A 66,701-nucleotide genomic window follows, 5' to 3' on the forward strand; every position below is an offset into this window, starting at 1 on the left:
GTTAGCTATAGGGTTGGGTTCGGTTTCGGGTTAGAGTTAGGTATAGGGTTGGGTTAGGTTTAGAATTAGGGTTGGGTTAGGGTTATGTTAGAGTTAGGGTTAGGGTTAGCGTTAAGGTTAGGTTTAGCTTTTGGGTTAGGGTTAGATTAGGGTTAGTCTTAGAGTTAGGGTTAGGGTCACGTTTAGTGTTCGGTTAGGTGTTGGCTTAGATTTAGTGTTAGGGTTAGGGTTAGATTAAGGTTAGGGTTAGAGTTGGGGTTAGGCTTGAGTGGGTGTAAGGGTTAGGGTTAGGGTTAGGGTTAGGGTTAGGGTTTGAGGGTTAGGGTTAGTGTTGGAGGGTTAGGGTAAAATTTAGGGTTAGGGCTTGTGTTAGGTGTAGCGTTGGTTTAGGTTTAGCGTTAGGTTAGGTTTAGGTTTATGGTTAGGGCTAGGGTTAGGATTAGTGTTGGGTTAGAGTTAGGGTTAGGGTTAGGTTTATGGTTAGGATTAGGGTTAGGGGTTATGCTTATGGATAGGGTTAAGGTTAGTTTTGGATTAGTGTTAGGGTTCCCCTTGGGGTTAGCGTTAGGGTGAGGGTGAGGGTTAGGTTAGGGTTAGAATTGGTTTAGAGTTAGGGTGTTGATTAGGGTTAGGGTTAGGGTGAGGATCAGGGTCAGAGTCAGGGTTAGGGCTAGTGTTAGACTTAGGGTTAGGGTTAGGTTTAGGGTTAGGTTTGTGTTAGAGTTAGGGATAGGGTTAGTGTTAGGGTTGGGTTAGGGTTACGGTTAGGGTTAGGGTTAGTGTTATTGGGTTATGGTTAGGGTTATGGTTACGATTATGTTTGGGTTTGGGTTAGGGTTAGGGTTAGGGTTAGGGTTATGTTTTGGGAAAGCGTTGGGTTAGGGTTAGTATTAGGGTTCGGGTTGGGTTAGTGTTAGGGTTGGGTTAGGGTTAGGGTTAGGGTTAGGGTTAGGGTTAGTGTTATTGGGTCATGGTTAGGCTTATAGTTAGGTTTATGGTTGGGTTTGGGTTAGGGTTAGGGTTAGGGTTAGGGTTAGGGTTATGTTTTGGGTTAGGGTTGGGTTAGGCCTAGTATTAGGTTTCGGGTTCGGTTACTGTTAGGGTTATGGCTATGGTTAGGGTTACGTTTGGGTTAGGTTTTGGGTTAGGTTATGGTTAGGGTTAGGGTTAAGGTTAGGGGTAGGGTTAGAGTTAGTGTTAGGGTTAGGGTTTCATTAGTGTTAGTGTTATGGTTCGGGTTCGGGTTAGGCTTGGGGTTGGGGTTAGGGTTGTGGTTGTGGTTGGCGATAGGTTTACGGCAAGGTTTAGGGATAGGGTTAGGGTTAGGGTACAGTTTAGATTTGGTTAGGGTTGGTTAGGGTTAGTGTTAGGCTTAGGTTTATGGGTAGGGTAGGGTTAGTGTTAGGTTTAGGGTTAGGGTGGGGTTAGGGTTAGTGTTAGGGTTATAGTTAGGGTTAGGTTTAGGGTTAGATTTAGGTTTAGGGTTAGGGTTGGGTTTCAGGTTAGGGTTAGGCTTTTGGTTAGATTTAAGTTTAGGGTTAATTTAGTGTTTGTTTCGGTTGGTTAGGGTTATGGTTAGGCTTAGGCTTAGGCTTAGGTTTAGAGTTAGGGTTACATTTAGAGTTAGGTTTAGTGTCAGGGTTGTGTTACGGTTAGGGTTAGGGTTAGGGTTAGGGTTAGGGTTGGGTTAGTGTTATCTTTAGGGATAGGTTTAGGGTTGGGTTAGGGTAGGGTTTGCTGTTGTGTTTCGGTTTGGGGTTGGCGTTGGGGTTTGGGTTAGGGTAAGTGCTAGGGTTAGGGTTAGGGTTAGGGTTAAGTTTGGTTAGGGTAGGTTAGGCTTAGTGTTACGGTTAGTGTTAGCATTAGGCTTAGGGTTAGGGTAAGGCTTAGGGTTAGGGTTACGGTTTGGGTTATTGTTAGGGTTAGGGTGGGGTTAGGGTAAGCGTTAGGGTTAGGGTTAGGGTTCGAGTTAGGGTTAGGATTAGGGGTTAGTGTTAGGGATAGGGTTAGGGTTAGGTTTGGGTTAGGGTTATGTTAGGGTCAGGGTTAGCGTTAGGCTTAGAGCTAGGGTTAGGTTTAGAGATAGGATTAGCTTTAGTGTTAGTGTTAGGGTTAGGGTTGGGTTAGGTTTTCTTGTTTGGGTTAGGGTTAGGGTTAGGCTTTGGGTTAGGGTCAGGGTTAGGGTTAGGGTTAGCGTTGGGTTAGGGTTAGGGTTAGGGTTAGGGTAAGGGTTAGGGTTAGGGATACTATTAGGGTTAGGGTTAGGTTAAATGGTAGAGGTACTGTTAGGGTTGGATTTGGTTTATGGTTATGGTTATGGTTAGGGTTAGGGTTAGGCTTTGGTTTCGGGTATGGGTCAGGGTTAGGTTTAGGGTTAGTGTTGTGTTATGGTTAGAGTTTAGGTTTAGGGTTAGGATTTAGGGTTGGGTTAGGTTAGGCTTAGGTTTAGTGTTAGGTTTAGTTTTGGTTAGGGTTAGGGTTAGGGTTAGGTTTGGTTAGGGTAGGTTAGGCTTAGTGTTATGGTTAGTGTTAGCATTAGGCTTAGGGTTAGGGTAAGGCTTAGGGTTAGGGTTACTGTTTGGGTTATTGTTAAGGTTAGGGTGGGGTTAGGGTAAGTGTTACGTTAGGCTAAGGTTTCGAGTTAGGGTTAGGATTAGGGGTTAGTGTTAGGGTTAGGGTTAGGGTTAGGGTTAGGGTTTGGTTAGGGTTATGTTAGGGTCAGGGTTAGCGTTAGGCTTAGAGCTAGGGTTAGGATTAGAGATAGGATTAGGTTTAGTGTTAGTGTTAGGGTTAGGGTTGGGTTAGGTTTTATTGTTTGGGTTAGGGTTAGGTTTAGGCTTTGGGTTAGGGTCAGGGTTAGGGTTAGGTTTAGCGTTGGGTTAGGGTAAGGGTCAGGGTTAGGGTTAGTGTTAGGTTTACGGTTAGTGGTTAGGGTTAGGGTTAGGGTTAGTGTTGGGTTAGGGTTAGCCTTAGGGTTAGGGTTAGGTTTAGTGATGGTTAGGGCTGGTTAGGGGTAGGCTTAAGGTTAGGGTTACAGTTACATTTAGGATTTAGGTTAGGGTTAGGTTTAGGTTGAGGTTTAGGTTTAGGTTTAGGGTTAGAGTTTGGGTTAGGGCAGGAATAGAGTTACGGTTGGGTTGTTTTAGGGATAGGGTTAAATTTATGGTTAGCATTAGGTTTAGGTGTTAGGGTTAGTGTTAGGGTTTGGGTTAGGGTTAGGCATAGGGTTGGGTTAGGTTTAGGTTTAGGGTTAGGCTTAGGCTTCGCCTTACGTTTAGAGTTAGGGTTACATTTAGAGTTAGGTTTAGTGTCAGGGTTGTGTTACGGTTAGGGTTAGGGTTAGCGTTAGGTTTAGGCCTATGGTAGGGTAAGGGTAGTGTTAGGGTTAGGGTACTCTTATCGTTAGGGTTATGGTTATGGTTAGGGTTAGGGTTCGTGTTGGGTTAGGTTTAGGGTTAGGGTTAGGGTTGGGTTAGGGTTGCTGTTGGGGTTGTGGTTCAGGTTGGGGTTGGGGTTGGGTTTGGGTTTAAGGTTAGGGTTAGGTTTAGGGTTAGGGTTAGGGTTAGGGTAGGGTTAGGGTTAGGGATAGGGTTAGGGTTGGGTTAGTGTTAGGGTTAGGGATAGATTTAGGATTGGGTTAGGTTAGGGTTTGTGGTTGTGTTACGGTTTGGTGTTGGCATTTGGGTTTGGGTTAGGGTAAGTGCAAGGGTTAGGTTTAGGGTTAGGGTTAGGTTTGGTTAGGGTTGGTTAGGCTTAGGGTTAGGGTTAGGGTTAGCATTAGGCTTAGGGTTAGGGTTAGGCTTAGGGTTAGGGTTACGGTTTGTGTTAGTGTTAGTGTTAGGGTTGGGTTAGGGTAAGTGTTAGGTTTAGGGTTAGGGTTAGAGTTAGGGTTAGGATTAGGGGTTAGGGTTAGGTTTAGGATTGGGTTAGGTTTAGGGTTAGGTCAGGGTTAGCGTTAGGCTTAGGGCTAGGGTTAGGATTAGAGATAGGATTAGGTTTAGTGTTAATGTTAGGGTTAGGGCTGGGTTAGGTTTTATTGTTTGGGTTAGGGATAGGGTTAGGCTTTGCATTAGGTTCAGGGTTAGGGTTAGGGTTAGCGTTGGGTTAGGGTTAGGGTTAGGGTTAGGGTTAGGGTTAGGGTTAGGGATACTATTAGGGGTAGGGTTAGGTTAAATGTTAGAGGTACTGTTAGGTTTGGGTTTGGGTTATGGTTATGGTTAGGGTGAGGGTTAGGGTTAGGCTTTGGCTTCGAGTATGGGTCAGGGTTAGGGTTAGGGTTAGTGTTGTGTTATGGTTAGAGTTTAGGTTTAGGGTTAGGGTTTAGGGTTGGGTTAGGGTTAGGCTTAGGTTTATGGTTATGTTTAATTTTGGTTAGGGTTCATTAGGGATAGGGTTAGGTTTAGGGTTACGGTTAGGTTTAGATTAGGGTTAGGGTTGGGATTAGAGTTAAGGTTGGTTTGGGTTAAGGTTAGGGTTAGGTTTATGGTCAGCATTAGGTTTAGGTGTTAGGGTTAGCGTTAGTGTTTGGGTTAGGGTTAGCTATAGGGTTGGGTTCGGTTTCGGGTTAGATTTAGGTTTAGGGTTGGGTTAGGTTTAGAATTAGGGTTGGGTTAGGGTTATGTTAGGGTTAGGGTTAGGGTTAGCGTTAAGGTTAGGTTTAGCGTTTGGGTTAGGGTTAGATTAGGGTTAGGCTTAGAGTTAGGGTTAGGGTCACGTTTAGTGTTCGGTTAGGTGTTGGCTTAGAGTTAGTGTTAGGGTTAGGGTTAGATTAAGGTTAGGGTTAGAGTTGGGGTTAGGCTTGATTGGGTGTAAGGGTTAGGGTTAGGGTTAGGGCTAGGGTTAGGGTTTGAGGGTTAGGGTTAGTGTTGGAGGGTTAGGGTAAAATTTAGGGTTAGGGCTTGTGTTAGGTGTAGCGTTGGTTTAGGTTTAGCGTTAGGTTAGGTTTAGGTTTATGGTTAGGGCTAGGTTTAGGATTAGTGTTGGGTTAGAGTTAGGGTTAGGGTTAGGTTTATGGTTAGGATTAGGGTTAGGGGTTATGCTTATGGATAGGGTTAAGGTTAGTTTTGGATTAGTGTTAGGGTTCCCCTTGGGGTTAGCGTTAGGGTGAGGGTGAGGGTTAGGTTAGGGTTAGAATTGGTTTAGAGTTAGGGTGTGGATTAGGGTTAGGGTTAGGGTGAGGATCAGGGTCAGAGTCAGGGTTAGGGCTAGTGTTAGAGTTAGGGTTAGGGTTAGGTTTAGGGTTAGGTTTGTGTTAGAGTTAGGGATAGGGTTAGTGTTAGGGTTGGGTTAGGGTTACGGTTAGGGTTAGGGTTAGTGTTATTGGGTTATGGTTAGGGTTATGGTTACGTTTATGTTTGGGTTTGGGTTAGGGTTAGGGTTAGGGTTAGGGTTATGTTTTGGGAAAGGGTTGGGTTAGGGTTAGTATTAGGGTTCGGGTTGGGTTAGTGTTAGAGTTGGGTTAGGGTTAGGGTTAGGGTTAGGGTTAGGGTTAGTGTTATTGGGTCATGGTTAGGCTTATAGTTAGGTTTATGGTTGGGTTTGGGTTAGGGTTAGGGTTAGGGTTAGGTTTAGGGTTATGTTTTGGGTTAGGGTTGGGTTAAGGTTAGTATTAGGTTTCGGGTTCGGTTACTGTTAGGGTTATGGCTATGGTTAGGGTTACGTTTGGGTTAGGTTTTGGGTTAGGTTATGGTTAGGGTTAGGGTTAAGGTTAGGGGTAGGGTTAGAGTTAGTGTTAGGGTTAGGGTTTCATTAGTGTTAGTGTTATGGTTCGGGTTCGGGTTAGGCTTGGGGTTGGGGTTAGGGTTGTGGTTGTGGTTGGCGATAGGTTTACGGCAAGGTTTAGGGATAGGGTTAGGGTTAGGGTACAGTTTAGATTTGGTTATGGTTGGTTAGGGTTAGTGTTAGGCTTAGGTTTATGGGTAGGGTAGGGTTAGTGTTAGGTTTAGGGTTAGGGTGGGGTTAGGGTTAGTGTTAGGGTTATAGTTAGGGTTAGGTTTAGGGTTAGATTTAGGTTTAGGGTTAGGGTTGGGTTTCAGGTTAGGGTTAGGCTTTTGGTTAGATTTAAGTTTAGGGTTAATTTAGTGTTTGTTTCGGTTGGTTAGGGTTATGGTTAGGCTTAGGCTTAGGCTTAGGTTTAGAGTTAGGGTTACATTTAGAGTTAGGTTTAGTGTCAGGGTTGTGTTACGGTTAGGGTTAGGGTTAGGGTTAGGGTTAGGGTTAGGGTTGGGTTAGTGTTATGGTTAGGGATAGGTTTAGGGTTGGGTTAGGGTAGGGTTTGTGGTTGTGTTTCGGTTTGGGGTTGGCGTTGGGTTTTGGGTTAGGGTAAGTGCTAGGGTTAGGGTTAGGGTTAGGGTTAGGTTTGGTTAGGGTAGGTTAGGCTTAGTGTTACGGTTAGTGTTAGCATTAGGCTTAGGGTTAGGGTAAGGCTTAGGGTTAGGGTTACGGTTTGGGTTATTGTTAGGGTTAGGGTGGGGTTAGGGTAAGTGTTAGGGTTAGGGTTAGGGTTCGAGTTAGGGTTAGGATTAGGGGTTAGTGTAAGGGTTAGGGTTAGGGTTAGGGTTGGGTTAGGGTTATGTTAGGGTCAGGGTTAGCGTTAGGTTTAGAGCTAGGGTTAGGATTAGAGATAGGATTAGGTTTAGTGTTAGTGTTAGTGTTAGGGTTGGGTTAGGTTTTCTTGTTTGGGTTAGGGTTATGGTTAGGCTTTGGGTTAGGTTCAGGTTTAGGGTTAGGGTTAGCGTTGGGTTAGAGTAAGGGTCAGCGTTAGGGTTAGTGTTAGGTTTAGGGTTAGTGGTTAGGGTTAGGGTTAGGGTTAGTGTTGGGTTAGGGTTAGCCTTAGGGTTAGGGTTAGGTTTAGTGATAGTTAGGGCTGGTTAGGGGTAGGCTTAAAGTTAGCGTTACAGTTACATTTAGGATTTAGGTTAGGGTTAGGTTTAGGTTGAGGTTTAGGTTTAGGTTTAGGGTTAGAGTTTGGGTTAGGGCAGGAATAGAGTTAAGGTTGGGTTGTTTTAGGGATAGGGTTAAATTTATGGTTAGCATTAGGTTTAGGTGTTAGGGTTAGTGTTAGGGTTTGGGTTAGGGTTAGGTATAGGGTTGGGTCAGGTTTAGGTTTAGGGTTAGGCTTAGGCTTCGGCTTACGTTTAGAGTTAGGGTTACATTTAGAGTTAGGTTTAGTGTCAGGGTTGTGTTACGGTTAGGGTTAGGGTTAGGGTTAGGTTTAGGCCTATGGTAGGGTAAGGGTAGTGTTAGGGTTAGGGTACTCTTATCGTTAGGGTTATGGTTATGGTTAGGGTTAGGGTTCGTGTTGGGTTAGGTTTAGGTTTAGGGTTAGGGTTGGGTTAGGGTTGCTGTTGGGGTTGTTGTTCAGGTTGGGGTTGGGGTTGGGTTTGGGTTTAAGGTTAGGGTTAGGTTTAGGGTTAGGTTTAGGGTAGGGTTACGGTTAGGGATAGGGTTAGGTTTGGGTTAGTGTTAGGGTTAGGGATAGGTTTAGGGTTGGGTTAGGGTAGGGTTTGTGGTTGTGTTTCGGTTTGGGGTTGGCGTTGGGTTTTGGGTTAGGGTAAGTGCTAGGGTTAGGTTAGGGTTAGGGTTAGATTTGGTTAGGGTTGGTTAGGCTTAGTTTTAGGGTTAGGGTTAGCATTAGGATTAGGGTTAGGGTAAGGCTTAGGGTTAGGTTTACGGTTTGGGTTAGTGTTAGGGTTAGGGTTGGTTTAGGGTAAGTGTTAGGGTTAGGGTTAGGGTTCGAGTTAGGGTTAGGATTAGGGGTTAGGGTTAGGTTTGGGTTAGGGTTAGGGTTAGGGTCAGGTTTAGTGTTAAGCTTAGAGCTAGGGTTAGGACTAGAGATAGGATTAGGTTTAGTGTTAGTGTTAGGGTTAGGGTTGGGTTACGATTTATTGTTTTGGTTAGGGTTAGCGTTAGGCTTTGGGTTAGGGTCAGGGTTAGGGTTAGGGTTAGCGTTGGGTTATGGTGAGGGTCAGGTTAGGGTTAGTGTTAGGGTTAGTGTTAGGGGTTAGGGTTAGGGTTAGAGTTAGGGTTGGGTTAAGGTTAGCCTTAGGGTTATGGTTAGGTTTAATGATGGTTAGGGTTGGTTAGGGTAGGCTTAAGGTTAGGGTTACGGTTATATTTATTTTTAGGTTAGGGTTAGGGTTAGGTTGAGGGTTAGGTTTAGATTTAGGTTTAGGGTTAGAGTTTGGGTTAGGGTAGGAATAGAGTTAAGGTTGGGTTGGCTTAGGGATAGGGTTAAGTTTATGGTTAGCAATAGGTTAGGTGTTAGGGTTAGTGTTAGGGTTTGGGTTAGGGTTAGGTATAGGGTTGGGTTAGGTTTAGGCTTAGTGTTAGGCTTAGCATAAGGGTTAGGTTTAGGTTTAGGGTTAGAGTTAGGGTGAGGGTTTAGGGTTGGGGTTAGGGTTAGGGTTTGTGCTAGGGTTAGGGTTAGGTGTTAGGTTTAGAGTTACGGTTAGGTTTGGGTTAGGGTTACGCTTAGGTTTAGGGTTAGGTTTAGTGTTGGTTAGGGTTCGTTAGGGATAGGGTTAGGGTTAGGGTTACGGTTAGGTTTAGATTAGGGTTCGGGTTAGGCTTAGGTTTAGGGTTATGGTTGGTATTACCGTTACGGTTGGTTTGGTTTAGGGTTAGGGTTAGGTTAATGGTCATCATTAGGTTGAGGTGTTAGGGTTAGGGTTAGTGTTTGGGTTACGGTTAGGTATAGGGTTGGGTTCGGTTTCGAGTTAGGGTTAGGTTTACGGTTGGGTTAGGTTTAGAATTAAGGTTGGGTTAGGGTTAGGGTTAGGGTTAGCGTTAAGGTTAGGGTTAACGTTTGGGTTAGGGTTAGATTAGGGTTAGGCTTAGAGTTAGGGTTAGGGTTACGTTTAATGTTGGATTAGGTGTAAGTTTATAGTTAGTGTTACGGTTATGGTTAGGGTTAGTTTAAGGTTAGGGTTAGAGTTGGGGTTAGGCTTTGAGTGGGGGTAAGGGTTAGGGTAAAGGTTAGGGCTAGGGTTAGGGTTTAACTTAGGGTTTGAGGGTTAGGGATAGTGTTGGAGGTTTAGGGTAAAATTTAGGGTTAGGGCTCAGGTTAGGTGTAGTGTTCGGTTTAGTGTTAGGGTTAGGTTAGGTTTAGGTTTAGGGTTAGGCCTAGGGTTAGGATTAGTGTTGGGTTAGAGTTAGGGTTAGGGTTAGCCTTGGGGTTACTGTTAGGGTGAGGGTGAGGGTTAGGTTAGGGTTAGAATTGGGTTAGAGTTAGGGTGAGAATTAGGGTTAGGGTTAGGGTGAGAATCAGGTTAAGGTTCAGGGTTAGGGCTAGCATTAGAGTTAGGGTTAGGTTTAGGTTTAGGATTAGGGTTGTGTTAGGGTTAGGTTTAGAGTTAGGATTAGGGTTAGTGTTCGGGCTAGGATTAATATTATTGGGTTATGGTTATGGTTAGGGTTAGGGTTAAGTTTGGCTTAGGGTCAGGTTTAGGGTTCGGGTTGTGTTAGTGTTACGGATAGGGTTAGTGTTAGGGTTTGGTTAGGGTTAGGGTTATGGTTAGGCTTAGTGTAAGGGTTAGGGTTAGGGTTAGGGTGAGGTTTTATGGTTGGGTTTGGGTTAGGGTTAGGGTTAGGGTTTTGGTTATGTTTGGGGTTAGGTTTGGGTTAGGCTTAGTATTAGCGTTCGGGTTGCTTTAGTGTTAGGGTTACGGCTAGGGTTAGGGATACCTTTGGGTTAGGTTTTGGGTTAGGTTAGGGTTAGGGTTACGGTTAACGTTAGGGGTAGGGTTAGAGTTAGTGTTAGGGTTAGGGTTTCATTAGTGTTAGTGTTATGGTTCGGGTTATGGTTAGGGTTGGGGTTGGGGTTAGGGTTGTGGTTGTGGTTGGCGATAGGTTTAGGGCAAGTTTTAGGGTTAGGGTTAGGGTTAGGGTTCGCTTTAAATTTGGTTAGGGTTGGTTAGGGTAAGTGTTAGGCTTAGGTTTATGGGTAGGGTAGGGTTAGTATTATTGTTAGGGTTAGGGTTGGGTTAGGGTTACAGTTAGGGTTAGGGTTAGGGTTAGGGTTAGGGTTAGGGTTAGATTTACGTTTAGGGTTAGGGTTGGGTTTCAGGTTATGGTTAGGTTTAGGCTTTTGGTTAGGTTTAAGTTTAGGGTTAATTTAGGGTTGGTTTCGGTTGGTTAGGGTTAGGGTTAGGGCTAGACTTAGGCTTAGGTTTAGGGTTAGGGTTAGATTTAGGGTTAGGTTTAGTGTCAGGGTTGTGTTACGGTTAGGGTTAGGGTTAGGGTTAGGTTTAGGCTTATAGTAGGGTAAGGGTAGCGTTAGGGTTAGGGTACTCTTATCGTTAGGGTTATGGTTATGGTTAGGGTTAGGGTTCGTGTTGGGTTAAGTTTAGGGTTAGGGTTAAGGTTGGGTTAGGGTTGCTGTTGGGGTTGTGGTTCAGGTTGGGGTTGGGGTTGGGTTTGGGTTTAAGGTTAGTGTTAGGTTTAGGGTTAGGGTTAGGGTTAGGGTAGGGTTAGGGTTAGGGATAGGGTTAGGGTTGGGTTAGTGTTAGGGTTAGGGATAGGTTTAGTGTTGGGTTAGGGTAGGGTTTGCGGTTGTGTTACGGTTTGGTGTTGGCATTTGGGTTTGGGTTAGGGTAAGTGCAAGGGTTAGGTTTAGGGTTAGGGTTAGGTTTGGTTAGGGTTGGTTAGGCTTAGGGTTAGGGTTAGGGTTAGCATTAGGCTTAGGGTTAGAGTTAGGCTTAGGGTTAGGGTTACGGTTTGTGTTAGTGTTAGTGTTAGGGTTGGGTTAGGATAAGTGTTAGGTTTAGGGTTAGGGTTAGAGTTAGGGTTAGGATTAGGGGTTAGGGTTAGGTTTAGGGTTGGTTTAGGTTTAGGGTTAGGTCAGGGTTAGCGTTAGGCTTAGGGCTATGGTTAGGATTAGAGATAGGATTAGGTTTAGTGTTAATGTTAGGGTTAGGGCTGGGTTAGGTTTTATTGTTTGGGTTAGGGATAGGGTTAGGCTTTGCATTAGGGTCAGGGTTAGGGTTAGGGTTAGCGTTGGGTTAGGGTTAGGGTTAGGGTTAGGGTTAGGGTTAGGGTTAGGGATACTATTAGGGGTAGGGTTAGGTTAAATGTTAGAGGTACTGTTAGGTTTGGGTTTGGGTTATGGTTATGGTTAGGGTGAGGGTTAGGGTTAGGCTTTGGCTTCGAGTATGGGTCAGGGTTAGGGTTAGGGTTAGTGTTGTGTTATGGTTAGAGTTTAGGTTTAGGGTTAGGGTTTAGGGTTGGGTTAGGGTTAGGCTTAGGTTTATGGTTATGTTTAATTTTGGTTAGGGTTCATTAGGGATAGGTTTAGGTTTAGGGTTACGGTTAGGTTTAGATTAGGGTTCAGGTTAGGCTTAGGGTTAGGGTTAGGGTTGGGATTAGAGTTAAGGTTGGTTTGGGTTAAGGTTAGGGTTAGGTTTATGGTCAGCATTAGGTTTAGGTGTTAGGGTTAGGGTTAGTGTTTGGGTTAGGGTTAGCTATAGGGTTGGGTTCGGTTTCGGGTTAGAGTTTGGTTTAGGGTTGGGTTAGGTTTAGAATTAGGGTTGGGTTAGGGTTATGTTAGGGTTAGGGTTAGGGTTAGCGTTAAGGTTAGGTTTAGCGTTTGGGTTAGGGTTAGATTAGGGTTAGGCTTAGAGTTAGGGTTAGGGTCACGTTTAGTGTTCGGTTAGGTGTTGGCTTAGAGTTAGTGTTAGGGTTAGGGTTAGATTAAGGTTAGGGTTAGAGTTGGGGTTAGGCTTGATTGGGGCTAAGGGTTAGGGTTAGGGTTAGGGCTAGGGTTAGGGTTTGAGGGTTAGGGTTAGTGTTGGAGGGTTAGGGTAAAATTTAGGGTTAGGGCTTGTGTTAGGTGTAGCGTTGGTTTAGGTTTAGCGTTAGGTTAGGTTTAGGTTTATGGTTAGGGCTAGGGTTAGGATTTGTGTTGGGTTAGAGTTAGGGTTAGGGTTAGGTTTATTGTTAGGATTAGGGTTAGGGGTTATGCTTATGGATAGGGTTAAGGTTAGTTTTGGATTAGTGTTAGGGTTCCCCTTGGGGTTAGCGTTAGGGTGAGGGTGAGGGTTAGGTTAGGGTTAGAATTGGTTTAGAGTTAGGGTGTGGATTAGGGTTAGGGTTAGGGTGAGGATCAGGGTCAGAGTCAGGGTTAGGGCTAGTGTTAGAGTTAGGGTTAGGGTTAGGTTTAGGGTTAGGTTTGTGTTAGAGTTAGGGATAGGGTTAGTGTTAGGGTTGGGTTAGGGTTACGGTTAGGGTTAGGGTTAGTGTTATTGGGTTATGGTTAGGGTTATGGTTAGGTTTATGTTTGGGTTTGGGTTAGCGTTAGGGTTAGGGTTAGGGTTATGTTTTGGGAAAGGGTTGGGTTAGGGTTAGTATTAGGGTTCGGGTTGGGTTAGTGTTAGGGTTGGGTTAGGGTTAGGGTTAGGGTTAGGGTTAGTGTTATTAGGTCATGGTTAGGCTTATAGTTAGGTTTATGGTTGGGTTTGGGTTAGGGTTAGGGTTAGGGTTAGGGTTATGTTTTGGGTTAGGGTTGGGTTAGGGTTAGTATTAGGTTTCGGGTTCGGTTACTGTTAGGGTTATGGCTATGGTTAGGGTTACGTTTGGGTTAGGTTTTGGGTTAGGTTATGGTTAGGGTTAGGGTTAAGGTTAGGGGTAGGGTTAGAGTTAGTGTTAGGGTTAGGGTTTCATTAGTGTTAGTGTTATGGTTCGGGTTCTGGTTAGGCTTGGGGTTGGGGTTAGGGTTGTGGTTGTTCTTGGCGATAGGTTTACGGCAAGGTTTAGGGATAGGGTTAGGGTTAGGGTACAGTTTAGATTTGGTTAGGGTTGGTTAGGGTTAGTGTTAGGCTTAGGTTTATGGGTAGGGTAGGGTTAGTGTTAGGTTTAGGGTTAGGGTGGGGTTAGGGTTAGTGTTAGGGTTATAGTTAGGGTTAGGTTTAGGGTTAGATTTAGGTTTAGGGTTAGGGTTGGGTTTCAGGTTAGGGTTAGGCTTTTGGTTAGATTTAAGTTTAGGGTTAATTTAGTGTTTGTTTCGGTTGGTTAGGGTTATGGTTAGGCTTAGGCTTAGGCTTAGGTTTAGAGTTAGGGTTACATTTAGAGTTAGGTTTAGTGTCAGGGTTGTGTTACGGTTAGGGTTAGGGTTAGGGTTAGGGTTGGGTTAGTGTTATGGTTAGGGATAGGTTTAGGGTTGGGTTAGGGTAGGGTTTGCTGTTGTGTTTCGGTTTGGGGTTGGCGTTGGGGTTTGGGTTAGGGTAAGTGCTAGGGTTAGGGTTAGGGTTAGGGTTAGGTTTGGTTAGGGTAGGTTAGGCTTAGTGTTACGGTTAGTGTTAGCATTAGGCTTAGGGTTAGGGTAAGGCTTAGGGTTAGGGTTACGGTTTGGGTTATTGTTAGGGTTAGGGTGGGGTTAGGGTAAGTGTTAGGGTTAGGGTTAGGGTTCGAGTTAGGGTTAGGATTAGGGGTTAGTGTAAGGGTTAGGGTTAGGGTTAGGGTTGGGTTAGGGTTATGTTAGGGTCAGGGTTAGCGTTAGGTTTAGAGCTAGGGTTAGGATTAGAGATAGGATTAGGTTTAGTGTTAGTGTTAGTGTTAGGGTTGGGTTAGGTTTTCTTGTTTGGGTTAGGGTTATGGTTAGGCTTTGGGTTAGGTTCAGGTTTAGGGTTAGGGTTAGCGTTGGGTTAGAGTAAGGGTCAGCGTTAGGGTTAGTGTTAGGTTTAGGGTTAGTGGTTAGGGTTAGGGTTAGGGTTAGTGTTGGGTTAGGGTTAGCCTTAGGGTTAGGGTTAGGTTTAGTGATAGTTAGGGCTGGTTAGGGGTAGGCTTAAAGTTAGCGTTACAGTTACATTTAGGATTTAGGTTAGGGTTAGGTTTAGGTTGAGGTTTAGGTTTAGGTTTAGGGTTAGAGTTTGGGTTAGGGCAGGAATAGAGTTAAGGTTGGGTTGTTTTAGGGATAGGGTTAAATTTATGGTTAGCATTAGGTTTAGGTGTTAGGGTTAGTGTTAGGGTTTGGGTTAGGGTTAGGTATAGGGTTGGGTCAGGTTTAGGTTTAGGGTTAGGCTTAGGCTTCGGCTTACGTTTAGAGTTAGGGTTACATTTAGAGTTAGGTTTAGTGTCAGGGTTGTGTTACGGTTAGGGTTAGGGTTAGGGTTAGGTTTAGGCCTATGGTAGGGTAAGGGTAGTGTTAGGGTTAGGGTACTCTTATCGTTAGGGTTATGGTTATGGTTAGGGTTAGGGTTCGTGTTGGGTTAGGTTTAGGTTTAGGGTTAGGGTTGGGTTAGGGTTGCTGTTGGGGTTGTTGTTCAGGTTGGGGTTGGGGTTGGGTATGGGTTTAAGGTTAGGGTTAGGTTTAGGGTTAGGTTTAGGGTAGGGTTACGGTTAGGGATAGGGTTAGGTTTGGGTTAGTGTTAGGGTTAGGGATAGGTTTAGGGTTGGGTTAGGGTAGGGTTTGTGGTTGTGTTTCGGTTTGGGGTTGGCGTTGGGTTTTGGGTTAGGGTAAGTGCTAGGGTTAGGTTAGGGTTAGGGTTAGATTTGGTTAGGGTTGGTTAGGCTTAGTTTTAGGGTTAGGGTTAGCATTAGGATTAGGGTTAGGGTAAGGCTTAGGGTTAGGTTTACGGTTTGGGTTAGTGTTAGGGTTAGGGCTGGTTTAGGGTAAGTGTTAGGGTTAGGGTTCGAGTTAGGGTTAGGATTAGGGGTTAGGGTTAGGTTTGGGTTAGGGTTAGGGTTAGGGTCAGGTTTAGTGTTAAGCTTAGAGCTAGGGTTAGGACTAGAGATAGGATTAGGTTTAGTGTTAGTGTTAGGGTTAGGGTTGGGTTACGATTTATTGTTTTGGTTAGGGTTAGCGTTAGGCTTTGGGTTAGGGTCAGGGTTAGGGTTAGGGTTAGCGTTGGGTTATGGTGAGGGTCAGGTTAGGGTTAGTGTTAGGGTTAGTGTTAGGGGTTAGGGTTAGGGTTAGAGTTAGGGTTGGGTTAAGGTTAGCCTTAGGGTTACGGTTAGGTTTAATGATGGTTAGGGTTTGTTAGGGTAGGCTTAAGGTTAGGGTTACGGTTATATTTATTTTTAGGTTAGGGTTAGGGTTAGGTTGAGGGTTAGGTTTAGATTTAGGTTTAGGGTTAGAGTTTGGGTTAGGGTAGGAATAGAGTTAAGGTTGGGTTGGCTTAGGGATAGGGTTAAGTTTATGGTTAGCAATAGGTTAGGTGTTAGGGTTAGTGTTAGGGTTTGGGTTAGGGTTAGGTATAGGGTTGGGTTAGGTTTAGGCTTAGTGTTAGGCTTAGCATAAGGGTTAGGTTTAGGTTTAGGGTTAGAGTTAGGGTGAGGGTTTAGGGTTGGGGTTAGGGTTAGGGTTTGTGCTAGGGTTAGGGTTAGGTGTTAGGTTTAGAGTTACGGTTAGGTTTGGGTTAGGGTTACGCTTAGGTTTAGTGTTAGGTTTAGTGTTGGTTAGGGTTCGTTAGGGATAGGGTTAGGGTTAGGGTTACGGTTAGGTTTAGATTAGGGTTCGGGTTAGGCTTAGGTTTAGGGTTATGGTTGGTATTACCGTTACGGTTGGTTTGGTTTAGGGTTAGGGTTAGGTTAATGGTCATCATTAGGTTGAGGTGTTAGGGTTAGGGTTAGTGTTTGGGTTACGGTTAGGTATAGGGTTGGGTTCGGTTTCGAGTTAGGGTTAGGTTTACGGTTGGGTTAGGTTTAGAATTAAGGTTGGGTTAGGGTTAGGGTTAGGGTTAGCGTTAAGGTTAGGGTTAACGTTTGGGTTAGGGTTAGATTAGGGTTAGGCTTAGAGTTAGGGTTAGGGTTACGTTTAATGTTGGATTAGGTGTAAGTTTATAGTTAGTGTTACGGTTATGGTTAGGGTTAGTTTAAGGTTAGGGTTAGAGTTGGGGTTAGGCTTTGAGTGGGGGTAAGGGTTAGGGTAAAGGTTAGGGCTAGGGTTAGGGTTTAACTTAGGGTTTGAGGGTTAGGGATAGTGTTGGAGGTTTAGGGTAAAATTTAGGGTTAGGGCTCAGGTTAGGTGTAGTGTTCGGTTTAGTGTTAGGGTTAGGTTAGGTTTAGGTTTAGGGTTAGGCCTAGGGTTAGGATTAGTGTTGGGTTAGAGTTAGGGTTAGGGTTAGCCTTGGGGTTACTGTTAGGGTGAGGGTGAGGGTTAGGTTAGGGTTAGAATTGGGTTAGAGTTAGGGTGAGAATTAGGGTTAGGGTTAGGGTGAGAATCAGGTTAAGGTTCAGGGTTAGGGCTAGCATTAGAGTTAGGGTTAGGTTTAGGTTTAGGATTAGGGTTGTGTTAGGGTTAGGTTTAGAGTTAGGATTAGGGTTAGTGTTCGGGCTAGGATTAATATTATTGGGTTATGGTTATGGTTAGGGTTAGGGTTAAGTTTGGCTTAGGGTCAGGTTTAGGGTTCGGGTTGTGTTAGTGTTACGGATAGGGTTAGTGTTAGGGTTTGGTTAGGGTTAGGGTTATGGTTAGGCTTAGTGTAAGGGTTAGGGTTAGGGTTAGGGTGAGGTTTTATGGTTGGGTTTGGGTTAGGGTTAGGGTTAGGGTTTTGGTTATGTTTGGGGTTAGGTTTGGGTTAGGCTTAGTATTAGCGTTCGGGTTGCTTTAGTGTTAGGGTTACGGCTAGGGTTAGGGATACCTTTGGGTTAGGTTTTGAGTTAGGTTAGGGTTAGGGTTACGGTTAACGTTAGGGGTAGGGTTAGAGTTAGTGTTAGGGTTAGGGTTTCATTAGTGTTAGTGTTATGGTTCGGGTTATGGTTAGGGTTGGGGTTGGGGTTAGGGTTGTGGTTGTGGTTGGCGATAGGTTTAGGGCAAGTTTTAGGGTTAGGGTTAGGGTTAGGGTTCGCTTTAAATTTGGTTAGGGTTGGTTAGGGTAAGTGTTAGGCTTAGGTTTATGGGTAGGGTAGGGTTAGTATTATTGTTAGGGTTAGGGTTGGGTTAGGGTTACAGTTAGGGTTAGGGTTAGGGTTAGATTTACGTTTAGGGTTAGGGTTGGGTTTCAGGTTATGGTTAGGTTTAGGCTTTTGGTTAGGTTTAAGTTTAGGGTTAATTTAGGGTTGGTTTCGGTTGGTTAGGGTTAGGGTTAGGGCTAGACTTAGGCTTAGGTTTAGGGTTAGGGTTAGATTTAGGGTTAGGTTTAGTGTCAGGGTTGTGTTACGGTTAGGGTTAGGGTTAGGGTTAGGTTTAGGCTTATAGTAGGGTAAGGGTAGCGTTAGGGTTAGGGTACTCTTATCGTTAGGGTTATGGTTATGGTTAGGGTTAGGGTTCGTGTTGGGTTAAGTTTAGGGTTAGGGTTAAGGTTGGGTTAGGGTTGCTGTTGGGGTTGTGGTTCAGGTTGGGGTTGGGGTTGGGTTTGGGTTTAAGGTTAGTGTTAGGTTTAGGGTTAGGGTTAGGGTTAGGGTAGGGTTAGGGTTAGGGATAGGGTTAGGGTTGGGTTAGTGTTAGGGTTAGGGATAGGTTTAGTGTTGGGTTAGGGTAGGGTTTGCGGTTGTGTTACGGTTTGGTGTTGGCATTTGGGTTTGGGTTAGGGTAAGTGCAAGGGTTAGGTTTAGGGTTAGGGTTAGGTTTGGTTAGGGTTGGTTAGGCTTAGGGTTAGGGTTAGGGTTAGCACTAGGCTTAGGGTTAGAGTTAGGCTTAGGGTTAGGGTTACGGTTTGTGTTAGTGTTAGTGTTAGGGTTGGGTTAGGATAAGTGTTAGGTTTAGGGTTAGGGTTAGAGTTAGGGTTAGGATTAGGGGTTAGGGTTAGGTTTAGGGTTGGTTTAGGTTTAGGGTTAGGTCAGGGTTAGCGTTAGGCTTAGGGCTATGGTTAGGATTAGAGATAGGATTAGGTTTAGTGTTAATGTTAGGGTTAGGGCTGGGTTAGGTTTTATTGTTTGGGTTAGGGATAGGGTTAGGCTTTGCATTAGGGTCAGGGTTAGGGTTAGGGTTAGCGTTGGGTTAGGGTTAGGGTTAGGGTTAGGGTTAGGGTTAGGGTTAGGGATACTATTAGGGGTAGGGTTAGGTTAAATGTTAGAGGTACTGTTAGGTTTGAGTTTGGGTTATGGTTATGGTTAGGGTGAGGGTTAGGGTTAGGCTTTGGCTTCGAGTATGGGTCAGGGTTAGGGTTAGGGTTAGTGTTGTGTTATGGTTAGAGTTTAGGTTTAGGGTTAGGGTTTAGGGTTGGGTTAGGGTTAGGCTTAGGTTTATGGTTATGTTTAATTTTGGTTAGGGTTCATTAGGGATAGGTTTAGGTTTAGGGTTACGGTTAGGTTTAGATTAGGGTTCAGGTTAGGCTTAGGGTTAGGGTTAGGGTTGGGATTAGAGTTAAGGTTGGTTTGGGTTAAGGTTAGGGTTACGTTTATGGTCAGCATTAGGTTTAGGTGTTAGGGTTAGGGTTAGTGTTTGGGTTAGGGTTAGCTATAGGGTTGGGTTCGGTTTCGGGTTAGAGTTAGGTTTAGGGTTGGGTTAGGTTTAGAATTAGGGTTGGGTTAGGGTTATGTTAGGGTTAGGGTTAGGGTTAGCGTTAAGGTTAGGTTTAGCGTTTGGGTTAGGGTTAGATTAGGGTTAGGCTTAGAGTTAGGGTTAGGGTCACGTTTAGTGTTCGGTTAGGTGTTGGCTTAGAGTTAGTGTTAGGGTTAGGGTTAGATTAAGGTTAGGGTTAGAGTTGGGGTTAGGCTTGATTGGGGGTAAGGGTTAGGGTTAGGGTTAGGGCTAGGGTTAGGGTTTGAGGGTTAGGGTTAGTGTTGGAGGGTTAGGGTAAAATTTAGGGTTAGGGCTTGTGTTAGGTGTAGCGTTGGTTTAGGTTTAGCGTTAGGTTAGGTTTAGGTTTATGGTTAGGGCTAGGGTTAGGATTTGTGTTGGGTTAGAGTTAGGGTTAGGGTTAGGTTTATGGTTAGGATTAGGGTTAGGGGTTATGCTTATGGATAGGGTTAAGGTTAGTTTTGGATTAGTGTTAGGGTTCCCCTTGGGGTTAGCGTTAGGGTGAGGGTGAGGGTTAGGTTAGGGTTAGAATTGGCTTAGAGTTAGGGTGTGGATTAGGGTTAGGGTTAGGGTGAGGATCAGGGTCAGAGTCAGGGTTAGGGCTAGTGTTAGAGTTAGGGTTAGGGTTAGGTTTAGGGTTAGGTTTGTGTTAGAGTTAGGGATAGGGTTAGTGTTAGGGTTGGGTTAGGGTTACGGTTAGGGTTAGGGTTAGTGTTATTGGGTTATGGTTAGGGTTATGGTTAGGTTTATGTTTGGGTTTGGGTTAGGGTTAGGGTTAGGGTTAGGGTTATGTTTTGGGAAAGGGTTGGGTTAGGGTTAGTATTAGGGTTCGGGTTGCGTTAGTGTTAGGGTTGGGTTAGGGTTAGGGTTAGGGTTAGGGTTAGTGTTATTAGGTCATGGTTAGGCTTATAGTTAGGTTTATGGTTGGGTTTGGGTTAGGGTTAGGGTTAGGGTTAGGGTTATGTTTTGGGTTAGGGTTGGGTTAGGGTTAGTATTAGGTTTCGGGTTCGGTTACTGTTAGGGTTATGGCTATGGTTAGGGTTACGTTTGGGTTAGGTTTTGGGTTAGGTTATGGTTAGGGTTAGGGTTAAGGTTAGGGGTAGGGTTAGAGTTAGTGTTAGGGTTAGTGTTTCATTAGTGTTAGTGTTATGGTTCGGGTTCTGGTTAGGCTTGGGGTTGGGGTTAGGGTTGTGGTTGTGGTTGGCGATAGGTTTACGGCAAGGTTTAGGGATAGGGTTAGTGTTAGGGTACAGTTTAGATTTGGTTAGGGTTGGTTAGGGTTAGTGTTAGGCTTAGGTTTATGGGTAGGGTAGGGTTAGTGTTAGGTTTAGGGTTAGGGTGGGGTTAGGGTTAGTGTTAGGGTTATAGTTAGGGTTAGGTTTAGGGTTAGATTTAGGTTTAGGGTTAGGGTTGGGTTTCAGGTTAGGGTTAGGCTTTTGGTTAGATTTAAGTTTAGGGTTAATTTAGTGTTTGTTTCGGTTGGTTAGGGTTATGGTTAGGCTTAGGCTTAGGCTTAGGTTTAGAGTTAGGGTTACATTTAGAGTTAGGTTTAGTGTCAGGGTTGTGTTACGGTTAGGGTTAGGGTTAGGGTTAGGGTTAGGGTTAGGGTTAGGGTTGGGTTAGTGTTATGGTTAGGGATAGGTTTAGGGTTGGGTTAGGGTAGGGTTTGCTGTTGTGTTTCGGTTTGGGGTTGGCGTTGGGGTTTGGGTTAGGGTAAGTGCTAGGGTTAGGGTTAGGGTTAGGGTTAGGTTTGGTTAGGGTAGGTTAGGCTTAGTGTTACGGTTAGTGTTAGCATTAGGCTTAGGGTTAGGGTAAGGCTTAGGGTTAGGGTTACGGTTTGGGTTATTGTTAGGGTTAGGGTGGGGTTAGGGTAAGTGTTAGGGTTAGGGTTAGGGTTCGAGTTAGGGTTAGGATTAGGGGTTAGTGTAAGGGTTAGGGTTAGGGTTAGGGTTGGGTTAGGGTTATGTTAGGGTCAGGGTTAGCGTTAGGTTTAGAGCTAGGGTTAGGATTAGAGATAGGATTAGGTTTAGTGTTAGTGTTAGTGTTAGGGTTGGGTTAGGTTTTCTTGTTTGGGTTAGGGTTATGGTTAGGCTTTGGGTTAGGTTCAGGTTTAGGGTTAGGGTTAGCGTTGGGTTAGAGTAAGGGTCAGCGTTAGGGTTAGTGTTAGGTTTAGGGTTAGTGGTTAGGGTTAGGGTTAGGGTTAGTGTTGGGTTAGGGTTAGCCTTAGGGTTAGGGTTAGGTTTAGTGATAGTTAGGGCTGGTTAGGGGTAGGCTTAAAGTTAGCGTTACAGTTACATTTAGGATTTAGGTTAGGGTTAGGTTTAGGTTGAGGTTTAGGTTTAGGTTTAGGGTTAGAGTTTGGGTTAGGGCAGGAATAGAGTTAAGGTTGGGTTGTTTTAGGGATAGGGTTAAATTTATGGTTAGCATTAGGTTTAGGTGTTAGGGTTAGTGTTAGGGTTTGGGTTAGGGTTAGGTATAGGGTTGGGTCAGGTTTAGGTTTAGGGTTAGGCTTAGGCTTCGGCTTACGTTTAGAGTTAGGGTTACATTTAGAGTTAGGTTTAGTGTCAGGGTTGTGTTACGGTTAGGGTTAGGGTTAGGGTTAGGTTTAGGCCTATGGTAGGGTAAGGGTAGTGTTAGGGTTAGGGTACTCTTATCGTTAGGGTTATGGTTATGGTTAGGGTTAGGGTTCGTGTTGGGTTAGGTTTAGGTTTAGGGTTAGGGTTGGGTTAGGGTTGCTGTTGGGGTTGTTGTTCAGGTTGGGGTTGGGGTTGGGTTTGGGTTTAAGGTTAGGGTTAGGTTTAGGGTTAGGTTTAGGGTAGGGTTACGGTTAGGGATAGGGTTAGGTTTGGGTTAGTGTTAGGGTTAGGGATAGGTTTAGGGTTGGGTTAGGGTAGGGTTTGTGGTTGTGTTTCGGTTTGGGGTTGGCGTTGGGTTTTGGGTTAGGGTAAGTGCTAGGGTTAGGTTAGGGTTAGGGTTAGATTTGGTTAGGGTTGGTTAGGCTTAGTTTTAGGGTTAGGGTTAGCATTAGGATTAGGGTTAGGGTAAGGCTTAGGGTTAGGTTTACGGTTTGGGTTAGTGTTAGGGTTAGGGTTGGTTTAGGGTAAGTGTTAGGGTTAGGGTTAGGGTTCGAGTTAGGGTTAGGATTAGGGGTTAGGGTTAGGTTTGGGTTAGGGTTAGGGTTAGGGTCAGGTTTAGTGTTAAGCTTAGAGCTAGGGTTAGGACTAGAGATAGGATTAGGTTTAGTGTTAGTGTTAGGGTTAGGGTTGGGTTACGATTTATTGTTTTGGTTAGGGTTAGCGTTAGGCTTTGGGTTAGGGTCAGGGTTAGGGTTAGGGTTAGCGTTGGGTTATGGTGAGGGTCAGGTTAGGGTTAGTGTTAGGGTTAGTGTTAGGGGTTAGGGTTAGGGTTAGAGTTAGGGTTGGGTTAAGGTTAGCCTTAGGGTTACGGTTAGGTTTAATGATGGTTAGGGTTGGTTAGGGTAGGCTTAAGGTTAGGGTTACGGTTATATTTATTTTTAGGTTAGGGTTAGGGTTAGGTTGAGGGTTAGGTTTAGATTTAGGTTTAGGGTTAGAGTTTGGGTTAGGGTAGGAATAGAGTTAAGGTTGGGTTGGCTTAGGGATAGGGTTAAGTTTATGGTTAGCAATAGGTTAGGTGTTAGGGTTAGTGTTAGGGTTTGGGTTAGGGTTAGGTATAGGGTTGGGTTAGGTTTAGGCTTAGTGTTAGGCTTAGCATAAGGGTTAGGTTTAGGTTTAGGGTTAGAGTTAGGGTGAGGGTTTAGGGTTGGGGTTACGGTTAGGGTTTGTGCTAGGGTTAGGGTTAGGTGTTAGGTTTAGAGTTAGGGTTAGGTTTGGGTTAGGGTTAGGCTTAGGTTTAGGGTTAGGTTTAGTGTTGGTTAGGGTTCGTTAGGGATAGGGTTAGGGTTAGGGTTACGGTTAGGTTTAGATTAGGGTTCGGGTTAGGCTTAGGTTTAGGGTTATGGTTGGTATTACCGTTACGGTTGGTTTGGTTTAGGGTTAGGGTTAGGTTAATGGTCATCATTAGGTTGAGGTGTTAGTGTTAGGGTTAGTGTTTGGGTTACGGTTAGGTATAGGGTTGGGTTCGGTTTCGAGTTAGGGTTAGGTTTACAGTTGGGTTAGGTTTAGAATTAAGGTTGGGTTAGGGTTAGGGTTAGGGTTAGCGTTAAGGTTAGGGTTAACGTTTGGGTTAGGGTTAGATTAGGGTTAGGCTTAGAGTTAGGGTTAGGGTTACGTTTAGTATTGGATTAGGTGTAAGTTTAGAGTTAGTGTTATGGTTATGATTAGGGTTAGTTTAAGGTTAGGGTTAGAGTTGGGTTAGGCTTTGAGTGAGGGTAAGGGTTAGGGTAAAGTTTAGGGCTAGGGTTAGGGTTTAACTTAGGGTTTGAGGGTTAGGGATAGTGTTGGAGGTTTAGGGTAAAATTTAGGGTTAGGGCTCAGGTTAGGTGTAGTGTTCGGTTTAGTGTTAGGGTTAGGTTAGGTTTAGGTTTAGGGTTAGGCCTAGGGTTAGGATTAGTGTTGGGTTAGAGTTAGGGTTAGGGTTAGCCTTGGGGTTACTGTTAGGGTGAGGGTGAGGGTTAGGTTAGGGTTAGAATTGGGTTAGAGTTAGGGTGAGAATTAGGGTTAGGGTTAGGGTGAGAATCAGGTTAAGGTTCAGGGTTAGGGCTAGCGTTAGAGTTAGGGTTAGGTTTAGGTTTAGGGTTAGGGTTGTGTTAGTGTTAGGTTTAGAGTTAGGATTAGGGTTAGTGTTCGGGCTAGGATTAATATTATTGGGTTATGGTTATGGTTAGGGTTAGGGTTAAGTTTGGCTTAGGGTTAGGTTTAGGGTTCGGGTTGTGTTAGTGTTACGGATAGGGTTAGTGTTAGGGTTTGGTTAGGGTTAGGGTTATGGTTAGGCTTAGTGTAAGGGTTAGGGTTAGGGTTAGGTTGAGGTATTATGGTTGGGTTTGGGTTAGGGTTAGGGTTAGGGTTTTGGTTATGTTTGGGGTTAGGTTTGGGTTAGGCTTAGTATTAGCGTTCGGGTTGCTTTAGTGTTAGGGTTACGGCTAGGGTTCGGGATACCTTTGGGTTAGGTTTTGGGTTAGGTTAGGGTTAGGGTTACGGTTAACGTTAGGGGTAGGTTAGAGTTAGTGTTAGGGTTAGGGTTTCATTAGTGTTAGTGTTATGGTTCGGGTTATGGTTAGGGTTGGGGTTGGGGTTAGGGTTGTGGTTGTGGTTGGCGATAGGTTTAGGGCAAGTTTTAGGGTTAGGGTTAGGGTTAGGGTTCGGTTTAAATTTGGTTAGGGTTTGTTAGGGTAAGTGTTAGGCTTAGGTTTATGGGTAGGGTAGGCTTAGTATTATGGTTAGGGTTAGGGTTGGGTTAGGGTTACAGTTAGGGTTAGGGTTAGGGTTAGGGTTAGATTTATGTTTAGGGTTAGGGTTGGGTTTCAGGTTAGGGTTAGGGTTAGGGTTAGGCTTTTGGTTAGGTTTAAGTTTAGGGTTAATTTAGGGTTGGTTTCGGTTGGTTAGGGTTAGGGTCAGGCCTAGGCTTAGGCTTAGGTTTAGGGTTAGGGTTAGATTTAGGGTTAGGTTTAGTGTCAGGGTTGTGTTATGGGTAGAGTTAGGGTTAGGGTTAGGTTTAGGCTTATGGTAGGGTAAGGGTAGCGTTAGGGTTAGGGTACTCTTATCGTTAGGGTTATGATTATGGTTAGGGTTAGGGTTCGTGTTGGGTTAGGTTTCGGTTTAGGGTTAGGGTTGGGTTAGGGTTTATGTTGGGGTTGTGGTTCAGGTTGGGGTTGGGGTTGGGTTTGGGTTTAAGGTTAGTGTTAGGTTTAGGGTTAGGGTTAGGGTTAGGGTAGGGTTAGGGTTAGGGATAGGGTTAGGGTTGGGTTAGTGTTAGGGTTAGGGATAGGTTTAGTGTTGGGTTAGGGTAGGGTTTGCGGTTGTGTTACGGTTTGGTGTTGGCATTTGGGTTTGGGTTAGGGTAAGTGCAAGGGTTAGGTTTAGGGTTAGGGTTAGGTTTGGTTAGGGTTGGTTAGGCTTAGGGTTAGGGTTAGGGTTAGCATTAGGCTTAGGGTTAGTGTTAGGCTTAGGGTTAGGGTTACGGTTTGTGTTAGTGTTAGTGTTAGGGTTGGGTTAGGGTAAGTGTTAGGTTTAGGGTTAGGGTTAGAGTTAGGGTTAGGATTAGGGGTTAGGGTTAGGTTTAGGGTTGGGTTAGGTTTAGGGTTAGGTCAGGGTTAGCGTTAGGCTTAGGGCTAGGGTTAGGATTAGAGATAGGATTAGGTTTAGTGTTAATGTTAGGGTTAGGGCTGGGTTAGGTTTTATTGTTTGGGTTAGGGATAGGGTTAGGCTTTGCATTAGGGTCAGGGTTAGGGTTAGGGTTAGCGTTGGGTTAGGGTTAGGGTTAGGGTTAGGGTTAGGGTTAGGGATACTATTAGGGGTAGGGTTAGGTTAAATGTTAGAGGTACTGTTAGGTTTGGGTTTGGGTTATGGTTATGGTTAGGGTGAGGGTTAGGGTTAGGCTTTGGCTTCGAGTATGGGTCAGGGTTAGGGTTAGGGTTAGTGTTGTGTTATGGTTAGAGTTTAGGTTTAGGGTTAGGGTTTAGGGTTGGGTTAGGGTTAGGCTTAGGTTTATGGTTATGTTTAATTTTGGTTAAGGTTCATTAGGGAAAGGGTTAGGTTTAGGGTTACGGTTAGGTTTAGATTAGGGTTCAGGTTAGGCTTAGGGTTAGGGTTAGGGTTGGGATTAGAGTTAAGGTTGGTTTGGGTTAAGGTTAGGGTTAGGTTTATTGTCAGCATTAGGTTTAGGTGTTAGGGTTAGGGTTAGTGTTTGGGTTAGGGTTAGCTATAGGGTTGGGTTCGGTTTCGGGTTAGAGTTAGGTTTAGGGTTGGGTTAGGGTTAGGGTTAGGGTTAGCGTTAAGGTTAGGTTTAGCGTTTGGGTTAGGGTTAGATTAGGGTTAGGCTTAGAGTTAGGGTTAGGGTCATGTTTAGTGTTCGGTTAGGTGTTGGCTTAGAGTTAGTGTTAGGGTTAGGGTTAGATTAAGGTTAGGGTTAGATTGGGGGTTAGGCTTGAGTGGGTGTAAGGGTTAGGGTTAGGGTTAGGGCTAGGGTTAGGGTTTGAGGGTTAGGGTTAGTGTTGGAGGGTTAGGGTAAAATTTAGGGTTAGGGCTTGTGTTAGGTGTAGCGTTGGTTTAGGTTTAGCGTTAGGTTAGGTTTAGGTTTATGGTTAGGGCTAGGGTTAGGATTAGTGTTGGGTTAGAGTTAGGGTTAGGGTTAGGTTTATGGTTAGGATTAGGGTTAGGGGTTATGCTTATGGATAGGGTTAAGGTTAGTTTTGGATTAGTGTTAGGGTTCCCCTTGGGGTTAGCGTTAGGGTGAGGGTGAGGGTTAGGTTAGGGTTAGAATTGGTTTAGAGTTAGGGTGTGGATTAGGGTTAGGGTTAGGGTGAGGATCAGGGTCAGAGTCAGGGTTAGGGCTAGTGTTAGAGTTAGGGTTAGGGTTAGGTTTAGGGTTAGGTTTGTGTTAGAGTTAGGGATAGGGTTAGTGTTAGGGTTGGGTTAGGGTTACGGTTAGGGTTAGGGTTAGTGTTATTGGGTTATGGTTAGGGTTATGGTTAGGTTTATGTTTGGGTTTGGGTTAGGGTTAGGGTTAGGGTTATGTTTTGGGAAAGGGTTGGGTTAGGGTTAGTATTAGGGTTCGGGTTGGGTTAGTGTTAGGGTTGGGTTAGGGTTAGGGTTAGGGTTAGGGTTAGTGTTATTGGGTCATGGTTAGGCTTATAGTTAGGTTTATGGTTGGGTTTGGGTTAGGGTTAGGGTTAGGGTTAGGGTTATGTTTTGGTTTAGGGTTGGGTTAGGGTTAGTATTAGGTTTCGGGTTCGGTTACTGTTAGGGTTATGGCTATGGTTAGGGTTACGTTTGGGTTAGGTTTTGGGTTAGGTTATGGTTAGGGTTAGGGTTAAGGTTAGGGGTAGGGTTAGAGTTAGTGTTAGGGTTAGGGTTTCATTAGTGTTAGTGTTATGGTTCGGGTTCTGGTTAGGCTTGGGGTTGGGGTTAGGGTTGTGGTTGTTCTTGGCGATAGGTTTACGGCAAGGTTTAGGGATAGGGTTAGGGTTAGGGTACAGTTTAGATTTGGTTAGGGTTGGTTAGGGTTAGTGTTAGGCTTAGGTTTATGGGTAGGGTAGGGTTAGTGTTAGGTTTAGGGTTAGGGTGGGGTTAGGGTTAGTGTTAGGGTTATAGTTAGGGTTAGGTTTAGGGTTAGATTTAGGTTTAGGGTTAGGGTTGGGTTTCAGGTTAGGGTTAGGCTTTTGGTTAGATTTAAGTTTAGGGTTAATTTAGTGTTTGTTTCGGTTGGTTAGGGTTATGGTTAGGCTTAGGCTTAGGCTTAGGTTTAGAGTTAGGGTTACATTTAGAGTTAGGTTTAGTGTCAGGGTTGTGTTACGGTTAGGGTTAGGGTTAGGGTTAGGGTTAGGGTTAGGGTTAGGGTTGGGTTAGTGTTATGGTTAGGGATAGGTTTAGGGTTGGGTTAGGGTAGGGTTTGCTGTTGTGTTTCGGTTTGGGGTTGGCGTTGGGGTTTGGGTTAGGGTAAGTGCTAGGGTTAGGGTTAGGGTTAGGGTTAGGTTTGGTTAGGGTAGGTTAGGCTTAGTGTTACGGTTAGTGTTAGCATTAGGCTTAGGGTTAGGGTAAGGCTTAGGGTTAGGGTTACGGTTTGGGTTATTGTTAGGGTTAGGGTGGGGTTAGGGTAAGTGTTAGGGTTAGGGTTAGGGTTCGAGTTAGGTTAGGATTAGGGTTTAGTTTTAGGGTTAGGGTTAGGGTTGGGTTAGGGTTATTTTAGGGTCAGTGTTAGCGTTAGGCTTAGAGCTAGGGTTAGGATTAGAGATAGGATTAGGTTTAGTGTTAGTGTTAGGGTTAGGGTTGGGTTAGGTTTTCTTGTTTGGGTTAGGGTTAGGGTTAGGCTTTGGGTTAGGGTCAGGGTTAGGGTTAGGGTTAGCGTTGGGTTAGGGTAAGGGTCAGGGTTAGGGTTAGTGTTAGGTTTAGGGTTAGTGGTTAGGGTTAGGGTTAGGGTTAGTGTTGGGTTAGGGTTAGCCTTAGGGTTAGGGTTAGGTTTAGTGATGGTTAGGGCTGCTTAGGGGTAGGCTTAAGGTTAGGGTTACAGTTACATTTAGGATTCAGGTTAGGGTTAGGTTTAGGTTGAGGTTTAGGTTTAGGTTTAGGGTTAGAGTTTGGGTTAGGGCAGGAATAGAGTTAAGGTTGGGTTGTTTTAGGGATACGGTTAAATTTATGGTTAGCATTAGGTTTAGGTGTTAGGGTTAGTGTTAGGGTTTGGGTTAGGGTTAGGTATAGGGTTGGGTTAGGGTTAGGTTTAGGGTTAGGCTTAGGCTTCGGCTTACGTTTAGAGTTAGGGTTACATTTAGAGTTAGGTTTAGTGTCAGGGTTGTGTTACGGTTAGGGTTAGGGTTAGGATTAGGGTTAGGGTTAGGTTTAGGCCTATGGTAGGGTAAGGGTAGTGTTAGGGTTAGGGTACTCTTATCGTTAGGGTTATGGTTATGGTTAGGGTTAGGGTTCGTGTTGGGTTAGGTTTAGGGTTAGGGTTAGGGTTGGGTTAGGGTTGCTGTTGGGGTTGTGGTTCAGGTTGGGGTTGGGGTTGGGTTTGGGGTTAAGGTTAGGGTTAGGTTTAGGGTTAGGTTTAGGGTAGGGTTACGGTTAGGGATAGGGTTAGGTTTGGGTTAGTGTTAGGGTTAGGGATAGGTTTAGGGTTGGGTTAGGGTAGGGTTTGTGGTTGTGTTTCGGTTTGGGGTTGGCGTTGGGTTTTGGGTTAGGGTAAGTGCTAGGGTTAGGTTAGGGTTAGGGTTAGATTTGGTTAGGGTTGGTTAGGCTTAGTTTCAGGGTTAGTGTTAGCATTAGGATTAGGGTTAGTGTATGGCTTAGGGTTAGGTTTACGGTTTGGGTTAGTGTTAGGGTTAGGGTTGGTTTAGGGTAAGTGTTAGGGTTAGGGTTAGGGTTCGAGTTAGGGTTAGGATTAGGGGTTAGGGTTAGGTTTGGGTTAGGGTTAGGGTTAGGGTCAGGTTTAGTGTTAAGCTTAGAGCTAGGGTTAGGACTAGAGATAGGATTAGGTTTAGTGTTAGTGTTAGGGTTAGGGTTGGGTTTGGATTTATTGTTTTGGTTAGGGTTAGCGTTAGGCTTTGGGTTAGGGTCAGGGTTAGGGTTAGGGTTAGCGTTGGGTTATGGTGAGGGTCAGGTTAGGGTTAGTGTTAGGGTTAGGGTTGGTTTAGGGTAAGTGTTAGGGTTAGGGTTAGGGTTCGAGTTAGGGTTAGGATTAGGGTTTAGGGTTAGGTTTGGGTTAGGGTTAGGGTTAGGGTCAGGTTTAGTGTTAAGCTTAGAGCTAGGGTTAGGACTAGAGATAGGATTAGGTTTAGTGTTAGTGTTAGGGTTAGGGTTGGGTTTGGATTTATTGTTTTGGTTAGGGTTAGCGTTAGGCTTTGGGTTAGGGTCAGGGTTAGGGTTAGGGTTAGCGTTGGGTTATGGTGAGGGTCAGGTTAGGGTTAGTGTTAGGGTTATTGTTAGGGGTTAGGGTTAGGGTTAGAGTTAGGGTTGGGTTAAGGTTAGCCTTAGGGTTACGGTTAGGTTTAGTGATGGTTAGGGTTGGTTAGGGTAGGCTTAAGGTTAGGGTTACGGTTATATTTAGGTTTAGGTTAGGGTTAGGGTTAGGTTGAGGGTTAGGTTTAGATTTAGGTTTAGGGTTAGAGTTTGGGTTAGGGTAGGAATAGAGTTAAGGTTGTGTTGGCTTAGGGATAGGGTTAAGTTTATTTTTATGAATAGGTTAGGTGTTAGGGTTAGTGTTAGGGTTTGGGTTAGGGTTAGGTATAGGGTTGGGTTAGGTTTAGGCTTAGTGTTAGGCTTAGCATAAGGGTTAGGTTTAGGTTTAGGGTTAGAGTTAGGGTGAGGGTTTAGGGTTGGGGTTAGGGTTAGGGTTTGTGTTAGGGTTAGGGTTAGGTGTTAGCTTTAGAGTTAGGGTTAGGTTTGGGTTAGGGTTAGGCTTAGGTTTAGGGTTAGGTTTAGTGTTGGTTAGGGTTCGTTAGGGATAGGGTTAGGGTTAGGGTTACGGTTAGGTTTAGATTAGGGTTCGGGTTAGGCTTAGGTTTAGGGTTATGGTTGGGATTACCGTTACGGTTGGTTTGGTTTAGGGTTAGGGTTAGGTTAATGGTCATCATTAGGTTGATGGGTTAGGGTTAGGGTTAGTGTTTGGGTTACGGTTAGGTATAGAGTTGGGTTCGGTTTCGAGTTAGGGTTAGGTTTACGGTTTTGTTAGGTTTAGAATTAAGGTTGGGTTAGGGTTAGGGTTAGGGTTAGCGTTAAGGTTAGGGTTAACGTTTGGGTTAGGGTTAGATTAGGGTTAGGCTTAGAGTTAGGGTTAGGTTTACGTTTAGTGTTGGATTAGGTGTAAGTTTAGATTTAGTGTTACGGTTATGTTTAGGGTTAGTTTAAGGTTAGGGTTAGAGTTGAGGTTAGGCTTTGAGTGGGGGTAAGGGTTAGGGTAAAGGTTGGGGCTAGGGTTAGGGTTTAACTTAGGGTTTGAGGGTTAGGGTTAGTGTTGGAGGTTTAGGGTAAAATTTAGGGTTAGGGCTCAGGTTAGGTGTAGTGTTCGGTTTAGTGTTAGGGTTAGGTTAGGTTTAGGTTTAGGGTTAGGCCTAGGGTTAGGATTAGTGTTGGGTTAGAGTTAGGGTTAGGGTTAGCCTTGGGGTTACTGTTAGTGTGAGGGTGAGGGTTAGGTTAGGGTTAGAATTGGGTTAGAGTTAGGGTGAGAATTAGGGTTAGGGTTAGGGTGAGAATCAGGTTAAGGTTCAGGGTTAGGGTTAGCATTAGAGTTAGGGTTAGGTTTAGGTTTAGGGTTAGGGTTGTGTTAGTGTTAGGTTTAGAGTTAGGATTAGGTTTAGTGTTCGGGCTAGGATTAATATTATTGGGTTAAGGTTATGGTTAGGGTTAGGGTTAAGTTTGGCTTAGGGTTAGGTTTAGGGTTCGGGTTGTGTTAGTGTTACGGATAGGGTTAGGGTTAGGGTTAGGTTAGGGTTGCTGTTGGGTTGTGGTTCAGGTTGGGGTTGGGGTTGGGTTTGGGTTTAAAGTTAGGGTTAGGTTTAGGGTTAGGTTTAGGGTAGGGTTACGTTTATGGTTAGGGTTAGGTTTGGGTTAGTGTTAGGGTAGGGATAGGTTTAGGGTTGGGTTAGGGTAGGGTTTGTGGTTGTGTTTCGGTTTGGGGTTGGCGTTGGGGTTTGGGTTAGGGTAAGTGCTAGGGTTAGGGTTAGGGTTAGGGTTAGGTTTGGTTAGGGTAGGTTAGGCTTAGTGTTACGGTTAGTGTTAGCATTAGGCTTAGGATTAGGGTAAGTCTTAGGGTTAGGGTTACGGTTTGGGTTATTGTTAGGGTTAGGGTGGGGTTAGGGTAAGTGTTAGGGTTAGGGTTAGGGTTCGAGTTAGGGTTAGGATTAGGGGTTAGTGTTAGGGTTAGGGTTAGGGTTAGGGTTGGGTTAGGGTTATGTTAGGGTCAGGGTTAGCGTTAGGCTTAGAGCTAGGGTTAGGATTAGAGATAGGATTAGGTTTAGTGTTAGTGTTAGGGTTAGGGTTGGGTTAGGTTTTCTTGTTTGTGTTAGGGTTAGGGTTAGGCTTTGGGTTAGGTTCAGGGTTAGGGTTAGGGTTAGCGTTGGGTTAGGGTAAGGGTCAGGGTTAGGGTTAGTGTTAGGTTTAGGGTTAGTGGTTAGGGTTAGGGTTAGGGTTAGTGTTGGGTTAGGGTTAGCCTTAGGGTTAGGGTTAGGTTTAGTGATGGTTAGGGCTGGTTAGGGGTAGGCTTAAGGTTAGGGTTACAGTTACATTTAGGATTTAGGTTAGGGTTAGGTTTAGGTTGAGGTTTACGTTTAGGTTTAGGGTTAGATTTTGGGTTAGGGCAGGAATAGAGTTAAGGTTGGGTTGTTTTAGGGATAGGGTTAAATTTATGGTTAGCATTAGGTTTAGGTGTTAGGATTAGTGTTAGGGTTTGGGTTAGGGTTAGGTATAGGGTTGGGTCAGGTTTAGGTTTAGGGTTAGGCTTAGGCTTCGGCTTACGTTTAGAGTTAGGGTTACATTTAGAGTTAGGTTTAGTGTCAGGGTTGTGTTACGGTTAGGGTTAGGGTTAGGGTTAGGTTTAGGCCTATGGTAGGGTAAGGGTAGCGTTAGGGTTAGGGTACTCTTATCGTTAGGGTTATGGTTACGGTTAGGGTTAGGGTTCGTGTTTGGTTACGTTTAGGGTAAGGGTTAGGGTTGGGTTAGGGTTGCTGTTGGGGTTGTGGTTCAGGTTAGGGTTGGGGTTGGGTTTGGGTTTAAGGATAGGGTTAGGTTTAGGGTTAGGTTTAGGATAGGGTTAGGGTTACGGATAGGGTTAGGTTTGGGTTAGTGTTAGGGTTAAGGATAGGTTTAGGGTTGTGTTAGGGTAGGGTTTGCGGTTGTGTTTCGGTTTGGGGTTGGCGTTGGGGTTTGGGTTAGGGTAAGTGCTAGGGTTAGGGTTAGGGTTTGGTTTGGTTAGGATTGCTTATTCTTAGTGTTAAGTTTAGGGTTAGCATTAAGCTTAGGGTTAGGGTAAGACTTAGGGATAGGGTTACGGTTTGGGTTAGTTTTAGGGTTAGGGTGGGTTTAGGGCAAGTGTTAGGTTTAGGGTTAGGGTTCGAGTTAGGGTTAGGATTAGGTTTTAGGGTTAGGTTTAGGGTTCGAGTTAGGGTTGGGTTAGGGTTATGTTAGGGTCAGGGTTAGCCTTAGGCTTAGAGCTAGGGTTAGGATTAGAGATAGGATTAGGTTTAGTGTTAGTTTTAGGGTTAGGGTTGGGATAGGTTTTATTGTTTGGGTTAGGGTTAGGGTTAGGCTTTGGGTTAGGGTCCGGGCTAGGGTTAGGGTTAGCGTTGGGTAAGGGTTAGGGTCAGGGTTAGGGTTACTTTTAGGGTTAGGTTTAGGGGTTAGGGTTAGGGTTAGGGTTAGGGTTGGGTTAGGGTTAGCCTTAGGGTTAGGGTTAGGTTTAGTGATGGTTAGGGTTGGTTAGGGGTAGGCTTAAAGTTAGGGTTATGGTTACATTTAGGTTTAGGTTAGGGTTAGGGTTAGGTTGAGGTTTAGGTTTAGATTTAGGTTTAGGGTTAGAGTTTGGATTAGGGCAGGAATAGAGTTAAGGATGGGTTGGGTTAGGGATAGGGTTAAGTTTATGGTTAGCATTAGGTTTAGGTGTTAGGGTTAGTGTTAGGGTTTGGGTTAGGGTTAGGTATAGGGTTGGGTTAGATTTAGGGGTAGGGTTAGGGTTAGGTTTAGGCCTATGGTAGAGTAAGGGTAGCGTTAGGGTTAGGGTACTCTTATCGTTAGGGTTATGATTATGGTTAGGGTTAGGGTTCGTGTTGGGTTAGGTTTAGGGTTAGGGTTAGGGTTGGGTTAGGGTTTCTGTTGGGGTAGTGGTTCAGGTTAGGGTTGGGGTTGGATTTGGGTTTAAGGTTAGGGTTAGTTTAAGGGTTAGGTTTAGGGTAGGGTTAGAGTTAGGGATACGGTTAGGTTTGGGTTAGTGTTAGGGTTAGGGATAGGTTTAGGGTTGGGTTATTGTAGGGTTTGCGGTTGTGTTTCGGTTTGGGGTTGGCGTTGGGATTTGGGTTAGGGTAAGTGCTAGGGTTAGGGTTAGGGTTAGGGTTAGGTTTGGTTAGGGTTGGTTAGGCTTAGTGTTAGGGTTAGGGTTAGCATTAGGCTTACGGTTAGGGTTAGGCTTAGGGTTAGGGTAACGGTTTGGGTTAGTGTTAGGTTTAGGGTTGGGTTAGGGTAAGTGTTAGGGTTAGGGTTAGGGTTCGAGTTAGGGTTAGGATTAGGGGTTAGGGTTAGGGTTAGGTTTAGGGTTAGGTTTGGGTTAGGGTTAGGGTTAGGGTCAGGCTTAGGGTTTGGCTTAGAGCTAGGATTAGGATTAGAGATAAGATTAGGTTTAGTGTTAGTGTTAGGGTTAGGGTTGGGTTAGGTTTTATTGTTTGGGTTAGGGTTAGGTTTAGGCTTTGTGTTAGGGTCAGGGTTAGGGTTAGGGTTAGCGTTGGGTTAGGGTTAGGGTCAGGGTTAGGGTTAGTGTTACGTTTAGGGTTAGGGTTAGCGTTGGGTTTGGGTTAGGGTCAGGGTTAGGGTTAGTGTTAGGGTTAGGGTTAGGGTTTAGGGTTAGGGTTAGGGTTAGGGTTGGGTTAGGGTTAACCTTAGTGTTAGGGTTAAGTTTAGTGTCGGTTAGAGTTGGTTAGGGTTAGGGTTAGCATTAGGCTTAGGATTAGGGTAAGGCTTAGGGTTAGGGTTACGGTTTGGGTTAGTGTTAGGGTTAGGGTTGGTTTAGCGTAAGTGTTAGAGTTAGGGTTAGGGTTCGAGTTAGGGTTAGGATTAGGGGTTAGGTTTACGGTTAGGGTTAGGGTTAGTGTCAGGGTTAGATTTACATTTAGGGTTAGGGTTGGGTTTCAGTTTAGGGTTAGGGTTATGGTCAGGGTTAGCATTAGGGTTAGATCTAGGGTTAGGATTAGAGATAGGATTAGGTTTAGTGTTAGTGTTAGTGTTAGGGTTGGGTTAGGTTTTATTGTTTGGGTTTGGGTTAGGGTTAGATTAGGGTTAGAATTAGAGTTAGTGTTAGGGTTACGTTTAGTGTTCGGATTGGTGTTGGCATAGAGTTAGTGTTAGGTTTAGGGTTAGTTTAAGGTTAGGGTTAGAGTTGGGGTTAGGCTTGAGTGGGTGTAAGGGTTAGGGTTAGTGTTAGGGCTAGGGTTAGGGTTTGAGGGTTAGGGTTAGTGTTGGAGGGTTAGGGTAAAATTTAGGGTTAGGGCTCAGGTTAGGTGTGGCGTTGGTTTAGGGTTAGGGTTAGGTTAGGTTTAGGTTTAGGGTTCGGGCTAGGGTTAGGATTAGTTTTGGGTTAGAGTTAGGGTAAGGGTTAGGTTTACGGTTACGATTAGTGTTAGGGGTTATGCTTATGGATAGGGTTAAGGTTAGTTTTTTATTAGGGTTAGGGTTAGCCTTGGGATTAGCGTTAGGTTGAGGGTGAGGGTTAGGTTAGGGTTATGATTGGTTTAGAGTTAGGGTGAGGATTAGGGTTAGGGTTAGGGTGAGGATCAGGTTTAGAGTCAGGGTTAGGGCTAGTGTTAGAGTTAGGGTTAGGGTTAGGTTTAGGGTTAGGGTTGTGTTAGTGTTAGGGATAGGGTTAGTGTTAGGATTGGGTTAGCGTTAGGGTTTGCTGTTGTGTTTCGGTTTGGGGTTGGCGTTGGGGTTTGGGTTAGTGTAAGAGATAGGATTAGGTTTAGGGTTAGGGCTGGTTTGGTTAGGGTTGGTTAGGCTTAGTGTTTGGGTTAGGGTTAGCATTAGGCTTAGGGTTAGTGTAAGGCTTAGGGTTAGGGTTACGGTTTGGGTTAGTGAAAGGGTTAGTGTTGAGTAAGGTAAGTGTTAGAGTTAGGGTTAGGGTTCGAGTTAGGGTTAGGATTAGGGGTTAGGGTTAGGGTTAGGGTTAGGGTTTGGGTTGGGTTAGGGTTAGGGTTAGGGTCAGGGTTAGCGTTAGGCTTCGAGCTAGGGTTAGGATTAGAGATAGGATTAGGCTTAGTGTTAGTGTTAGGGTTAGGGTTGGGTTAGGTTTTATTGTTTGGGTTAGGGTTAGGGTTAGTCTTTGGGTTAGGGTCAGGGTTAGGGTTAGGGTTAGCGTTGGGTTAGGGTTAGGGTCTGGGTTAGGGTTAGTGTTAGGGTTAGGGTTTGGTTTAGAGTTGGGTTAGGGTTAGGGTCAGGGTTAGGGTTAGGGGTTAGGGTTAAGGTTAGGGTTAGGGTTGGGTTAGGGTTAACCTTAGGGTTAGGGATAGGTTTAGTGATGGTTAGGGTTGGTGAGGGTTAGGGTTAGCATTAGGCTTAGGGTTAGGGTAAGCCTTAGTGTTAGTGTTACGATTTGGGTTAGTGTTAGGGTTGTTTTAGGGTAAGTGTTAGAGTTAGGGTAGGGTTTGAGTTAGGGTTAGGATTAGGGGTTAGGGTTAAGGTTAGGGTTAGGGTTAGGGTTGGGTTAGGGTTAGAGTTAGGGTCAGGTTTAGATTTGCCTTTATGGTTAGGGTTGGTTTTCAGGTTAGGTTTAGGGTTAGGGTTAGGGTTAGGGTTAGCGTTGGGTTAGGGTTAGGGTCAGGGTTAGGGTTAGTGTTAGGGTTAGGGTTACGAGTTTGGGTTAGAGTTAGGGTTAGGGTTGGGTTAGGGTCAGCTTTATGGTTAGGGTTAGGTTTAGTGATGGTTAGGGTTTGTTAGAGGTAGGCTTAAGGTTACGGTTACGGTTACATTTAGGTTTAGGTTAGGGTTAGGTTTAGGTTGAGGTTTAGGTTTAGGTTTAGGTTTAGGGTTAGAGTTTGGGTTAGGGCAGGAATAGAGTTAAGGTTGGGTTGGGTTAGGGATAGGGTAAAGTGTATGGTTAGCATTAGGTTTAGGTGTTAGGGTTAGTGTTAGGGTTTGGGTTAGGGTTAGGTATAGGGTTGGGTTAGGTTTAGGGTTAGGGTTAGGCTTAGCATAATGGTTAGGTTTAGGGTTAGATTTAGGGTTAGGGTTAGGGTTAGGGTTAGGGTTGGGTTAGGGTTAGGGTTAGGGTCAGGGTTAGCGTTACGCTTAGAGCTAGGGTTAGGATTAGAGTTAGAATTAGATTTAGTGTTAGTGTTAGGGTTAGGGTTGGGTTCAGTTTTATTGTTTCGGTTAGGGTTAGGGTTAGGCTTTGGGTTAGGGTTAGGGTTAGGGTTAAGGTTAGCTTTGGGTTAGGGTTAGGGTAAGGGTTAGGGTTAGTTTTAGGGTTAGGTTTAGGGTTAGCGTTGGGTTAGGGTTAGGGTCAGGGTTAGGGTTCGAGTTTGGGTTAGGATTAGGGGATAGGGTTAGGGTTGGGTTAGGGTTAGGGTTAGGCTTAGGTTTAGTGATGGTTATGGTTGGTTAGGGTTAGGGTTAGCATTAGGCTTAGGGTTAGGTTTAGATTTAGGGTTACATTTAGAGTTAGGTTTTAGTGGCAGGGTTGTTTTACGGTTAGGGTTAGTGTTAGGGTTAGTTTTAGGCCTATGGTAGAGTAAGGGTAGCGTTAGCGTTAAGGTACTCTTATCGGTAGTGTTATGGTTATGGTTAGGGTTAGGGTTCGTGTTGGGTGAGGTTTAGGGTTAGGGTTAGGGTTGGGTTAGTTTTGGGTTAGGGTTAACCTTAGGGTTAGGGGTAGGTTTAGTGATGGTTAGGGTTGGTTAGGGTTAGGGTTAGCATTAGGCTTAGGGTTAGCATAAGGCTTAGGTTTAGGGTTACGGTTTGGGTTAGTGTTAGGGTTAGGGTTGGTTTAGGGTAAGTGTTAGATTTAGGGTTAGGGTTCGAGTTAGTGTTAGGATTAGGGGTTAGGTTTAGGGTTAGGGTTAGGGTTAGGGTTAGGGTTAGTGTTAGTTTAGGGTTAGGGTTGGGGTCAGGGTTAGATTTACTTTTAGGTTTAGGGTTGGGTTTCAGTTTAGGGTTAGTGTTAGGGTCAGGGTTAGCATTAGGCTTAGATCTAGGGTTAGGATTAGATATAGGATTAGGTTTAGTGTTAGTGTTAGGGTTAGTGTTGGGTTAGGTTTTATTGTTTGGTTTTGGGTTAGGTTTAGATTAGGTTTAGGCTTAGAGGTAGAGTTAGGGTTACGTTTAGTGTTCGGTTTGGTGTTGGCTTAGAGTCAGTGTTAGAGTTAGGGTTAGTTTAAGGTTAGGGTTAGAGTTGGGGTTAGGCTTGAGTGGTTGTAAGGGTTACGGTTAGGGTTAGGGCTCGGGTTAGGGTTTGAGGATTAGGGTTTGTGATGGAGGGTTAGGGTAAAATTTAGGGTTATGGCTCAGGTTAGGTGTGGCGTTGGTTTAGGGTTAGGGTTAGGTTAGGTTTAGGTTTAGGGTTCGGGCTAGGGTTAGGATTAGTGTTGGGTTAGAGTTAGGGTTAGGGTTAGGTTTACGGTTAGGATTAGGGTTAGGGGTTGTGCTTATGGATAGGGTTAAGGTTAGTTTTGGATTAGGGTTAGGGTTAGCCTTGGGGTTAGCGTTAGGGTGTGGGTGAGGGTTAGGTTAGGGCTACGATTGGTTTAGAGTTAGGGTGAGGATTAGGGTTAGGGTTAGGGTGAGGATCAGGTTCAGAGTCAGGGTTAGGGCTAGTGTTAGAGTTAGGGTTAGGGTTAGGTTTAGGGTTAGGGTTGTGTTAGTGTTAGGGTTAGGGTTAGTGTTAGGGTTTAGTTAGGGTTAGGGTTAGGGTTAGGGTTAGGGTTAGGGTTAGGGTTAGGGTTAGGGTTAGTGTCTGGGTTAGGGTTAGTGTTAGGTTTAGGGTTAGGGTTAGCGTTGGTTTAGTGTTAGGTTCAGGGTTGGGTTAGTGTTAGGGTTAGGGTTAGGGTTAGGGGTTAGGGTTAGGGTTAGGCTTAGGGTTTGGTTAGGGTTAACCTTAGGGTTAGGGATACGTTTAGTGAGGGTTACGGTTGGTTAGGGTTATGGTTAGCATTAGGCTGAGGGTTAGGGTTAGGCTTTGGGTTAGGGTCAGGGTTAGGGTTAGGGTTAGCGTTGGGTTAGGGTTAGGGTCTGGGTTAGGGTTAGTGTTAGGGTTAGAGTTAGGGTAGGGTTCGTGTTAGGGTTAGGATTAGGGGTTAGGGTTAGGGTTAGGGTTAGGGTTAGGGTTGGGTTAGGGTTAGAGTTAGGGTCAGGTTTAGATTTGCCTTTAGGGTTAGGGTTGGGTTTCAGGTTAAGTTTAGGGTTAGGGTTAGGGTTAGGGTTAAAATTGGGTTAGGGTTAGGGTCAGGGTTAGGGTTAGTGTTAGGGTTATGGTTACGAGTTTGGGTTAGAGTTAGGGTTAGGGTTGGGTTAGGGTTAGCCTTAGGGTTAGGGTTAGGTTTAGTGATGTTTAGGGTTGGTTAGGGGTAGGCTTAAGGTTAGGGTTACGGTTACATTTAGGTTTAGGTTAGGGTTAGGGTTAGGTTGAGGTTTAGATTTAGGTTTAGGTTTAGGGTTAGAGTTTGGGTTAGTGCAGGAATAGAGTTAAGGTTGGGTTGGGTTAGGGATAGGGTTAAATGTATGGTTAGCATTAGGTTTAGGTGTTAGGGTTAGTGTTAGGGTTTGGGTTAGGGTTAGGTATAGGGGTGGGTTAGGTTTAGGGTTAGGGTTAGGCTTAGCATAATGGTTAGGGTTAGGGTTAGGGTTAGGGTTAGCGTTATGTTTTGGGTTACGGTTGGGTTAGGGTTAGTTTTAGGGTTCGGGTTGGGTTAGTTTTAGGGTTACGGCTAGAGTTAGGGATACGTTTGGGTTAGGATTTGGGTTAGGTTAGGGTTAGGATTAGGGCTTAAGATAGGGGTAGGGTTAGAGTTAGTGTTAGGTTTCGGGTTTCATTAGTGTTAGTGTTATGGATCGGGTTATGGTTAGGGTTGGGTTTGGGGTTAGGGTTGTGGTTGTGGTTGGCGATAGGTTTACCGCAAGGTTTAGGGATAGGGTTAGGATTAGGGTATGGTGTTAGGGTTAGGGTTAGGTTTGGTTTAGGGTTAGTGTTAGGGTTACAGTTAGGTTTAGGGTTAGGGTTAGATTTATGTTTAGGGTTAGGGTTGGGTTTCAGGTTAGGGTTAGGGTTAGGCGTTTGGTTAGGTTTAAGTTTAGGGTTAATTTAGGGTTGGTTTCGGTTGGTTAGGTTTAGGGTTAGGCTTAGGCTTAGGTTTAGGGTTAGGGTTAGAATTATGGTTAGGTTTAGTGTCAGGGTTGTGTTACGTTAGGGTTAGGGTTAGGGTTAGGTTTAGGCTTATGGTATGGTAAGGGTAGCGTTAGGGTTAGGGTACTCTTATCGTTAGGGTTATGGTTATGGTTACGGTTAGGGTTCGTGTTGGGTTAGGGTTAGGGTTAGGGTTAGGGTTGGGTTAGGGTTGCTGTTGGGGTTGTGGTTCAGCTTGGGGTTGGGGTTGGGTTTGATTTTAGGGTTAGGGTTAGGGTTAGGGTTAGAGTTAGAGATAGGGTTAGGCTTTGGGTTAGGGTCAGGGTTAGGGTTAGAGTTAGCATTGGGTTAGGGTTAGGGTTAGGTTTAGGGATACTATTAGGGTTAGTGTTAGGTTAAATATTAGAAGTACTGTTAGGGTTGGGTTTTGGTTTTGGTTATGGTTATGGTTAGGGTTAAGGTTAGGGTTAGGCTTTGGCTTCGGGTATGGGTCAGGGTTAGGTTTAGGGTTAATGTTGTGTTATGGTTAGAGTTTAGGGTTAGCGTTAGGGTTTCGGGTTGTTTTAGGGTTAGGCTTAGGGTTAGGGTTAGGTTTAGTTTTGGTTAGAGTTCGTTAGGGATAGTGTTAGGGTTATTGTTACGGTTAGGTTTAGATTAGGGTTCGGGTTAGGCTTAGGGTTAGGGTTAGGGTTGGGATTAGAGTTATGGTTGGTTTGGGTTTAGGTTAGGGTTAGGTTCATGGTCAGCATTAGGTTTAGGTGTTAGGGTTAGGGTTAGTGTTTGGGTTAGGGTTAGGTATAGGGTTGGGTTCGGTTTCGGGTTAGAGTTAGGTTTAGGGTTTGGTTAGGTTTAGAATTAGGGTTGGGTTAGGGTTATGGTTAAGGTAAGGGTTACCGTTAAGTGTAGGTTTAGCGTTTGGTTTAGGGTTAGATTAGGGTTAGGCTTAGAGTTAGGGTTAGGGTTACGTTTAGTGTTCGGTTCGGTGTTGGCTTAGAGTTAGGGTTAGTGTTTGGGTTAGTTTAAGGTTAGGGTTAGAGTTGGGGTTAGGCTTGTGTGGGTGTAAGGGTTAGGGTTAGGGTTTGGGCTAGGGTTATGGTTTGAGGGTTAGGGTTAGTGTTGGAGGGTTAGGGTAAAATTTAGGGTTAGGGCTCGGGTTAGGTGTAGCGTTGGTTTAGTTTAGCGTTAGGTTAGGTTTAGGTTTAGGGTTAGGGCTAGCTTTATGATTAGTGTTGGGTTAGTGTTAGGGTTAGGGTTAGGTTTACGGTTAGGATTAGGGTTAGGGGTTATGCTTATGAATAGGGTTAAGGTTAGTTTTGGATAAGGGTTAGGGTTAGCCTTGGCGTTAGCATTAGGCTGAGGGTGAGGGTTAGGTTAGGGTTAGGATTGGTTTAGAGTTAGGGTGAGGATTAGGATTAGGGTTAGGCTGAGGATCAAGGTCAGAATCAGGGTTAGGGCTAGTGTTAGAGTTAGGATTAGGGTTAGCTTTAGGGTTAGGGTTGTGTTAGTGTTAGGGATAGGGTTAGTGTTAGGGTTGGGTTAGGGTTATGCTTAGGATTAGGGTTAGTGTTATTGGGTTATGGTTAGGGTTATGGTTAGGTTTATGGTTGGGTTTGGATTAGGGTTAGGGTTAGGGTTATGTTTTGGGTTAGGATTGGTTTAGGGTTAGTATTAGGTTTCGGGTTGGGTTAGTGTTAGGGATAGGGCTAGTGTTAGGGTTACGTTTGGTTTAGGTTTTGGGTTAGGTTAGGGTTAGGGATAGGGTTAAGGTTAGGGGTAGCGTTAGAGTTAGTGTTAGGGTTAGGGTTAGGGTTAGGGTTAGGGTTTGGTTAGGGTTAGGGTTATGGTTAGGCTTTTCGTAAGGGTTAGGGTTAGAGTTAGGGTTAGGGTTAGGGTTAGAGCCCGGTTAGTGGTCATCATTAGGTTTAGGTGTTAGGGTTATGTTTAGTGTTTTGGTTAGGGTTAGGTATAGGTTTGGGTTCGGTTTCCGGTTAGGGTTAGGTTTAGGGTTGGGTTAGGTTTAGAATTAAGGTTGGGTTAGGGTTAGGGCAAGTTTTAGGGTTAGGGTTAGGGTTAGGGTTCGGTTTAAATTTGGTTAGGGTTGGTTAGGGTAAGTGTTAGGCTTAGGTTTATGGGTAAGGTAGGGTTAGTATTATGGTTAGGGTTAGGGTTGATTTAGGGTTACATTAGGGTTAGGGTTAGGGTTAGGGTTAGGGTTAGATTTACGTTTAGGGCTAGGGTTGGGTTTCAGGTTAGGGTTAGGGTTAGGCTTTTGGTTAGGTTTAAGTTTAGGGTTCATTTAGGGTTGGTTTCGGTTGGTTAGGGTTAGGTTTAGGCCTAGGCTTAGGCTTAGGTTTAGGGTTAGGGTTAGATTTAGGGTTAGGTTTAGTGTCTGGGTTGTGTTACGGTTAGGGTTAGGTTTAGGATTATGGTAGGGTAAGGGTAGCGTTAGGGTTAGGGTACTCTTATCGTTAGGGTTATGGTTATGGTTATGGTTAGGGTTCGTGTTGGGTTAGTTTTAGGGTTAGGGTTAGGGTTGGGTTAGGGTTGCTGTTGGGGTTGTGGTTCAGGTTGGGGTTGGGGTTGGGTTTGGGTTTAAGGTTAGTGTTAGGTTTAGTGTTAGGGTTAGGGTTAGGGTAGGGTTATGGTTAGGGATAGGGTTAGGGTTGGGTTAGTGTTAGGGTTAGGGATAGGTTTAGTGTTGGGTTAGGGTAGGGTTTGCGGTTGTGTTACGGTTTGGTGTTGGCATTTGGGTTTGGGTTAGGGTAAGTGCAAGGGTTAGGTTTAGGGTTAGGGTTAGGTTTGGTTAGGGTTGGTTAGGCTTAGGCTTAGGGTTAGGGTTAGCATTAGGCTTAGGGTTAGGGTTAATCTTAGGGTTAGGGTTACGGTTTGTGTTAGTGTTAGTGTTAGGGTTGGGTTAGGGTAAGTGTTAGGTTTAGGGATAGGGTTAGAGTTAGGGTTAGGATTAGGGGTTAGGGTTAGGTTTAGGGTTGGGTTAGGTTTAGGGTTAGGTCAGGGTTAGCGTTAGGCTTAGGGCTAGGGTTAGGATTAGATATAGGATTAGGTTTAGTGTTAGTGTTAGGGTTAGGGCTGGGTTAGGTTTTATTGTTTGGGTTAGGGATAGGGTTAGGCTTTGCGTTAGGGTCAGGGTTAGGGTTAGGGTTAGCCTTGGGATATGGTTAGGGTTAGGGTTAGGGTTAGGGTTAGGGTTAGGGTTAGGGTTAGGGATACTATTAGGGGTAGGGTTAGGTTAAATGTTAGAGGTACTGTTAGGTTTGGGTTTGGGTTATGGTTATGGTTAGGGTGAGGGTTAGGGTTAGGCTTTGGTTTCGAGTATGGGTCAGTGTTAGGGTTAGGGTTAATGTTGGGTTATGGTTAGTGTTTAGGTTTAGGGTTAGGGTTTAGGGTTGGGTTAGGGTTAGGCTTAGGTTTATGGTTATGTTTAATTTTGGTTAGGGTTCATTAGGGATAGGGTTAGGTTTAGGGTTACGGTTAGGTTTAGATTAGGGTTCAGGTTAGGCTTAGGGTTAGTGTTAGGGTTGGGATTAGAGTTAAGGTTGGTTTGGGTTAAGATTAGGGTTAGGTTTATGGTCAGCATTCGGTTTAGGTGTTAGGGTTAGGGTTAGTGTTTGGGTTAGGGTTAGCTATAGGGTTGGGTTCGGTTTCGGGTTAGAGTTAGGTTTAGTGTTGGGTTAGGTTTAGAATTAGGGTTGGGTTAGGGTTATGTTAGGGTTAGGGTTAGGGTTAGCGTTAAGGTTAGGTTTAGCGTTTGGGTTAGGGTTAGATTAGGGTTAGGCTTAGAGTTAGGGTTAGGGTCACGTTTAGTGTTCGGTTAGGTGTTGGCTTAGAGTTAGTGTTAGGGTTAGGGTTAGATTAAGGTTAAGGTTAGAGTTGGGGTTAGGCTTGAGTGGGTGTAAGGGTTAGGGTTAGGGTTAGGGCTAGGGTTAGGGTTTGAGGGTTAGGGTTAGTGTTGGAGGGTTAGGGTAAAATTTAGGGTTAGGGCTTGTGTTAGGTGTAGCGTTGGTTTAGGTTTAGCGTTAGGTTAGGTTTAGGTTTATGGTTAGGACTAGGGTTAGGATTAGTGTTGAGTTAGAGTTAGGGTTAGGGTTAGGTTTATGGTTAGGATTAGGGTTAGGGGTTATGCTTATGGATAGGGTTAAGGTTAGTTTTGGATTAGTGTTAGTGTTCCCCTTGGGGTTAGCGTTAGGGTGAGGGTGAGGGTTAGGTTAGGGTTAGAATTGGTTTAGAGTTAGGGTGTGGATTAGGGTTAGGGTTAGGGTGAGGATCAGGGTCAGAGTCAGGGTTAGGGCTAGTGTTAGAGTTAGGGTTAGGGTTAGGTTTAGGGTTAGGTTTGTGTTAGAGTTAGGGATAGGGTTAGTGTTAGGGTTGGGTTAGGTTTACGGTTAGGGTTAGGGTTAGTGTTATTGGGTTATGGTTAGGGTTATGGTTAGGTTTATGTTTGGGTTTGGGTTAGGGTTAGGTTAGGGTTATGTTTTGGGAAAGGGTTGGGTTAGGGTTAGTATTAGGGTTCGGGTTGGGTTAGTGTTAGGGTTGGGTTAGGGTTAGTGTTAGGGTTAGGGTTAGTGTTATTGGGTCATGGTTAGGCTTATAGTTAGGTTTATGGTTGGGTTAGGGTTAGGGTTAGGGTTAGGGTTAGGGTACAGTTTAGATTTGGTTAGGGTTGGTTAGGGTTAGTGTTAGGCTTAGGTTTATGGGTAGGGTAGGGTTAGTGTTAGGTTTAGGGTTAGGGTGGGGTTAGGGTTAGTGTTAGGTTTATAGGGTTAGGTTTAGGGTTAGATTTAGGTTTAGGGTTAGGGTTGGGTTTCAGGTTAGGGTTAGGCTTTTGGTTAGATTTAAGTTTAGGGTTAATTTAGTGTTTGTTTCGGTTGGTTCGGGTTATGGTTAGGCTTAGGCTTAGGCTTAGGTTTAGAGTTAGGGTTACATTTAGAGTTATTTTTAGTGTCAGGGTTGTGTTACGGTTAGGGTTAGGGTTAGGGTTAGGGTTAGGGTTGGGTTAGTGTTATGGTTAGGGATAGGTTTAGGGTTGGGTTAGGGTAGGGTTTGCTGTTGTGTTTTGGTTTGGGGTTGGCGTTGGGGTTTGGGTTAGGGTAAGTGCTAGGGTTAGGGTTAGGTTTAGGGTTAGGTTTGGTTAGGGTAGGTTAGGCTTAGTGTTACGGTTAGTGTTAGCATTAGGCTTAGGGTTAGTGTAAGGCTTAGGGTTAGGGTTACGGTTTGTGTTATTGTTAGGGTTAGGGTGGGGTTAGGGTAAGTGTTAGCGTTAGGGTTAGGGTTCGAGTTAGGGTTAGGATTAGGGGTTAGTGTTAGGGTTAGGGTTAGGGTTAGGGTTGGGTTAGGGTTATGTTAGGGTCAGGGTTAGCGTTAGGCTTAGAGCTAGGTTTAGGATTAGAGATAGGATTAGGTTTAGTGTTAGTGTTAGGGTTAGGGTTGGGTTAGGTTTTCTTGTTTGGGTTAGGGTTAGGGTTAGGCTTTGGGTTAGGGTCAGGGTTAGGGTTAGTGTTAGGGTTAGGGTTAGTGGTTAGGGTTAGGGTTTGGGTTAGTGTTGGGTTAGGGTTAACCTTAGGGTTAGGGTTAGGTTTAGTGATGGTTAGGGCTGGTTAGGGGTAGGCTTAAGGTTAGGGTTATAGTTACATTTAGGATTTAGGTTAGGGTTAGGTTTAGGTTGAGGTTTAGGTTTAGGTTTATGGTTAGAGTTTGGGTTAGGGCAGGAATAGAGTTAAGGTTGGGTTGTTTTAGGAATAGGGTTAAATTTATGGTTAGCATTAGGTTTAGGTGTTAGGGTTAGTGTTAGGGTTTGGGTTAGGGTTAGGTATAGGGTTGGGTTAGGTTTAGGTTTAGGGTTAGGCTTAGGCTTCGGCTTACGTTTAGAGTTAGGGTTACATTTAGAGTTAGGTTTAGTGTCAGGGTTGTGTTACGGTTAGGGTTAGGGTTAGGGTTAGGTTTAGGCCTATGGTAGGGTAAGGGTAGCGTTAGGTTTAGGGTACTCTTATCGTTATGGTTATGGTTATGGTTAGGGTTAGGGTTCGTGTTGGGTTAGGTTTAGGGTTAGGGTTAGGTTTGGGTTAGGGTTGCTGTTGGGGTTGTGGTTCAGGTTGGGGTTGGGGTTGGGTTTGGGTTTAAGGTTAGGGTTAGGTTTAGGGTTAGGTTTAGGGTAGGGTTACGGTTAGGGATAGGGTTAGGTTTGGGTTAGTGTTAGGGTTAGGGATAGGTTTAGGGTTGTGTTAGGGTAGGGTTTGAGGTTGTGTTTCGGTTTGGGTTTGGCTTTGGGGTTTGGGTTAGGGTAAGTGCTAGGGTTAGGTTAGGGTTAGGGTTAGATTTGGTTAGGGTTGGTTAGGCTTAGTTTTAGGGTTAGGGTTAGCATTAGGATTAGGGTTAGGGTAAGGCTTAGGGTTAGGTTTACGGTTTGGGTTAATGTTAGGGTTAGGGTTGGTTTAAGGTAAGTGTTAGGGTTAGGGTTAGGGTTCAAGTTAGGGATAGGATTAGGGGTTAGGGTTAGGTTTGGGTTAGGGTTAGGGTTAGGGTCAGGTTTAGCGTTAAGCTTAGAGCTAGGGTTAGGACTAGAGATAGGATTAGGTTTAGTGTTAGTGTTAGGGTTAGGGTTGGGTTAGGATTTATTGTTTTGGTTAGGGTTAGCGTTAGGCTTTGGGTTAGGGTCAGGGTTAGCGTTAGGGTTAGCGTTGGGTTATGGTGAGGGTCAGGGTTAGGGTTAGTGTTAGGGTTAGGGTTAGTGTTAGGGTTAGTGTTAGGGGTTAGGGTTAGGGTTAGAGTTAGGGTTGGGTTAAGGTTAGCCTTAGGGTTAGGGTTAGGTTTAGTGATGGTTAGGGTTGGTTAGGGTAGGCTTAATGTCAGGCTTACGGTTATATTTAGGTTTAGGTTAGGGTTAGGGTTAGGTTGAGGGTTAGGTTTAAGGTTAGGTTTAGGTTTAGAGTTTGGGTTAGGGTAGGAATAGAGTTAAGGTTGGGTTGGCTTAGGGATAGTGTTAAGTTTATGGTTAGCATTAGGTTAGCTGTTAGGGTTAGTGTTAGGGTTTGGGTTAGCTTTAGGTATAGGGTTGGGTTAGGTTTAGGCTTAGTGTTAGGCTTAGCATAAGGGTTAGGTTTAGGTTTAGGGTTAGAGTTAGGGTCAGGGTTTAGGGTTGGGGTTACGGTTAGGGTTTGTGTTAGGGTTAGGGTTAGGTGTTAGGTTTAGAGTTAGGGTTAGGTTTGGGTAAGGGTTAGGCTTAGGTTTAGGGTTAGGTTTAGTGTTGGTTAGGGTTCGTTAATGATATGGTTAGGGTTAGGGTTACGGTTAGGTTTAGATTAGGGTTCGGGTTAGGCTTAGGTTTAGGCTTATGGTTGGGATTAGCGTTTCGGTTGGTTTGGGTTAGGGTTAGGGTTAGGTTAATGGTCATCATTAGGTTGAGGTGTTAGGGTTAGGGTTAGTGTTTGGGTTACGGTTAGTTATAGGGTTGGGTTCGGTTTCGAGTTAGGGTTAGGTTTACCGTTGGGTTAGGTTTAGAATTAAGGTTGGGTTAGGGTTAGGGTTAGGGTTAGCGTTAAGGTTAGGGTTAACGTTTGGGTTAGGGTTAGATTAGGGTTAGGCTTAGAGTTAGGGTTAGGGTTACGTTTAGTGTTGGATTAGGTGTAAGTTTAGATTTAGTGTTACGGTTATGGTTAGGGTTAGTTTAAGGTTAGGGTTAGAGTTGAGGTTAGTCTTTGAGTGGGGGTAAGGTTTAGGGTAAGGGTTAGGGCTAGGGTTAGGGTTTAACTTAGGGTTTGAGGGTTAGGGATAGTGTTGGAGGTTTAGGGTAAAATTTAGGGTTAGGGCTCAGGTTAGGTGTCGCGTTCGGTTTAGGGTTAGGGTTAGGTTAGGTTTAGGTTTAGGGTTAGGCCTAGGGTTAGGATTAGTGTTGGGTTAGAGTTAGGGTTAGGGTTAGCCTTGGGGTTACTGTTAGGGTGAGGGTGAGGGTTAGGTTAGGGTTAGAATTGGGTTAGAGTTAGGGTGAGAATTAGGGTTAGGGTTAGGGTGAGAATCAGGTTCAGGTTCAGGGTTAGGGCTAGCGTTAGAGTTAGGGTTAGGTTTAGGTTTAGGGTTAGGGTTGTGTTAGTGTTAGGTTTAGAGTTAGGGTTAGGGTTAGGGTTCGGGCTAGGATTAATATTATTGGGTTATGGTTATGGTTAGGGTTAGGGTTAAGTTTGGCTTAGGGTTAGGTTTAGGGTTCGGGTTGTGTTAGTGTTACGGATAGGGTTAGTGTTAGGGTTTGGTTAGGGTTAGGGTTATGGTTAGGCTTAGCGTAAGGGTTAGGGTTAGGGTTAGTGTGAGGTTTTATGGTTGGGTTTGGGTTAGGGTTAGGGTTAGGGTTATGGTTATGTTTGGGGTTAGGTTTGGGTTAGGCTTAGTATTAGCATTCGGGTTGCTTTAGTGTTAGGGTTACGGCTAGGGTTAGGGATACCTTTGGGTTAGGTTTTGGGTTAGGTTTTGGTTAGGGTTACAGTTAACGTTAGGGGTAGGTTTAGAGTTAGTGTTAGGGTTAGGGTTTCATTAGTGTTAGTGTTATAGTTCGGGTTATGGTTAGGGTTGGGGTTGGGGTTAGGCTTGTGGTTGTGGTTGGCGATAGGTTTAGGGCAAGTTTTAGGGTTAGGGTTACGGTTAGGGTTCGGTTTAAATTTGGTTAGGGTTGGTTAGGGTAAGTGTTAGGCTTAGGTTTATGGGTAAGGCAGGGTTAGTATTATGGTTAGTGTTAGGGTTGGGTTAGGGTTACCGTTAGGGTTAGGGTTAGGGTTAGGTTTAGGGTTAGGGTTAGATTTACGTTTAGGGTTAGGGTTGGGTTTCAGGTTAGGGTTAGGGTTAGGCTTTTGGTTAGGTTTAAGTTTAGGGTTAATTTAGGGTTGGTTTCGGTTGGTTAGGGTAGGGTTAGGCCCTAGGCTTAGGCTTAGGTTTAGGGTTACGGTTAGATTTAGGGTTAGGTTTAGTGACAGGGTTGTGTTACGGTTAGGGTTAGGGTTAGGGTTAGGTTTAGGCTTATGGTAGGGTAAGGGTAGCGTTAGGGTTAGGGTACTCTTATCGTTAGGGTTATCGTTATGGTTAGGGTTAGGGTTCGTGTTGGGTTAGGTTTAGGGTTAGGGTTAGGGTTGGGTTAGGGTTGCTGTTGGGGTTGTGGTTCAGGTTGGGGTTGGGGTAGGGTTTGGGTTTAAGGTTAGTGTTAGGTTTATGGTTAGGGTTAGGTTTAGGGTAGGGTTAGGGTTAGGGATAGGGTTAGGGTTTGGTTAGTGTTAGGGTTAGGGATAGGTTTAGTGTTGGGTTAGGGTAGGGTTTGCGGTTGTGTTACGGTTTGGTGTTGGCATTTGGGTTTGGGTTAGGGTAAGTGCAAGGGTTAGGTTTAGGGTTAGGATTAGGGTTAGGGGTTATGCTTATGGATAGGGTTAAGGTTAGTTTTGGATTAGTGTTAGGGTTCCCCTTGGGGTTAGCGTTAGGGTGAGGGTGAGGGTTAGGTTAGGGTTAGAATTGGTTTAGAGTTAGGGTGTGGATTAGGGTTAGGGTTAGGGTGAGGATCAGGGTCAGAGTCAGGGTTAGGTCTAGTGTTAGAGTTAGGGTTAGGGTTAGGTTTAGGGTTAGGTTTGTGTTAGAGTTAGGGATAGGGTTAGTGTTAGGGTTGGGTTAGGGTTACGGTTAGGGTTAGGGTTAGTGTTATTGGGTTATGGTTAGGGTTATGGTTACGTTTATGTTTGGGTTTGGGTTAGGGTTAGGGTTAGGATTAGGGTTATGTTTTGGGTTAGGTTTGGGTTAGGGTTAGTATTAGGGTTCGGTTTGGGTTAGTTTTAGGGTTACGGCTAGGGTTAGGGATACGTTTGGGTTAGGATTTGGGTTAGGTTAGGGTTAGGGTTAGGGCTAAGGATAGGGGTAGGGTTAGAGTTAGTGTTAGGGTTAGGGTTTCATTAGTGTTAGTGTTATGGTTCGGGTTATGGTTAGGGTTGGGTTTAGGGTTAGGGTTGTGGCTGTGGTTGGTGATAGGTTTACGGCAAGGTTTAGGGATAGGGTTAGGATTAGGGTACGGTTTAGATTTGGTTAGGGTTGTTTAGGGTAAGTGTTAGGCTTAGGTTTATGCGTAGGGTAGGGTTAGTGTTAGGGTTAGGGTAAGGTTTGGGTTAGGGTTAGTGTTAGGGTTAGGGTTAGGGTTAGATTTACGTTCAGGGTTAGGGTTGGGTTTCAGGTTAGGGTTAGGGTTAGGCTTTTCGTTAGGTTTAAGTTTAGGGTTAATTTAGGATTGGTTTCGGTTGGTTAGGTTTAGGGTTAGGCTTAGGCTGAGGTTTAGGGTTAGGTTTAGAATTATGGTTAGGTTTAGTGTCAGGGTTGTGTTACGGTTAGGGTTAGGGTTAGGGTTAGGTTTAGGCTTATGGTATGGTAAGGGTAGCATTAGGGTTAGGGTACTCTTATCATTAGGGTTATAGTTATGGTTACGGTTAGGGTTCGTGTTGGGTTAGGTTTAGGTTTAGGGTTAGGGTTGGGTTAGGGTTGCTGTTGGGGTTTTGGTTCATGTTGGGGTTGGGTTGGGTTTGGTTTTAGGGTTAGGGTTAGGGTTAGGGTTAGGGTTAGGGTTAGGGATAGGGTTAGGGTTGGGTTAGCGTTAGGGTTAGGGATAGATTTAGGATTGGGTTAGGGTAGGGTTTGCGGTTGTGTTTCGGTTTGGGGTTGGCGTTGGGGTTTGGGTTAGGGTAAGTGCTAGGGTTAGGGTTAGGGTTAGGGTTAGGTTTGGTTAGGGTTGGTTAGGCTTCGGGTTAGGGTTAGGGTTAGAATTAGGCTTAGGGTTAGGGTTAGTCTTAGGGTTAGGGTTAAGGTTTGGGTTAGTGTTAGGGTTAGGGTTGGGTTAGGGTAAGTGTTAGGGTTAGGGTTTGGGTTAGAGTTAGGGTTAGGATTAGGGTTTAGGGTTAGGGTTAGGGTTGTGTTAGGGTTAGGGTTAGGGTTAGTGTTAGCATTAGGCTAAGGGCTAGGGTTAGGATTAGAGATAGGATTAGGTTTAGTGTTAGTGTTAGTGTTAGCGTTGGGTTAGGTTTTAATGTTTGGGTTAGGGATAGGTTTAGGCTTTGGGTTAGGGTCAGGGTTAGGGTTAGGGTTAGCGTTGGGTTAGGGTTAGGGTTAGGGTTAGGGTTAGGTTTAGGGTTAGGGTTAGGGATACTATTCGGGTTAGGGTTAGGTTAAATGTTAGAGGTACTGTTAGGGTTGGGTTTGGGTTATGGTTATGGTTATGGTTAGGGTTAGGGTTAGGCTTTGTCTTCGGGTATGTGTCAGGGTTAGGTTTAGGGTTAGTGTTGTGTTATGGTTAGAGTTTAGGTTTAGGGTTAGGGTTTAGGGTTGGGTTAGGGTTAGGCTTAGGGTTAGGGTTAGGTTTAGTTTTGGTTAGGGTTCGGTAGGGATAGGGTTAGGGTTAGGGTTACGGTTAGGTTTAGATTAGGGCTCGGGTTAGGCTTAGGGTTAGGGTTAGGGTTGGGATTAGAGTTAAGGTTGGTTTGGGTTTAGGTTAGGGTTAGGTTTATGGTCAGCATTAGGTTTAGGTGTTAGGGTTAGGGTTAGTGTTTGGGTTAGGGTTAGGTATAGGGTTGGGTTCGGTTTCGGGTTAGAGTTAGGTTTAGGGTTGGGTTAGGTTTGGAATTAGGGTTGGGTTAGGGTTAGGGTTAGGGTTAGGTTTAGATTAGGGTTCAGGTTAGTCTTAGGTTTAGGGTTATGGTTGGGATTAGAGTTAAGGTTGGTTTTGGTTAGGGTTAGGGTTAGGTTAATGGTCATCATTAGGTTGAGGTTTTAGGGTTATTGTTAGTGTTTGGGTTACGGTTAGGTATAGGATTGGGTTCGGTTTCGAGTTAGGGTTAGGTTTACGGTTGGTTTAGGTTTAGAATTAAGGTTGGGTTAGGGTTAGGGTTATGGTTAGAGTTAAGGTTAGGGTTAACGTTTGGGTTAGGGTCAGATTAGGGTTAGGCTTAGAGTTATTGTTAGGGTTACGTTTAGTGTTGGATTAGGTGTAAGTTTAGAGTTAGTGTTACGGTTATGGTTAGGGTTAGTTTAAGGTTAGGGTTAGAGCTGAGGTTAGGCTTTGGGTGGGGTAAGGTTAGTGTTAGGGTGAGGGCTAGGTTAGTGTTAGGCTTATGGTTTGAGGGTTAGGGTTAGTGTTGGAGGTTTAGGGTAAAATTTAGGGTTAGGGCTCAGGTTAGGTGTAGCGTTCGGTTTAGGGTTAGGGTTAGGTTAGGTTTAGGTTTAGGGTTAGGGCTAGGGTTAGGATTAGTGTTGGGTTAGAGTTAGGGTTAGGGTTAGCCTTGGGGTTACTGTTAGAGTGAGGGTGAGGGTTAGGTTAGGGTTAGGATTGGGTTAGAGTTAGGGTGAGAATTAGGGTTAGGGTTAGGTTGAGAATCAGGTTAAGGTTCAGGGTTAGGGCTAGCGTTAGAGTTAGGGTTAGGTTTAGGTTTAGGGTTAGGGTTGTGTTAGGGTTAGGTTTAGAGTTAGGGTTAGGGTTAGGTTTCGGCCTAGGATTAATATTATTGGGTTATGTTTATGGTTAGGGATAGGGTTATTTTTGGCTTAGCCTTAGGTTTAGGGTTAGGGTTGTGTTAGTGTTAGGGATAGGGTTAGTGTTAGGGTTTGGTTAGGGTTAGGGTTATGGTTAGGGTTAGCGTAAGGGTTAGGGTTAGGGTTAGTGTGAGGTTTTATTTTTGGTTTTGGGTTAGGGTTAGGGTTAGGGTTAGGGTTATGTTTTGGATTAGGGTTGGGTTAGGGTTAGTATTAGGGTTCTTGTTGGGTTAGTTTTAGTGTTACGGCTAGGGTTAGGGATACGTTTGGGTTAGGATTTGGGTTAGTTTAGGGTTAGGGTTAGGGCTAAGGATAGGCGTAGGGTTAGAGTTAGTGTTAGGTTTAGGGTTTCATTAGTGTTAGTGTTATGGTTCGGGTTATGGTTAGGGTTGGGTTTAGGGTTAGGGTTGTGATTGTGGTTGGCGATAGGTTTACGGCAAGGTTTAGGGATAGGGTTAGGGTTAGGGTACGGTTTAGATTTGGTGAGGGTTGGTTAGGGTAAGTGTTAGGCTTAGGTTTATGGGTAGGGTAAGGTTAGTGTTAGGGTTAGGGTTAGGCTTGGGTTAGGGTTAGTGTTAGGGTTACAATTAGGGTTAGGGTTAGGGTTAGATTTACGTTTAGGGTTAGGGTTTTGTTTCAGGTTAGGGTTAGGGTTAGGCTTTTGGTTCGGTTTAAGTTTAGTGATAATTTAGGGTTGGTTTCACTTGGTTAGGGTTAGGGTTATGCTTAGGTTTAGGCTTAGGTTTAGGGTTAGTGTTAGATTTAGGGTTAGCTCTAGTGTCAAGGTTGTGTTACGGTTAGGGTTAGGGTTAGGGTTAGGTTTAGGCTTATGGTAATGTGAGGGTAGCGTTAGGGCTCGGGTACTCTTATCTTTAGTGTTATGGTTATGGTTAGGGTTAGGGTTCGTGTTGGGTTCGGTTTAGGGATAGGGTTAGGGTTGGGTTAGGGTTGCTGTTGGGGTTGTGGTTCTGGTTGGCGTTGGGGTTGTTTTTGGGTTTAAGGTTAGGGTTAGGTTTCGGGTTAGGGTTAGGTTAGGGTTAGGGTTAGGTATAGCGTGAGGGTTGGGTTAGTTTTAGGGTTAGGGATAGGTTTAAGGTTGGGTTAGGGTAGGGTTTGCCGTTTTGTTTCGGTTTAGGGTTGGCGTTTGGGTTTGTGTTAGTGTAAGTGCAAGGGTTAGGGTTAGGGTTATGGTTAGGTTTGGTTAGGATTGGTTAGGCTTAGAGTTAGGGTTAGGGTTAGCATTAGGCTTAGGGTTAGTGTTAGGCTTAGGGTTAGGCTTACAGTTTGGGTTAGTGTTAGGGTTAGGGTTGCGTTAGAGTAAGTGTTAGGGTTAGGTTTAGGGTTCGAGTTAGGGTTAGGATTAGTGGTTAGGGTTAGGGTTGGGTTAGGGTTAGGTTTAGGGTCAGGGTTAGCGTTTGGCTTGGGGCTAGGGTTAGGATTAGAGATAGGATTAGGTTTCGTGTTAGTGTTAGGGTTACGGTTAGGTTAGGTTTTATTGTTTGGGTTAGGGATAGGGTTAGGCTTTGGGTTAGGGTCAGGGTTAAGTTTAGGCTTAGCGTTGGTTTAGGGTTAGGTTCAGGGTTAGGGTTAGTGTTAGGGTTAGGGTTAGGGGTTAGGGTTAGGGTTAGGGTTAGGGTTGTGTTAGGCTTAACCTTAGGGTTAGGGTGAGGTTTAGTGATTGTTAGGGTTACGGTTACATTCAGGTTTAGGTTAGGGTTAGGGTTAGGTTGAGGGTTAGGAATAGGTTTAGGTTTAGAGTTTGGGTTAAGGTAGGAATAGAGTTAAGGTTGGGTTGGGTTAGGGATAAGGTCAAGTTTATGGTTAGCCTTAGGTTTAGGTGTTAGGGTTAGTGTTAGGGTTTGCGTTAGGGTTAGGTATAGGGTTGGGTTATGTTTAGGGTTAGGGTTAGGCTTAGCATAAGCGTTAGTTTTAGGTTTAGGGTTAGAGTTAGGGTGAGGGTTTATTGTTGGGGTTGGGTTAGTGTTAGTGTTAGGGTTAGGGTTAGGTGTTAAGTTTAGAGTTCGGGTTAGGGTTAGGTTTAGGGTTAGGTTTAGGTTTAGTGTTGGTTAGGGTTCGTTAGGAATAGGGTTAGGGTTAGGGTTACAGTTAGGTTTACTTAGGGTTCAGGTTAGGCTTAGGGTTAGGGTTATGTTTGGGATTAGAGTTAAGGTTGGTTTGGGTTAGGGTTAGGGTTAGGTTTATGGTCATCATTAGGTTTAGGTGTTAGGGTTAGGGTTCTTGTTTGGGTTAGGGTTAGGTATAGGTTTGGGTTCGGTTTCGGGTTAGGGTTAGGTTTAGGGTTGGGTTAGGTTTAGAATTAAGGTTAGGTTAGGGTTAGAGTTAGGGTTAGCATTAACATTTACGTTAGAGTTAGATTAGGGTTAGGATTTGAGTTAGGGTTAGGGTTACGTTTAGTTTTGGAATAGGTTTAAGTTTAGAGTTAGTGTTACGGTTATGGTTAGGGTTAGTTTAAGGTTAGGGTTAGAGTTGGGGTTAGGTTTAGAGTTAGGGTTAGGGTTACGTTTAGTGTTCGGTTAGGTGTTGGCTTAGAGTTAGTGTTAGGGTTAGGGTTAGTTTAAGGTTATGGTTAGAGTTTGGGTTAGGCTTGAGTGGGCGTAAGGGTTAAGGTTAGGGTTAGGGCTAGGGTTAGGGTTTGAGGGTTAGGGTTAGTGTTGGAGGCTTAGGGTAAAATTTAGGGTTAGGGCCTGTGTTATGTGTAGCTTTGGTTTAGGGTTAGGGTTAGGTTACGTTCAGGTTTAGGGTTAGGGTTAGTGTTAGGATTAGTGTTGGGTTAGAGTTAGGGTTAAGGTTAGGTTTACGGTTAGGATTAGGGTTCTGGGTTATGCTTATGGATAGGGTTAAGGTTAGTTTTGGATTAGGGTTAGGGTTAGCCTTGGGGTTAGTGTTAGGTTGAGGGTGAGGTTTAGGTTAGGGTAAGGATTGGTTTAGAGTTAGGGTGAGGATTAGGGTTAGGGTTAGGGTGAGGATCAGGGTCAGAGTCAGGGTTAGGGCTAGTGTTAGAGTTAGGGTTAGGTTTAGGTTTAGGGTTAGGGTTGTGTTAGTGTTAGGGATAGAGTTAGTGTTAGGGTTGGGTTAGCGTTAGGGTTAGAGTTAGTGTTAGTGTGATTGGATTATGGTTAGGGTTATGGTTAGGTTTATGGTTGGGTTTGTGTTAGGGTTAGGGTTAGGGTTAGGGTTAGGTTTATGTTTTGGTTTAGGGTTGTGTTAGGGTTAGGATTAGGGTTTGGGTTGGGTTATTGTTAGGTTTAGGGCTAGGGTTAGGGTTACGTTTGGGTTAGCTTTTGGGTTAGGTTAGGTTTAGGGTTAGGGTTAAGGTTAGGGGTAGGGTTAGAGTTAGTGTTAGGGTTAGTGTTAGGGTTAGCGTTTGGTTAGGGTTATGGTCAGGGTTAGGGTTAGTGTTAGGGTTAGGGTTAGGGGTTAGGGTTAGGGTTAGGGTTAGGGTTGGGTTAGGGTTAACATTAGGGTTAGGGTTAGGTTTAGTGATGGTTAGGGTTGGTTAGGTTTAGGGTTAGCATAAGGCTTAGGGTTAGGGTAAGGCTTAGGGTTAGGGTTGCGGTTTGTGTTAGTGTTAGGGTTAGGGTTGGTTTAGGGTAAGTGTTAGAGTTAGGGTTAGGGTTCGAGTTAGGGTTAGGTTTAGGGGTTAGGGATAGGGTTAGTGTTAGGGTTAGGGTTGGGTTAGGGTTAGGGTTAGGGTCAGGGATAGATTTACGTTTAGGGTTAGGTTTGGGTTTCAGTTTATGGTTAGGGTTAGGTCAGGGTTAGCATTAGGCTTACATCTAGGGTTAGGATTAGAGATAGGATTAGGTTTAGTGTTAGTGTTAGGGTTAGGGTTGGGTTAGGTTTTATTGTTTGGGTTTGGGTTAGGGTTAGATTAGGGTTAGGCTTAGAGATAGGGTTAGGGTTATGTTTAGTGTTCGGTTAGGTGTTGGCTTAGAGTTAGTGTTAGGGTTAGGGTTAGTTTAAGGTTAGGGTTAGAGTTGGGGTTAGGCTTGAGTGGGTGTAAGGGTTAGACTTAGGGTTAGGGCTAGGGTTAGTGTTTGAGGGTTAGGGTTAGTGTTGGAGGTTTAGGGTAAAATTTAGGGTTAGGGCTCAGGTTAGGTGTGTCATTGGTTTAGGCTTAGGGTTAGGTTAGGTTTAGGTTTAGGGTTAAGTCTAGGGTTAAGATTAGTTTTGGGTTAGAGTTAGGGTTAGGGTTAGGTTTACGGTTAGGATCAGGGTTAGGGGTTGTGCTTATGGATAGGGTTAATGTTAGTTTTGGATTAGGGTTATGGTTAGCCTTGGGTTTAACTTTAGAGTGAGGGTGAGGGTTAGGTTAGGTTTAGGATTGGTTTAGAGTTTGGGTGAGGATTAGGGTTAGGGTTAGGCTGAGGATCAGGTTAAGAGTCAGGGTTAGGGTTAGGGATAGGGTTAGGGTTAGGGTTAGGGTTAGGGTTAGGGTTGGGTTAGGGTTAGGCTTAGGGTTAGGATTAGGTTTAGTGTTGGTTAGGGTTCGTTAGGGATAGAGTTAGTGTTAGGGTTACAGTTAGGTTTAGATTAGGGTTCGGGTTAGCTTAGGGTTAGGCTTATGTTTGGGATTAGAGTTAAGTTTGGTTTGGGTTAGGGTTAGGGTTAGGTTTATGGTCAGCATTAGGTTTAGGTGTTAGGGTTAGTGTTAGTGTTTGGGTTAGGATTAGGTATAGGGTTGGGTTTGGTTTCGGGTTAGAGTTAGGTTTAGGGTTGGGTTAGTTTTAGAGTTAGGGTTGGGTTAGGGTTAGGGTTAACGTTTGGGTTAGGGTTAGATTAGGGTTAGGCTTAGAGTTAGGGTTTGGGTTACGTTTAATGTTGGATTAGGTGTAAGTTTAGAGTTAGTGTTACGGTTATGGTTAGGGTTAGTTTAAGGTTAGGGTTAGAGTTGGGGTTAGGCTTTGGGTGGGCGTAAGGGTTAGGGTTAGGTTTCGGGCTAGGGTTAGGGTTAGGCTTAGGGTTTGAGGGTTAGGGTTAGTGTGGATGTTTAGGGTAAAATTTAGGGTCATGGCTCAGGTTAGGTGCAGCGTTCGGTTTAGGGTTAGGGTTAGGTTAGATTTAGGTTTAAGGTTAAGCCTAGGGTTAGGATTAGTGTTGGGTTAGAGTTAGGGTTAGGGTTAGCCTTGGGGTTAGTGTTATTGTGAGAGTGAGTGTTAGGTTAGGGTTAAGATTGGGTTAGAGTTAGGGTGAGTATTAGGGTTAGGGTTAGGGTGAGAATCAGGGTCAAGTTGAGGGTTAGGGCTAGCGTTACTGTTAGGGTTAGGTTTAGGTTTAGGGTTAGGGTTGTGTTAGGGTTAGGTTTAGTGTTAGGGTTAGGGTTAGGGTTCGGGCTAGGATTAATATTATTGGGTTATGGTTATGGTTAGGTTAGGGTTACGTTTGGCTTAGGGTTAGGTTTATGGTTAGGGTTGTGTTAGTGTTAGGGATAGGGTTAGTGTTAGGGTTTGGTTAGGGTTAGTGTTATGGTTAGGCTTAGCCTAATGGTTAGGGTTAGGGTTAGTGTGAGGTTTTATGGTGGGGTTTGGGTTAGGGTTAGGGTTAGGGTTAGGGTTATGTTTTGGGTTAGGTTGGGTTACGGTTAGTATTAGGGTTCGGGTTGGGTTAGTGTTAGAGTTAGGGCTACGTTTGGGATAGGTTTTGGGTTAGGTTAAGGTTAGGGTTAAGGTTAGGAGTAGGGTTAGTGTTAGTGTTAGTGTTAGGGTTTCATTAGTGTTAGTGTTATGGTTCGGGTTATGGTTAGGGTTGGGGTTGGGGTTAGGGTTGTGGTTGTGGTTGGTTATAGGTTTAGGGCAAGGTTTAGGGTTAGGGTTAGGGTTCGATTTAGATTTGTTTAGGGTTGGTTAGGGTAAGTGTTAGGCTTAGGTTTATGGGTAGGGTAGGGTTAGTATTACGGTTAGGGTAAGGTTTGTTTTAGGGTTAGTGTTAGGGTTACAGTTAGGGTTAGGGTTAGGGTTAGGGTTCGGTTTAGATTTGTTTAGGCTTGGTTAGGGTAAGTGTTCGGCTTAGGTTTATGGGTAGGGTAGAGTTAGTATTACGGTTAGGGTTAGGGTTGGATTAGGTTTAGCATTAGGGTTACAGTTAGGGTTAGGGTTAGGGTTAGATTTACGTTTAGGGTTAGGGTTGGGATTCAGGTTAGGGTTAGGGTTAGGCTTTTGGTTAGGTTTAAGTTTAGGGTTAATTTAGGGTTGGTTTCGGTTGGTTAGGGTTAGGGTTAGGCTTAGGCTTAGGCTTAGGTTTAGGGTTAGAGTTCGATTTAGGGTTAGGTTTAGTGTCAGGGTTGTGTTACGATTAGGGTTAGGGTTAGGGTTAGGTTTAGACTTATGGTAGGGTAAGGGTAGTGTTAGTGTTAGGGTACTGTTAACGTTAGGCTTATGGTTATGGTTAGGGTTAGGGTTCGTGTTGGGTTAAGGTTAGGGTTAGGGTTTGGGTTGGGTTAGGGTTGCTTTTGGGGTTGTGGTTCAGGTTGGGGTTGGGGTTGGGTTTGGGTTTAAGGTTAGGGTTAGGTTTAGGGTTAGGTTTAGGGTTAGGGTACGGTTAGGGTTAGGGATAGGTTTAGGGTTGGGTTAGTGTTAGGGTTAGGGATAGGTTTAGGGTTGGGTTAGGGTAGGGTTTGTGGTTGTGTTTCGGTTTGGGGTTGGCATTAGGGTTTGGGTTAGGGTAAGTGCTAGGGTTAGGGTTAGGGTTAGGCTTAGGTTTGGTTAGGGTTGGTTAGGCTTAGTGTTAGGGTTAGGGTTAGCATTAGGCTTAGGGTTAGGGTTAGGCTTAGTGTTAGGGTTACCGTGTGGGTTATTGTTAGGGATAGGGTTGGGTTAGTGTAAGGGTTAGGGTTAGGGTTAGGGTTAGAGTTAGGGTTAGGATTAGGGGTTAGGGTTAGGGTTAGGATTGGGTTAGGGTTACGGTTTGGGTCAGGGTTAGTGTTAGGCTTAGGGCTAGTGTTAGGATTAGAGATAGGATTAGGTTTAGTGTTAGTGTTAGGGTTAGGGTTGGGTTAGGATTTATTGTTTATGTTAGGGATAGGGTTAGACTTTGGGTTAGGGTCAGGGTTAGGGTTAGTGTTAGCGTTGGGTTAGGGTTAGGGTTAGGGTTAGGTTTAGGGTTAGGGATACTATTAGGGGTAGGGTGATGTTAAATATTAGAGGTACTGTTAGGGTTGTGTTTGGGTTATGGTTATGGTTATGGTTAGGGTTAGGGTTAGGGTTAGGCTTTGGCTTAGGGTATGGGTCAGGGTTAGGGTTAGGGTTAGTGTCTGGTTATGGTTAGAGTTTAGGTTTAGGATTAGGGTTTAGGGTTGCGTTAGGGTTAGGCTTAGGGTTATGGTTAGGTTTAGTTTCGGTTAGGGTTCGTTAGTGATAGGGTTAGGGTTAGTGTTACGGTTAGGTTTAGATTTGGGTTCGGGTTAGTATTAGGGTTAGTGTTAGGGTTGGGATTAGTGTTAAGGTTGGTTGGGTTAAGGTTAGGGTTAGGTTTATGGTCAGCATTAGGTTTAGATGTTAGGGTTAGTGTTAGTGTTTTTGGTTAGGGTTAGGTATAGGGTTGGGTTCGGTTTCGAGTTAGAGTTAGGTTTAGGGTTGGGTTAGGTTTAGAATTAGGGTTGGGGTAGGGTTGGGTTAGGGTTAGGGTTAGGGTTAGTGTTAGGGTTAGTGTTATTGGGTTATGGTTAGGATTATGGTTACGTTTATGTTTGGGTTTGGGTTAGGGTTAGGGTTAGGATTAGGGTTATGTTTTGGGTTAGGGTTGGGTTAGTGTTAGTATTAGGGTTCGAGTTGGGTTAGTGTTAGGGTTAGGGCTAGGTTTAGGGTTACGTTTGGGTTAGGTTTTGGGTTAGGTTATGGTTAGGGTTAGGGTTAAGGTTAGGGATAGGGTTAGAGTTAGTGTTAGGGTTAGGGTTTCATTAGTGTTAGTGTTATTGTTCGGGTTATGGTTAGGTTTGGAGTTGGGGTTAGGGTTGTGTTTGTGGTTGGCGATAGGTTTACGGCAAGGTTTAGGGATAGGGTTAGGGTTAGGGTACGGTTTATATTTGGTTAGGGTTGGTTAGGGTAATTGTTAGTCTTAGGTTTATGGGTAGGGTAGCGTTAGTGTTAGGGTTAGGGTTAGGGTTGGGTTAGGGTTAGTGTTAGGGTTATAGTTAGGGTTAGGGTTAGGGTTAGATTTACGTTTAGGGTTAGGGTTGGTTTTCAGGTTAGGGTTAGGGTTAGGCTGTTGGTTAGATTTAAGTTGGGGTTTAATTTAGGGTTGATTTTGGGTTGTTAGGGTTAGGGATAGGCTTAGGCTTAGGCTTAGGTTTAGATTTAGGGTTACATTTAGAGTTAGGTTTAGTGTCAGGGTTGTGTTACGGTTAGGGTTAGGGTTAGTGTTAGGGTTAGGTTTAGGTCTATCGTAGGGTAAGGGTAGCGTTAGGGTTAGGGTACTCTTATCGTTAGGGTTCTGGTTATGGTTAGTGTTAGGGTTCGTGTTTGGTTAGGTTTAGGGTTAGGGTTAGGGTTGGGTTAGGGTTGCTGTTGGGGTTGTGGTTCAGGTTAGGGTTGGGGTTGGGTTTGGGTTTAAGGTTAGTGTTAGGTTTAGTGTTAGGGTTAGGTTTAGGGTAGGTTTAGGGTTAGGGATAGGGTTAGGGTTGGGTTAGTGTTAGGGTTACGGATAGGTTTAGTGTTAGGTTAGTGGAGGTTTTGCGGTTGTGTTTCCGTTTGGGGTTGGCGTTGGGGTTTGGGTTAGGATAAGTGCTAGGGTTAGGGTTAGGGTTAGGGTTAGGTTTGGTTAGGGTTGGTTAGGCTTAGTGTTAGGGTTAGGGTTAGCATTAGGCTTAGGGTTAGGGTAAGGCTTTGGGTTAGGGTTACCGTTTAGGTTAGTGTTAGTGTTAGGGTTGTGTTAGGGTAAGTGTTAGGGTTAGGGTTAGGCTTCGAGTTAGGGTTAGGATTAGGGGTTAGGTTTAGGGTTAGGGTTAGGGTTAGGGTTGGGTTAGGCTTAGGGTTAGGGTCAGGGTTAGCGTTAGGCTTAGAGCTAGGGTTAGGATTAGAGATAGGATTAGGTTTAGTGTTAGTGTTAGGGTTGGGTTAGGTTTTATTGTTTGGGTTAGAGTTAGGGTTAGGCTTTGCGTTAGGGTTAGGGTTAGCTTTAGGGTTAGTGTTGGGTTAGAGTTAGGGTCAGGGTTAGGGTTAGGGTTAGTGTTGCGTTAGGGTTAGGGTCATGGTTAGGGTTAGTGTCCGGGTTAGTGTTAGGGTTTAGGGTTAGGGTTAGGGTTAGGGTTGTGTTAGGGTTAGCCTTAAGGTTAGGGTTAGGTTTAGTGATGGTTAGGGTTGGTTAGGGGTAGGCTTAAAGTTAGGGTTACGGTTACATTTAGGTTTAGGTTAGGGTTAGGGTTAGGTTGAGGGTTAGGTTTAGGTTTAGGTTTAGGGTTAGAGTTTGGGTTAGGGTAGGAATCGAGTTAAGGTTGGGTTGGGTTAGCGATAGGGTTAAGTTTATGGTTAGCATTAGGTTTAGGTGTTAGGTTTAGTGTTAGAGTTTGGGTTAGGGTTAGGTATAGGGTTTGGTTAGGTTTAGGGTTAGGGTTAGGCTTAACATAAGGGTTAGGTTTAGGTTTAGGGTTAGAGTTAGTGTTAGGGTTTAGGGTTGGGGTTAGGTTTAGGGTTAGTGTTAGGGTTAGGGTTAGGTGTTAGGTTTAGAGTTAGGGTTAGGGTTGAGTTAGGGTTAGGCTTTGGGTTAGGGTAAGGTTTAGTGTTGGTTAGGGTTCGTTAGGGATAGGGTTATGGTTAGGGTTACAGTTAGGTTTAGAATAGGTTTCAGGTTAGGCTTAGGGTTAGGGTTATGTTTGGGATTAGAGTTAAGGTTGGTTCGGGTTAGGGTTAGGGTTAGGTTTATGGTCATCATTAGGTTTAGGTGTTAGGGTTAGGGTTAGTCTTTGGGTTAGGGTAAGGTATAGGGTTGGGTTTGGTTTCGGGTTAGGGTTAGATTTAGGGTTGGGTTAGGTTTAGAATTAAGGTTGGGTTAGGTTTAGGGTTAGGGTTAGCGTTAAGTTTAAGGTTAACGTTTGGGTTAGGGTTAGATTAGGGTTAGGCTTAGAGTTAGGGTTAGGGTTACGTTTAGTGTTGGATTTGGTATAAGTTTAGATTTATTGCTACGGTTATGGTTAGGGTTAGTTTAAGGTTAGGGTTAGAGTTGGGGTTAGGCTTTCGGTGGGGGTAAGGGTTAGGGTTAGGGTTAGGGCTAGGGTTAGGGTTAGGCTTATGGTTTGAGGTTTAGGGTTATTGTTGGAGGTTTAGTGTAAAATTTAGGGTTAGTGCTCAGGTTAGGTGTAGCATTCGGTTTAGGGTTAGGGTTAGGTTAGGTTTAGGTTTAGGGTTAGGGCTAAGGTTAGGATTAGTGTTGGGTTAGAGTTAGGGTTAGTGTTAGCCTTGGGGTCAGTGTTAGTGTGAGGGTGAGGGTTAGGTTAGGGTTAGGATTGGGTTAGAGTTAGGGTGAGAATTAGGGTTAGGGTTAGGGTGAGAATCAGGGTCAGGTTCAGGGTTAGGGCTAGCGTTAGAATTAGGGTTAGGTTTAGGTTTAGGGTTAGGTTTGTGTTAGGGTTACGTTTAGAGTTAGGGTTAGGGTTAGTGTTTGTTCTAGTATTAATATTATTGGGTTATGGTTATGGTTAGGGTTACGGTTACGTTTGGCTTAGGGTTAGGTTTAGGGTTAGTGTTGTGTTAGTATTAGGGATAGGGTTAGTGTTAGGTTTTGGTTAGTGTTAGGGTTATGGTTAGGCTTAGCGTAAGGGTTAGGGTTATGTCGGTGTCGCTCCCGGCCGGCAGGAAGAACACACGACAAATTCTGACGGTGTGCAACCTTGTCTTTATTTGTCTCCGCGTGGGCTGCGCGAGGCCTCTGCTCTGGCACCAGTCCTTTCTCACCCGTGGACTTCCTCTCTCTCTTCTCGCAGGGAGTGTCACATACATATATATATGTACTCATCATCCAATAGGGCAACAGCAAGCAATGCAAGCTGATTGGTCATCGTCATTGGTTGCTAGGTAGACCAATCTATTGCGTGGGCTGTTTAAGTCGCCAGGGCAATCGGGGGCAGGAAGCAGGTGCCAATTTGGCTCACTCAATGGGAGGGGTAATTTAGCTCAGGCTTTGCCATTTCCTACAGGCCGCATGACCGCCGAGCATGGTGAACTAGCCCTGGTTCGGCTCCCAACATCTCCCCCTATTTTATTTATTTTGAATGAATGTATGCATCGCAGCCCGCCCTGGATTGAGTGCAGAGGCTTATGCCCTGTGTTGAGGCCCACCGTAGGCCCTTGGCTTGGACCCTGGTCGGCCGTCCCTGGGTCCGCCAAGGCCTTGAGACCCTCGTCCTTTTTTCAGGGCCAGGAGTGAACTGGACGGAACCTGGATGCACATAGGCATGCACTCATGCCCCTCCGTGTGATCCCCTCGGAGAGACATCTAGATCTGGGCAGATTCTAGTAATCCAGCGGCTTTCGTGCAGTATGGGGTAGGGCCTGGCTTAGGTTGAGTCGTGCTGGGGAGGCACGCTCTTACCCGTCATTGACTCACCTACCCTGCTGTGTGGTGTCAATAGGGAAGGAGTGCGGAAGACCCGCCACATCTAGACCCGGTCGTAGGCCAGTCGAGCGAGCCATGCGTAGGCCTGGGGGTCATTGTGCCCATCACGGGCTGCTGCCAGGGCCGCATGGGCAACCAGGCGTACTTGACGTCGGGCCGCCGCAAGGCGCCCATTAATAAATGATGTAACCCGTCGGAGCAAGAATGGCCCTACAAGCAAAAGCAGAAGCAAGGAGCACAGGGGACCTAACAATGGTAAAACATAGGGGAGCAAGCCATTCCAGGCTCCCCAAAAGGGATTATCCTGTAACTCTTTTCTTCTTTTTTCCAGGTCTTCCTGTAACTTCTTTAATCGGTCTCGAACGATTCCGGACTTGTTGGCATAAAAGCAGCATCTTTCCTGTAAGGCAATACAGACACCTCCCCTCTCTACAGTGAGTAGATCTAGGCCCCTTCTATTCTGCAGAACAACCTCTGCAAGGGAATCAATTTGATCTTGTATCTCCTGAAGGGTTCTCTCAACTATAGACATGTCTTCTATCAATTGCTTGGATAACTGAGTATATTTGGTTAATGAAACTCCTAGGCCCACAGTCCCGGCGGCCAGGGCTCCAGTTATCCCCAGACCAGCCAAGAGAGGTAAAATTAGTACATCTCTCTTATGTCTTTTTATAAAGGTGTCCACAGCTGGGATGGGCATGGGTTGGTCCCCAGGGACAATACCAATGTCAGGCAACAAGTAAGCTAGGCCACATAGGCCGGTCCAATTACTGGGCAGGTAAGTATAAGCATGACCATTGCCGCAAGCAAATACTTTGCCAAAGGGGGCACATAGCGGCGAGCTACTACTTACATTGGTTATGGACTCACACGAGGCGACTGCCAGCGCTCCAACAACAATATCATAACTATTATTTTGTGGGTACTTTTGGAAACAGGATGCATTAAACTGTCCCATAAATTGGACCCGAAATGGAGGCCCATGTGAGCAATTATAGGGTGTGCTATAATTGTAAGTTTCACTTTCATAGTCTCTAAACGGCATGGCCAGCGGCCATGATTCTCCCATCATCATACACAGCCAACAATCGGAGGCCAGCCTTGGGTCAGTAAGATTGAGTGCTTTGTGGGTAGCCTCTAATATGGATTCAGTAGCGGGGTCAAGGTTAACGCCTCGGGATTTAGGGCGTAGGAGTGGATGGTAATTGACTTCAGGGAACGGATTTAATTGTTCCCATCACTCGATGACCTGTTCCTGCCGGTACTGGTCTTGGACCCCTCCACCGTCAGAGATGTGAACGGGGGCAGTCATAGACCAACAGACCGTTTCTCCAACCTCTCCATTACAACCTGACTGCATGAATGGGGAACTGCCTACAGCAGCGGGAATATGGTTAGGGGCAACAGGGCTTTTAGTTGTAGTTAGCGTTGCCATCCAATAGGTTGTACTGTTGAGTTTGCATTGTTTTGTCTCTGTATAGCATGTAACATGCATGGATTCCTCAAACTTAGTGCAGGGACATGTGGCGAGATCACCAGGCCCTGAGGGACTCACCTTAGGCTTAAGTATGCACTGATAGAATGGTTGACTAAATACTCCTGCAGTTGAGCTGTACACAACTGAGTAAGCTGTTTTATCCCCACAATCGGTCCCTGGTCCTTTTTTGGCGCTAGGTGGTATACTGCTTACCGTGCCACCTCTGCAATCGCACGGACTGCCAAGAAGGCTCGTGCGAAGATCTGTTCCGGAAGCGGGGCCCCCCAGCCCCGCATGTACCATACTTATCCTGAGGAGGGCTAGGACAACGCCCCCAACGAAAAAGGCAGCCTTTTTCGGGTTCATCTGGCTATCAGGCCTGCTGCTGGTCTCTGGCAGGACAGGATTAGCCTTCAGTCGAAGGGCTTGTTGCACGCGTCAACCTCTCTGGGACCCACAGTGGTTCTCGTCCCGGTCCCTGCGGAAAGACACAAACCGCGCCTCGGTTCCAGCTAACCACCGGATCCGGGCCCATCCATTGTCCCGTCAGGACATCTTTCCATCTAACCCATCCTTTATTTTTTGGGGATGGGGTACAATGTGCCATAGCTGGGGAGCAATTTTCACTGTTTAAGTTTAAAAAATTGTATGTGAATAATGCCATAGATAACCGCGCCTTTGGAGGCAGGCCTTGGCTCACTCCCCCTTTTTGTTTTTTATTTTATTTTATTTTATTTTGTTTTATTTATTTTTTTTTATCGGTACCAGGGATCGAACTCGCGATTGCCTGCTTACAAGGCAGGCGCTTATGCCACTAAGCTAAATCCCCAGCCCCTGTTTCCTCGACCGGCATTTCTCTCAGCCTGCTCGGCAGAGAACTCTGCGTACCATGCTCGCCAGTCTAAGTAGCTGCCTGAGGGTAGACATGCTTTTGCCAACTGGGTCCAGTCCGCTGGGGTGAGCTGCCCAGAAGACAAGTTTTCTAGCATAGCTATGGTATAGGGTGCAGTAGGACCAAAGGAAGTGACAGCACTCTTAAGCTCTTTGATCTGCTTTATCTCAAAGGGTTCCCACACATTGCGCCCTTGACCTGGGGTTAACTGCACAGGATATACTCCATAAGGACCGTAATCTATTCCTTGCATCCTTGGATCCCCTCCGGACCATCGTCCACCCCTCCACAGCCGCCCATGAAAATACCGTCTGCCCCGTGGCGCGACGTCATAGGATGGCGGTCGCGACAGAGTGGAACGGGGCGTCACTTCCTGTGCCGGCTGAGAGAAGGGGGGGTCCCCTGTAGCGGCCTCTCGGTGGGGAACCGCTTCTGGAAAAGAACTCCAGGGCGGAGCGGATGGCTCTCTATCTCCTCCCTGCCAGGGGGCGCTCCGGGGTCCTTTCTCCTCTCTTTGCTTTTCTCGGGCGGCGCACGCACACTATTCGCGGCGCAACTCGGCATAGGGGTTTCGGGCCTCTCGGCTTCCTGCCCCACCTTCTAGTTCTTCCTCGCTATCTGAGTCGGAGGACTCCAGAGCTTCAGTGTTCTCTATCTTTCCCTGGATCTTCTCCCCCTGGATAGACCCCTCCCGAGAGCATTCCGATTTTACCTGCTCAAAAGCCTTGCATGCGTCCATGATTTCCGCGTCTCTAACTGCCGACGGGAACCCCTTCCCCTCCCCTTCAAGACACGCATGTATCATTTCCCACAGGGGGCGAATAGCCGGTGAAATATCGCCTCCCAATTCCGCCGAGGCGAGGTCCCCGCCTAACTTCTCCCATGACGGCAGGTTTAAATGCCCTGTGGGTAAAAACCAGGGAGCCACCCTATCTACCTCCGCTATGAATAGTTCCAGTGTTTTTTGACCTACCCTGAGTCTCTAGATTTTAAAAGCTTCCTAAGGGCCTTTACCAAGGGCCGTGCCTCCGTGCTCGGTAAATTACCCATCCTCAACCTCCGAGGGCTGTTACTCACCGCGTGTGACTTAGAGAACCCGTCACCTACGCGTGAGCCTGAGGGGAGTCTAAAAGCCCTGGAGGTGCGCGCCACCCAGAGCCCAGGTTTAT

Source organism: Cavia porcellus, unplaced genomic scaffold (assembly GCF_034190915.1).
Source record: "Cavia porcellus strain 051 isolate PalLab524CR breed Dunkin Hartley unplaced genomic scaffold, mCavPor4.1 scaffold_64, whole genome shotgun sequence".
NCBI lineage: Eukaryota > Metazoa > Chordata > Mammalia > Rodentia > Caviidae > Cavia > Cavia porcellus.